At 33.3% G+C, this 72,089-nt stretch overlaps 5 protein-coding genes and 3 long non-coding RNA genes across 10 annotated transcripts; 2 read left to right on the forward strand and 6 right to left on the reverse strand.

Moving 5' to 3' along the window:
• Positions 1–4,037: 4,037 nt before the first annotated feature.
• LOC124452047 lies at positions 4,038–16,384 on the reverse strand. The gene is made up of 5 exons (XM_047002640.1): positions 16,208–16,384; positions 7,410–7,535; positions 4,974–7,304; positions 4,260–4,598; positions 4,038–4,114 (listed from the first exon to the last, which is right to left on the reverse strand). The coding sequence occupies exons 2-5, from the start codon at positions 7,519–7,521 to the stop codon at positions 4,038–4,040; spliced, it is 2,859 nt and encodes a 952-aa protein (XP_046858596.1). The 5' UTR covers positions 7,522–7,535; positions 16,208–16,384.
• Positions 16,385–20,159: 3,775 nt separating this feature from the next.
• On the forward strand, positions 20,160–20,891 carry LOC124451024. The gene is made up of 2 exons (XM_047001659.1): positions 20,160–20,671; positions 20,785–20,891. Exons 1-2 carry the CDS (start codon positions 20,421–20,423, stop codon positions 20,849–20,851), a joined length of 318 nt encoding a protein of 105 aa, XP_046857615.1. The 5' UTR covers positions 20,160–20,420; the 3' UTR covers positions 20,852–20,891.
• Positions 20,892–21,043: 152 nt separating this feature from the next.
• Positions 21,044–21,790, reverse strand: LOC124451025. The gene is made up of 3 exons (XR_006950315.1): positions 21,749–21,790; positions 21,494–21,647; positions 21,044–21,414 (listed from the first exon to the last, which is right to left on the reverse strand). It is a non-coding gene; the product is annotated as an uncharacterized LOC124451025 (long non-coding RNA).
• Positions 21,791–21,839: 49 nt separating this feature from the next.
• LOC124451027 lies at positions 21,840–22,566 on the reverse strand. 2 transcript variants are annotated; one of them, XR_006950319.1, is made up of 2 exons: positions 22,262–22,566; positions 21,840–22,159 (listed from the first exon to the last, which is right to left on the reverse strand). It is a non-coding gene; the product is annotated as an uncharacterized LOC124451027 (long non-coding RNA). The 2 variants fall into 2 exon arrangements; XR_006950320.1 differs by having other exon boundaries at positions 21,840–22,181.
• A 5,144-nt stretch (positions 22,567–27,710) lies between these two features.
• On the reverse strand, positions 27,711–32,485 carry LOC124451028. The gene is made up of 5 exons (XR_006950321.1): positions 31,877–32,485; positions 28,852–29,024; positions 28,563–28,722; positions 28,039–28,145; positions 27,711–27,941 (listed from the first exon to the last, which is right to left on the reverse strand). It is a non-coding gene; the product is annotated as an uncharacterized LOC124451028 (long non-coding RNA).
• Positions 32,486–33,490: 1,005 nt separating this feature from the next.
• Positions 33,491–43,606, reverse strand: LOC124451020. Of its 2 annotated transcripts, XM_047001656.1 has the most exons (4): positions 43,484–43,606; positions 37,150–37,269; positions 33,875–35,404; positions 33,712–33,801 (listed from the first exon to the last, which is right to left on the reverse strand). In XM_047001656.1, exons 2-4 carry the CDS (start codon positions 37,256–37,258, stop codon positions 33,797–33,799), a joined length of 1,644 nt encoding a protein of 547 aa, XP_046857612.1. In that variant the 5' UTR covers positions 37,259–37,269; positions 43,484–43,606; the 3' UTR covers positions 33,712–33,796. The 2 variants fall into 2 exon arrangements, with proteins under 2 accessions (XP_046857611.1, XP_046857612.1); XM_047001655.1 differs by having other exon boundaries at positions 33,491–35,404.
• Positions 43,607–54,563: 10,957 nt separating this feature from the next.
• Positions 54,564–64,655, reverse strand: LOC124451021. The gene is made up of 5 exons (XM_047001657.1): positions 64,531–64,655; positions 58,710–58,832; positions 55,627–57,466; positions 55,441–55,477; positions 54,564–55,289 (listed from the first exon to the last, which is right to left on the reverse strand). Exons 3-4 carry the CDS (start codon positions 57,355–57,357, stop codon positions 55,469–55,471), a joined length of 1,740 nt encoding a protein of 579 aa, XP_046857613.1. The 5' UTR covers positions 57,358–57,466; positions 58,710–58,832; positions 64,531–64,655; the 3' UTR covers positions 54,564–55,289; positions 55,441–55,468.
• LOC124451022 lies at positions 61,777–63,185 on the forward strand. The gene has a single exon (XM_047001658.1). It carries the CDS (start codon positions 61,891–61,893, stop codon positions 63,025–63,027), a length of 1,137 nt encoding a protein of 378 aa, XP_046857614.1. The 5' UTR covers positions 61,777–61,890; the 3' UTR covers positions 63,028–63,185.
• Positions 64,656–72,089: the final 7,434 nt, after the last annotated feature.

Below are 72,089 nucleotides of genomic sequence, written 5' to 3' on the forward strand. Positions count from 1 at the left end.
ACTATGTTAACACGTCTTAAAAAAGCACAGTGCAAAAAGAAAGTTCATCCTTACATTATTTATTATAAATGCTAAATGAATGAATCTTAACAAGTCTTTAAAATACTAACTCCAATTGTTCTATTTTGATACAATACGGGTATTTTTCAACTTGATTTACAAAATGACAGTTACCCAAAAATGATGTCTCTGAATTGTGAGTGAAAGTTATTATATACAACTATTCAATGCTAATTTTAAAAAATATTATTTTTCACTTCAAGATACGATAACTCTTTTTTAAAGCACGAGGAATCTCATTCTTCAAATGGCAGTTGGCAAATTACTATTAATACAAAAATTGGAGTTGAGTTATGTGGGATTCATTTATTCATAGCATTTGAAATTTAAAAGGCAAAACGTAACTATACTATACGTAACAATGTACACAACAATATGAAATAAAATATGACTTAAAATCGTTCAAAATATAAAACACACTGGATTTATAAATGTGACATCTTGCAAAACAAAGACGATGAAATTTTACAAACTCTTCATTCTCGTAACTTGATGTAGTTCTTACATGTTGAAGTCATTTTTGTTGTGAATGATTTGTTGGCCATTTATATGAACTAAACTGATCACTTTTATTCTACAACCATCCATAGTTGACGTTTGCTTTGAATTTTCATGACATGTTGCTGTTATGATCTATAACCTGTGTGATTCATAGCACACAGGTTATAGTATCATTCAAGTGCATAAATATTTCAGAGCATGAGAAAAGGCGATTAACTGTTATGATTTTTACGATGGCAGTGGGATTAGATGAAGAACTGCTTCAATTAATGATGCAACTCCAAAAATCACTTTAGCATATTCTAATAGCCACAATGCAATAAAATCAAATTCTTTTCATTCACTCTCATGATTACTTATGCGTTATGTTCACATCAAAACATCCATTTGAGATGATAATTTTCACGCTTCAGTTTTATAAAATGTGAACAAAGTGAACAACAAGCTTCACCATTTTAAAAATGTAAAAGTTCACATCTTCCAATTTTGACAACAGATGACATTTCAACAAACACGTGACCCTGGGTGACGTTACAAAGTACAACAATAAATCCACAGAGAACCATGGTACATAAATTTGTCATTTCTTTCATTACGTAACTTCCTGAAATAAAGCTTCTGTTTCTTGTATTAACGTTTGAATTAAGAGTTGACGATGGAATTTTACAGCCAAGCCATAAACATATCAAGCTTTGGCAAAGTAACTTGTAGTATGTCCACTGATGTTTGAGTTGATGTTGTTAAAAAATTATTTCCACAAAATATCGATTCACAAAGTAAAAGTGTTCAAACTTTAAAAATGCTTGATATCAATTTTTCAGTAAAAGTTAAAAACTTGTCATTAAACATCTTTCCATGTATGACATTGTCCTTTGTTTTCTTTCTCTCTATATTGCAAAACTTTCCTTGACTTTTGTTAACTTTTCCTGTTCATACAGTAACACATGGTTTGGAATGTTCATTCACAATGGTTAAATTGTTTATAAAGATGATGAACGTCAATCATGAAGTCATTTTCTTGTGGAGTTACGATTTACTTTTTCACAATCAGTGACAAAGACAGCCAAATTTTTAGTTTTTCTTGAAAAAATTAGCAAAGGTACCATTTTTCTATTACAAATTTACGTTTTTCAATTTGATAAAGATCAAAATATTTATATAACCGAAGAAGCAATTGGGCTGACTTTGTCTCTCTTAACAACTTAACAAATAGATATTTTGTAAATCAAAATGCAATAATTAAAAGTATTAAGAAATTATTTCAGTGCAAGATAGTATTGATTTAATTAGTAACAACTTGTTTTTGGTGTAAAAGAATATCGAAAAACGTGCAATATTAAAACCATCCTACACTGAATACATTTGCATGAAAATTATATGTTTACATGGTGTAGATATAAACAAAATATAACCTATGGCACAATAAATAACAATAGTTTGCATTTTGTATGTTTGTGTGACAAGATAAAAGTCAATAAAATTATTTTCTTGTAAAAGGTAAATTAAAAAAAATTCGGATCGTTCAGCCAAAATTGTTCCATTGTTTATCATGATGGTCAAGGCAGATTATTAAGTTATTTTCTTCTTAAGAATGCAATTTTCTTATTTCACACTCAGCGGCGAAGCTATTCCAAATTGGTAGTTCTTCCAAAAAAACTTGGTAAAGCTACAATTCATTTTGTTAATGACTTAACGACGTTCATAAATGATCACAAAAAAATATTTGTACAACAAAAGTTTGGGCCAGCTTCGTCTCTGTTTGTTAGCTATAATATCTTCATTGATATTTAGGTATTTTACTATCAAAAGCGAATATTACCATAACTTTTCATTTATTAAAGTATTAAAATTATTTTAGTGCAAGATAGTGTTGGTTAACAATTTGCTTTTAACGCAAATAACTAAAAACGTACAATATGCAAAATTGAACCATCTTGCACTAAAACATTTGCAAGGTAATTATGCGTACAACTTCAAATTTTTCTTTTTAATTTTCTAGTATATAAAAGTTTTTTTTTAAGAAGTGTTTTCCTGTATATAAGTTTAGACAAAAATTGTTTTCATTTTTATATTATTGTCTTGAGAGCAAAACATTCTGAAATTGCCCACATTCAGCGAATGGAAAATCAACGAAACCTACTTAGGTTTGCAAACATACGTCTATCCAGAGAAAGAATTTCATAAAAATACTGTTTTTACAATTTGGTTGTTCTAACAGATACCTTGTTTTGTCAATTCACTGCACTGGTCAGATCACTGCATCGGCACCGCAGAGGTCATAAATACCTTATTTTGATGATAATGTTAACAACTAGATCATGCATAAAAACAAAAATTAGTCAATGAAAGATGCAAATTCATCATTAATGATTTAACAAAGAAGAACAAAAATGACGTTTGTTAGATAATGATTTTCCTCAGAAATAAATGTTGTTTTTTACTATATCTTAGCAAGCATACATATAAAATGCAAATTATCATGTGAGTTCTTCTACCATTCCAAAATATTTGATGTAAAATGTAATATAGCTACAACAATGCTTTAACATATAGGAAGAAAGCCTAAAAAAGCAGTGCGGACATAGAAGTACGTAAAACAGCAATGCTCAGATATATTTTGATTGACAACTAGCTACCAATAATTTGATGGCGTTGTAGTAGAACTTTTTATAATAAATCTGTGTTGTCGTTGAAGTAAATTTCTCCTCATGTTTAATTTTTATTGTGTTTAAACACAAAATTCGTTTGTGTGTGGCCCTGTTCTATATTGTTATTTAAGTTTCATTTTTTATTTAGGAATTATAGTTTTTTATTGGTAATCGCCCTTATTGTTGATACTGAATATTTTACACTTACACATGTGTCATTGCAATTATGAATTGCATTTTCGATTATTTTAAATTTTGTTAATGACTTACTACTTACCAATAACGAACAAAAAATGGTGTAAATTTAAGTTGTTGCACAATGAAATCATAATACCCGAAATATGATCACCAAATAAATGAGATGTACTTTCAGCTAATGTAGTTGAGATGACGATGAAATTTATTCTCGGGGCAAGATGATTTTTGCGCAATTTACTGGGACTTGTAGGTCAGTAAATAAGGTAAAGGCAAGTTGGCTTTTACGACAAAAATATAAAGTTTCTAAATGTCTTCTCCAAAGCTTATTGACAAAAGGGTAATCTAATTTTAATTTCTTAAAACACTTCAAATCAATGAGCGTTAAGCTACTACAAATTATAAATCTATCATCAATAAAGACAAACTTACCTGACAAATTGAACTCATCTAAAGTATAAATAACTTGCATGGTTTTAATGTGAAAGACTTTCATGAACATAAACTTGTTACTTGTTAATAATTTATCAGCTGATGGTGAAAAATCTGCGTGATTTAACTTATAATTTCTACGCATTAGCTGAAGCCGGCCTCCAGTTAAGGACTTAAACTTTATACCACTCCAACCATCAACTAGTTTATCTTTGTGCCACAAATAGTAAGTTTCTTTGTTTCTTTCTTTCGTTTTCGCAAACACGTGATACTTAGAGCTACATGCCAATACGTGCACATTTCGATAATTTTCAAAATTCATTGATATTTCTTTTCGCTTGTTTTCAACATTGAAAAACACAATAGAATCAGTTTTTTGACAAGCAAATGATACATCACTTACCTCAAAAATTTTGTTTGTACCTTTTAGTTCATCGAAACTATAAATAAGTTTTGTCAAATCATTATTCCAAAGCTCAGGAATGGCTTTTGCCGCAAGCAAAATGACTCCATTTTCTACGGCAACCATGCCATTAACAATACGTTCCTTGTTAACAAAGTCTCCTGTAGTGAGATTGTTCACTATGACGAATGACGTTTCTTTATCTCTCCGATATAGAAAGTTGCCATTTGAGCAAACTATCTGGTTATCAAGAACCAAAGATTTTGTCAAAATTGTGCGCGCCATTAAAACAAGATGAGAAGCATGTCCATAATCAAATAAAAGTATATTGTTATCATTCAATAAATAATAATGATATCCTGTGAAATTAATCAAAGAAACGCCTAACATGTTATCATCAAATGGATCAAGCGAACACAAACCAAGTGTACGCTCAAGATCTAACCCAGGAAGTGCCTCTTGACTAGGATTGACAATGAAAACTTTCTTACTATGAGACAAAGCACAAGACCAAGAATGAAGACCAACAGTGGAAAGAATACGAAACTTTCTATCATAATAGTGATAGCGCTTTGCATCATTTTCAAAAGGTGAACAATCGAATAACTTATAATCCTTCGTTACGTCAAATGTTTGAAATACGTTTTTTTCATCAATGACACCCAAATATTTTTTTGAATTGGAAAAACACAGGGATGTCACATTGCTGCATATAACACTGTGCATCTTCTCACCTTTCTCAACGTCCCATACAGTCAAAATATCTTTGTAACTAGTGACCATTGTGTACCTATCCTTGGAAAAACAACTGTTAGTAAAGAACTTAGAAGTTGAATCATCACAATGAAAAGGACTAGAGACAACTTTCCTGTCAACATTTAGAACTTTATCCAATTGGGAAACGAAGATCAGATCGGTGAAAGGATGAAAGACAACGCAAAATGCTTTCAATTCACTTAGACTTAACTGATCGGATATATCTTTTATCCATAAACACCTGTTTGTTGTCAGAGAAAAAAGTTGCACTATAAACCCTTCATAACCACAAACGACATAGTCATAATGTCGCGATACATTTACTGAAATCAAGTTTCGCGCTAAACGTAAAAATGGAGTTAATACAAAACGCGTATCAAGGCGCTCAACATAAGAAGACTCTCTGAAACGTGTTTTAAGCATTGTGGAAGCTTTTGGCGCAAGATCTTTGATTTCGTTGACAACATACTGCAAAAAAATTATGGAATTCAAGAAACTCCTCGTAATAACACAATAAATGTCATTAAATAACAGTCGAGTGCCCTCAGAAAGATGAAAGTATATGTTATGAGAGCTTATAAGACGAAAGTTTTCCAAAGTACGATGTCTATCAATCGATACAGAGGCAAGTAAAACATCTAAGTCAACAAGATATTTACCAACATATTCAACGATATGATCATTATCACAAATAGCAAGCATATGAAGAAACCAATATTTGACTGAATACATTACTGATGCCCGCTTAACAAAGTTATTGTAGTCCACGTCGACAGCTTTGAGATTGTCTAAAGATCTTGAACAAAACGCTAAAACAACTCGATTACCATCAGTAGTATTAACAGAGTAATTATGTTTACACTCGCCAGCCAGCCAATCAGATAAAGATTTGTGGAAAAACGACACATGTCCTTCTTCATTGGTAGTAAAAAGGCACAACATAATTTCTCTAACCACAGATGAAAGGCAATTGAAATCAAGTATGTCCTCAACTACTTCCCAAGGAAGGGGTTCTTTAGCAACTGCTAATGCATTTAAAAGTGACTGAAATTTTTCTTTACTGATTTGAAATGAATTTAATTCGTCACTTATTCTTTTTAAGGAAATTTCGTAATATTCATTGAGATCCTTTGGTATGTATCCATTGAACGAATCCTGATTTTTAATTTTACTGGAGAGAAGCGATGCAAGCAACATAAGTCCGTCAGACTTTTCTAGCAAATTTTCCTTAAGATGCAAAACTCTGTTAGAGGGACCAATTCTTTCATCAATTAGTAATTTTACATCATTCAAGTTATCATCATCACTGAAATTGATGAAGAGCGGATTTAGTTTTTCAAATATGATATGACAATCTTTGTTAGGTCTTGTTGTGATTACAAAGTAGAAACAAGGCGGAAGTTTGAACAAATGATTATCTAACAAATCAGCCAGGAGAAGGCTTTCTGGATAATCACATTCATCTAGCGCATCCAGCATAATTAAAGTCCGCTTAGGAAATTTCTTGATTTTTTCAAACAACTCAGTAAAAAGAAAGGAAAATAGTCTTTCAACATTCATGTCACGCAGAGGCTCTGAGACATTATTAAGTTTCACCTCTAAAAGATTTTTGTAAGCAGGAAAGTTACGAGCAATTTGCCTAGCTAAAGATTGAAGAAGTACATTGGCATCATTGAAACGACTGTCATTGTGTTGAAAGAAATGAACTGCGGCGAAATAGCTTGGATAACGTTTACATAAAGTTGCTGCAATTGCAGACTTACCCATTCCAGCAACAGCAGAAATAACAAATGCACGATTTTGAGAAGTATTGTCTTCAAACCAAGCCAAAAACTCATCAAAAACCCATTCCCGTGTTCCATGTAAAAATGTTTTATATTGATTACTAATGTCACTCTCAAAAGTACAACTTACAAGGTTTTTGGTCAAAATATCGGTTCCAAATACAAAACCGGCGCTTAGTATTATACTGCCAGGCCTACGAATTATACGTTCGATCGACTGAGTTCTTTCCTGGTTTAATTGATCTATTTTTTCCTGACTTATTCCTAAACGAACTATTGGTTGGCAAACTTCCTTCCACAAAGTCTCAAAGTCACCTAAGCTAAATGATGTGTTAGGTATGTGAGCATAACACTCATTACGATATAACCTGATACGGGTAATATCGGCTTCGGTTGAATGATCGGTGGCATTAGGTTTGTTTGTCCAGATAGGATTATTCGGTTGTTTTAAATTGCAAATAGTGCGCAAAAGGACACAAAGTAGAGTAATGTCAAAATCATTTTCATCAGGTAGTCTTGGAGGATCTGGATACAAAAGAATCCATGCATCGTGCCTGATTATTTTCTTCTTTGTTCTCAAAAGCTTATTTCTATTTTTAGTGGTATTCAAGAAAAAGAATAATTCAGTACCTGACATTTGTTTTCTCAAGGTTATTCTCAAAGCTTCACCACCATGATAAACAATCAATTTCCCCAACATAAAAATGTTTACTTCCTTTTCTGACTTGAAGAAGAACGCCATATCATCACCGGTAGCTAAGAAAACAGCTTACAATTTAATGACAGATTTTGAATGACGTACAATCACATCAAAGACATATATTTAGAATAATAAATAGTGATTGAGAAATACTAATTAGAGAATCAAACATTCTTTTTTCAATGTGTGTAGTAGGGATTTGAAACTGTAAAGGAGAACTACATCCTCACAGAATGTTGGTATTGAAAGTTTTATTTGTATGCAAGGGTTACAAAATATATTTTGAGATTATGAAATCAGGTGCTTCATTTTGAACAAAACCGCATCTTCAAGTGCTTCATTTGAGCTGTTTTGAGGCTTAGCAGCGTGTGGGCTGAAGGAAATTATTTGACGTCATATCGTCAAACCAATTTCTACGGGACTTGATGCCAAGATATAAAATTTCCGATTTCCAACTTCCTGTGTTCAAAATTTTTGACACTTCCGAGATGCAAATTTCCGACTTCCTTTATACAAATGTATGGTATAAATCCTTTTCCAGCCAACAATTTCAAAAAATAAAGGAAAAACACACTCCAAAAAACATCATCTAGTAAACTCAAGATTCGAGTTATAAAACCAAGAGACAAGATTCAAAGCAATATTTGACTTTAATTCAAAGTCATTATCAAGCTAAGTCATTATTTACAAGCATGCGTGATCTTAAATAGTTGTTACAAGGAAATGACGTAAGCAATGAAAAGAAAGAAAGGCGATGAAAGGAGTTGTTACTGTCTACAATTACATCAATGAAATTAAGAAAAAATAGCAAGTTCTTCAGAAGCTTTTAGTCCAGCATTTAACTGAGACTTTTTGAAACGTATATAAATTGCCTCAAGGGCCTTGCTCATCGCCTTGTCTTTCCTTGATGCGATTTATATACGTTTGAAAAAGCCTCAGCTAAATTCTGGACTAAAGGTTCTGTAGAACTTGCTATCTTTTTAATTTCATTGATGAAATTCTAGACAGTAGTACCTGCTTTCATCGCCTTTGTTCTTTTCATTGCTTACTTGATTTCCTTGTAACAACTATTTAAGATTTTTCATGCTTGTAAATAATCATTTAGTTTGATAACGATTTTGAACTAAAGTTGAAATATTGCTTTGAATCTTGCCTCTTTTTGTCTCTTTTTATAACTCGAATATTCTGTTCATACGATGACGTTTTTGAGTGTGTTTTGTCCTTTAATGTATTGTATCTTTACGCTTGTCATGCACGATGCATGATAAAATCGTTATTTTTATTCTAGAACAAAGTCGTCAAATAAAACTACTTTATAATTCAACAACGACATCTCGAAATCTTTATTGTCAACAACAACTCCCCCCTTCTGTGATAATCTCAAGATGTCAATCACGTGAAATGCACGTGCTCCGCGTCAACAAAACAAAATAAAAAGAACTGTTCATCACACTCCCGACGTGGATCATATTGATCAATTTATTTCCACGAGTTTTTACTAGTTCAATGTCGCAATGGGTCTCAAATCACGGCTGCAGTTCTTCGTTGTCGGGTTTTCATAGAGTTTTCGTCTTTAGACTCAATTCCACTAGTGGTTTTGGGAACCACGGTATTTGCTAGAGGCATATTTAACTCAAGTGGTATCAGTTGTTGTATTGGACGACGTTGTTCTGACGATCGAGCCTTTGTAGTACTCGCAACACAGACCTTTGTTGCTTGAACAACACCATCCTTATTTACTATTAGCTTGGTAACTCTCACCAATTTTCACAAAATTCGAGGAGAAAGATCATTTTTTAACACAACAACATCACCGACAGCTATCTTCTCCTTCTGTGCCCCATGAAGTAAGCGGGAAGTCTCTCTGACACTTAAAAGATATTCCGTTCTCCAACGATTAATAAATTGGTCTAACAAACGTTTCTGATATTTCGCCTTTCTGTTTAGAATTCGATTCGTACTGATGATTTCAAATTGTCGATCACTAGCCGTAAGAGTAAGTTGCCGTCCGTAAATTAATTGAGATGGAGTCAGAGGGTCTAAGAAATGCCTTCTTGGTCATCATAAATATATGTAAGTGGACGATTGTTAATGGTAGCCTCAATTTCTACCAAAATGGTTCTAAGCGCTTCAAAATCCATTTAGGATCGACCGAGAGTTTTCTTTAAACATCTCTTTGTACTTTATATCATTCGTTCGTAGAATCCTCCTTGCCAAGATGCCTTTTCAATGATAAATTCCCAATTGACACCCTTGGAAGCCAGTTCGCGTTGTATGTCAGTTGATCTCAGTATATTAGCAACTTCCCTTGAGGCACTTTTGAAGGTCTTGGCATTGTCTGATATTAGTCTAGAAGGCAACCCTCTTCGTGACACAAACCTTCGGAAAGCTTGCAGAAACGATAGTACAGACAAATAACAAACAAGTTCAAGATAAACCGCTCGAGTGGAGGCACAAGCGAACAAACAGAGATATACCTTATCCATTCCTTGATTGTTAGTAGCGTATAAGGGGCCTGCAAAGTCAATACTGGTGTTTGAAAAGGGAGGCTTTTCGCCTACTCTACTTGATGGCAAACATGCTACCTTCGCTGTTGGGAAAGCTTTACCTTCGAATTTCTTGCATTTGATACATCCACGCACAACACTCTTGACGCACTCTCGACCACGCAAGATCCAGTATTTTCCTCGAACGCAATTCAGATTATCTCTAATTCCTTCGTGGTGTACTATATTGTGACAGTCGCGTATAATTAATTTCGAAAAGGTATGCTTAGGGAGCAACAAAATCGGCTGTTTGCACTATCAGGTAACGTAGAGTGGGCAATTCGACCTTCAAACTGAATAATCTGATCATCATCGAGAAACAAACCAAGTTGTTGAGCTCGTACATTTTTACGAACGGTTCGAATACATTGTAACTCGTCAGAAAACGCGGCAGACTGAATACTTCGGATCCATAATCTCTCAGCTTCGAGTAGCTCATTAGCATTCAACTCAGACGTAACAGAGCATAGTTCCTTTCTTGATTTCTTGATAAACCTTAAAACTTGTGCTGTAATATGAAGTAGTTTGCTCTTCGTACCATATCTGTCTTGGTCAATAATCTTCTCCAAGTGGATGCAATTACGGTCAGGAAGCGATGTTGACGTCAAGGAATGTGTTATTGGAAGAGGATTTTGTATTATAACTGTGTAGAAATGGTCCTCATCCAATTTTGTAGGTTAATGATCTCCGGGCCATTTTTCTTCAGTATCTTGGAGAAACTGCGGACCATTCCACCAGATTCTAGATTGCACAAGTTCACTTCCGGAACACCCACGAGAAGGCAAGTCGGCAGAGTTTATTACCCCAGGGCAATGTCTCCATTTATAACTACTAGTTAAATTTCTGATTTCGTTTACGCGGTTCTGTACATACGACTTCCACAGTTTATGATTTCGATAATATCAGTGATACATTTTATTGAAGTCAACGCTTTCACAATCGAATCGACTAATCTTGCTAAGGTAGTTGCGCCTAACAATTCAAGTCGTGGTATGGTCTGTCGTTTGATAGGAGCGACTCTTGTCTTGGCTGCTATTAAATTCACTTCAATTTCACCGTTTTTATGTTCCGTTCGTAGATATACAACTGCGGCAAGGCAAATTCTGATACATCGCAAAATCCATGTATCTGATGAATCGGAGATGAATCGTATCCACCATGGAAGTAACAACGCGGTACTCGTATATCACTTAAGGCCCTTAAGTCGTGAACGAGAGAATTCCAACGTGATAAGGCCTTGCCAGACAGATCTTCATCCCAATTACTGCCAGAAGAGCAGAGGGTTTGAAACAACATCTTCATAGTGATAGTAAAGGGTGCAAGAAGGCCAATAGGATGGAATATTTTGCAGGTAGCTTTAAAACTGACCTCTTAGTTGCAGGAAGTGATTTTACATAATGCACTAGCTCTTCAAGATCATTACCAAGCTCATCGCTGTTCTCATCCCAGCTGATTCCTAAAATTTTAAAACGGTTCTCTTGAGATGTGGACTTAGGTTGTGGCTCTGTATGAGGCGAAGGAGGTTTTACTAACTTGTCTTCCACCATCGTACTTGGTATATGTTTAACATATGATGACCCCTTTTCATTTTCCACCTCAACAAACGGTCGATCTTCATCATTCGCGATAACATTTCGGACATATTGCGAGTTTGAATGCCATTTTCGAATCTTGAATCCTCCCTTGCTCATTAATTTTCAAGATCTATGATAGATGTATAGAGCTTCGTCCTCATTAGAAGCTCCACCAGCGAAATCGTCTACATATAACGACTCGAGGAGATAACGAATAAGGAGACTATTTCTGGATCGACATTCTTGTATTTCGAAACGTGGTGAAGACTAACAGTAGATAATATTGCAGGACTTGTGGTTAGACCAAATGGTAGGCGTCGGAACTTGTATTCCTTTAGAATCGGTGAACTTTGTTAATATCGTCAAACCAAAGAAACTTCAGCATCTTTCTGTCTTCGGGAGCAATTTGTATTTGATGAAAAGCCTTTTCAATATCAGCAACAAGCCCAATGGGGAAGCCTTGAAAGTTTATCATAGTGTCAAATAAACGATGAACCAAATTTAGTCCCTTTTCGAGACAATCATTGAGTGACTGCTCTTCCTTAGTAGCTCTTGCCGAACCATCGAAAACCACGCGAAGTTTTGTAGTTTCATTATCTTCTCAAAGTATACCATGATGGGGTAGGAAATAACCGGTTTCATGTGCAACAAGAACTGGATCAATAATTCCTCCTTTCACTTGATCTTTGATAATTGTATCGTATAATTGCAATAAGGGTTTATCTTTATGGAGACGAGATATTAGAAGGTGTAATCGTTTCAAACACATACCGTAACAGTCTGATTTTGGAATATATTCCCCTTTCCAAGGTAAATTCACTTCATATCTCCCTTCATCCTCTAGATATTGTATATTCTTCAGAAACTCCTGATCCTGTGATTCGCTGGATTATTTGATTCCCATTGATTCGATCTTCCAAAACCATTTCGAACATTCATGTAATTTGGGTTCTCTCTTGTCAAACGGAACTTCCTTTGAAAAATAGTAATCTTCGATGATTAAATTAACGCTTGACAATTTGGAACTAGTTTCACCATCATTCGTCTGTCCAGTGATAATCCAGCTAAATTCCCTATTAATCGCAACAGGACCACCTTTACTTCTTATAATCTCGCCTGTCATGATATCAAAATAATAATCTGCTCCAAATGGAATGTCAATGTTGCTGTCCGTCTGTCGTCCAGAGAGGATATTGGTATCGGAAAGCTGCAACTCCATCAGATGAGGATAATGATTGAGATCAATTGTCGTTGTTAATGGAGAGCAAATATTTGGGAAGCAAAGAGCTGTTATGATTCAATTTCCATTTTTTCCTTTCAGGGACAAATGAACCAAGTCGCATTTTTCCTTCGTAAAATGTTGGTTGCCAAAGGTATTTAAGTTAACAACTTCTCTTCAGATGGGAACTAGTCCATGTCGTTTTTTTAATGAATTCGTAATGTAAGTGCGCTGACTACCGCTGTCCAAAAGCACGCGAACAGGTATTGAAATGGAACCATTCCCGCCATTGGCGTATGTAATAGCTCCTTGCAGAAGAAGTTGATTACGCGTTTTTGCCGTATTCGTCGTTAAGTAATTATCTCCATCAATCATAGTAGCGGTGCGAACGTTGTTTCCTTCCTTGGTTTCTGGTGGGTTGTTTCCAGTGAGGGAAAGTTTGGGATCGTTTTCATTCTTTTGTTGAGGAGGCGTAAAACTTGGCTTAATCACTTCACAAATCGATTGATGATGAGCCCCATGACAACGCCTGCAATTCTTCTTTGACTCGCAATTTTTTCTGAGATGCCCGATTCGCAGGCATACAAAACAACGATTGTCTCTCCTTAATATACTCTTGCGATCATTCACATCAGTTACTCTATCACACGATGCCGAAAAGTGTGGCTCTTTACAATAAACACATTGAATATGTTTAACTGAAGTATTTTGAGTCGAAAAGGCGTTCACCGTAGGTATTCTGGGTGTTTCGTGCTGACCTCCTGAACTTTTTCCATGCTGTGGCTGTGGACTTGATTGCACTCCTTCACTTAACTCCCGAGCCTCGATCTCAGTTTTTATTGTATCCAACAACTCATCAATTTTCCAAACGTCTCCCGACGATTTTCGGGCAATTTGTAGACGAATGTCACTAGGTAATTTAGTCATAATAATCGGGATAAGCATTCTACCATATTGTTCAGATGAAGCGCCAAGACTCGATAATCCTTGTACATGAACGCTTACATTATCGTATATGTATCTTACTTGGCCTGTATCTTACTTACGAACTCCACTCCGTAACCTTACCACCATATTTCGGAAGCTCCAGCTTAGGAAGCTTCGGCATATTCGACTTAAATTGGACCGTCGTCGTACTGTTGTCACTCGTTACATTTCTTCGTTTACAATTTCGATCGTAACTTGATTACTTGAACCTTCGATTAAACCATAGTTTTCCGTCGTATTTATTAAATTTTCGTTAGAGTTCTCGCTATTTTCGTTTTGGCCAAGGTTTGACATGTTCGTCAAATTCGAGTTAAATATGGTATCGTTGACATTCGTATCAACGAGACTTAGCGCATTTAATATACCTTTCGATTTTTCGTTTTATACTCATAACTCTATCAGAAATTTCGGCCGAGTCCTAAATTTCACCTTGTATTTCATTGACATCACACGTGTTCAGTATTTCTTCATCGAGTTCACTTAATATTTTTAGTTTCCCTTCGAGTTGTGCGATGATTTCGCTACGTTCTACAAGATCATCATGTGGTGGCTGTGATAACAATTCAACTGACTCTTTCTCGAGTTTTGTACACATTCCGCGATGTCCTCTTCTTCTAGCACGAAGCCTTTCCAGTTTTTCCTCCTATTTAGTCGACATTTTCGTAAGAAACGAATATGGGCGACTTTATTTCGTTAAAGCCGCCCCACGTTGGACGCCATGTCATGCACGTTGCACGAAACAGCTAACAAAATCATGTGATAGTCATTGCCTTAACCATGTCAATAAACTTATTGGCATGCAGTGTTGGTATATAATTTATCATGAATATCCCACATGATTCAAATATCATTTCTTTTGTAAATTGTTCTGTTTACCCATTTAATACAATGTTCCTGTTGCTTGGTTAGCAGTTAGATCATTTTAATGTATAATTCTTAATATAAAATGTTTGATTTTAAATTACCTGTGTGTTTTGTAATGGTGAAGGATGAATGTGTATGGGTGAAAGTTGAATGTGTATAAATGCTCATCTTTGCTAAATTAAGTGTCTTGCTACATATATATATAGCACATTATACTGAAAATTACTGAAATAAATTGAATTAGTACATGACTACATACATATCAGTTTAAAAATCATAATCATAATTCATACTTTAATGTTACATCAATCTTTTATCCATGTAACTTTTGTTACATAAACACGTTTAAATAGCGAACAAAATGAAGAGTGAATCAGGATCTCCTTCAACAAATAGTCTAATAAAACATTAATGACATCTATGTAGAACATTCTAGTTATATTACTAAGTATACATCGCTGACTAAAAACAATTGTTATAGAAATAAAAATACATATATAAACATCTCATGCAGAGTATATAATAACATTGAGATTAGTCAAATTCCAAAGGACTAATGCTAAATCTTATAAAGTTTCACAAGTTTTAACTCGGGAATAGAGAATCACCTATCTAAGACGGGTTTGAATGCCAATGGTCAAGACACGATTATCGAAACTGTAAAGGGATTTTTTCCCCTCTTTAATCAAGAATTGCATACATGTATATTCTTGCACAAGTCAGTTCGTATTATAAAGAACCTTTGTTATTGAATAAACCATTGTAATTTATGAATACGAGGCAAACATCAACTGCACGCAATTATATTTACGTATGATCAATGAAGACACTGTAGATACAACAGTAAAGGTTGCAATGAAAGTAAACCTTTAAACTGTTAAACAAACATCATCACAAGTATAATTTTAGAAGTTCACAGTGTTGCATGAATTAACATTTCACAAAAATAGATTCGGTTGCGTTCTTTGTGTAAATACATTCTTCCTAAGTTTAACATTTGCTCATTTTACAAATGTCCTTACTTTTAAAATGAATGGCTTGTTCAATACAATTAACAACATTTTGTTCGACACACAGGGATTAGTCAAAAGTGGCGTCGGGAAAAAGGGAGGTGATGCATGATTGGACATGCTGTCCGCCCTACATAAATTTTCACAGATTCCCATTTTTTCCATAGACAAGTATGCTATTTCACCTCTCCCATACCTTTGAACAGGTTTTGCTTTCATTTACCATTCAGCTTATTGTCAATAGTTAGAAAGTTGGTATATCATTTTCGATATTATTGCTCATGCATGTTTAGTCATACTTTATCGAGATGCTGCTTTAGCTAATTTGTTATGACGATAATGTAGTTCTAAAATATCGCTTAATTTTTCTAAAATTACCATCGTTTTTGAAGTAAGACGACCGTGTGAACAAAATTATGCCTGCTTTAGATCTTTACATGTCACATAATCAACAAACGGATGAGAGATTTAATATAAACAACGCGACCACATACATATTACTTAAAAAATGGTGATCATTATTCATACCTTATTCTTACATCAATCTTTCATCCATGTAAGTTTTGTTACATAAACACATTTAAATAGCGAACGAAAATGAAGAGTGAGTCAGAGCCTCCTTTAACAAACAGTGTAATAAAAAACATTGATGACATCTATGTAGAACATTCTAGTTATATAACTAAGTATACATCACTGACTAAAAACAATTGTTATAGAAATGAAAATACATAAATAAGATTATAAGAACCTCATGCAGAGTACATAATAACATTGAGATTAGTCAAATTTTAAAGGACTAATGCTAAATCTTATAAAGTTTCATAAGTTTTAACTCAGGAATAGAGAATCATCTAAGACGGATTTGAATACCAATGATTAAGACAGGCTTTTCAAAACTGTGAATGGATTTTTTCCCTTCATTAATCAAAAATTCTATACATATTCTTGCACAAATCAGTTCATATTATAAAAAACCTTTGTTATTGAATAAACCATTATAAATTATTAATACATGTCAAACATCAACTGCACGCAATTATAATTACTTATGATCAATAAAGACACTGTAGATACAACGCTTGATACGGTTACAATGCTTGATTATTCCCAATGGTTATTGAATTTGTTACTTTTTTCATAATTAATGAACTTCTCGGCCAACCTTGACAATTCCAATAACTTATTGACAACAAAAAACTTATTTGGTTACAACAGATAGAGTGCCTCTCCTTATTCGACTAGATATTATTGGATACAAAAAATATCAAGTTGTTTTTCCCCATAATATCTCTAACCTGTATGTACTTTCCTATTAACGATATTGGCAATATATTGCACATGACGATATTTGAACCTTAATTAACTTACTTGAGTAAGTCTACATTTTACTATAGACTAATGATAAAAATGTTCTATTTATGTTCTAATTTACTCTGTCTATTCCATAACAGGGGCGTAGCAAACTCGTTCATGGAATTGGGGAGGGTACAAATTTATGAATGCATGTCTTAATCTATAGAAAACAATGGATTTCAAAAAGAATTTAATTCTGCAGCACATGCATGTATGAATACGTTCTCCCCCAAATATTGAGTTTGCTAAACAATTGCATATGGATGTAATATTTATGATCATTAACAATTTCAATGGTTGTAAAAAGACAAATTGTATTTCGACATGCCATAACAAATAACAGTCATCAAAGTTCCGGAGGAACCGACATAAAATCAAGATGACAGTCCATATTCTGCCTGCTGTCCTCAAAGAGATTGCTGACCTCAAGGTCTATTGATTCAAGTCCATTTAGTTCATCCTGATTTGTTTCCTGGAGTGAATTGGCATCATCAACTTGGTTGGATTCCTCTGTCAGAAATTATAGAAATTAGTAAAAAGGTTTTTTATTTGTTTGAAAATGTAGTCGAGAACGGTATGTAGTAAGAGACAGCCAATCTATTGACTCGTGAAAGTCATAGTGGAATATATCGTAAACAAGCTTAAAGAAAAATGATAAAATCAAGAACAACGAGATTTATCAAATGGATCACTTTAGGGCAGGCCCTGTGAACTGTGAGTAGGGCTGTCCCTAGAAAGTTATAGGGAGGGGAGGGGGGCTTATTCACATATTTATTTGCGTCCAACTTATTTCTTTTTAAAGCAATTTACTGAAAGTGCCAAAGCAACGAAAATTTTGCAAGTTAAATTATGTCTGCAATGACTAGAACCTTTGAAATTACAGTGTACTTTCTAAAACAGTAAATGCATATTCTCGCGATTTTGACGTTTTTGTTATTTCCAATTGATGTAACTTGTGACGTCATACTGCATAATGAGTTCCCACAATGTTTCAAATATTCTTCAGTTTCCTGACAACTTCACGTTGATACCAGTAGGCAGCATTTTATACCATTAACCCCGTCACAATGAAAGGAACTCTGTCGTTGTGAAGTAAAGTATCAGTAAATATACCTAATAATGTTAATTATGCAATGTGACGTCACAAGTTAGATATAACTGACGTAGCAAAAACCTCAATATCTCAAGAATTAAAAGTGATCTGCATAAACTGGTTTAGAATGTTCATTGTCATTTTATAATATCTCTTTAATAAAATTATTACTCAGATAACAAAATTTTCGTTTCATAGGCACTTTAAGAAATTGAACAACTCGCTTTTAAAAAAATCAGTCAGGCACAATTGAATATATGAACAACACACCCTCCCCCACCAATCAACGTTTACCACGTGGCCGTGACTGGGAGATGCATGTGCGAGGGTAACAAAAAAATAGTCAGTGACGAAAAACTTTGCTAAATTGATCAGCACGCAATATTTGCAAAAATTTTAAGTGGAGATAGGCAGTTGGACTTCCAATGGTTCATCTGATAGTTAAGTAAATTTGTTTCAAATAATAACCTTTTTAGAGGGAGGAATGTGTTAAAGAGAAGTGCTTTTGAAGTAACTCACGCACAAAAATGACAAAGCTAAAAGCAAGTGAAACACATAAAATTAAAATATGTCACACTTTGTTCAGACAAATGAAGTTTCAGGGAATTTGGCAAATGCGTACACGAACAATTAGCTTCCAAATCACAGATTATTTTGTTTTCGTTTTTGAATACCGTTTTATAGCTCTCTTCAATTATGTATAAATTTCAGTTTCCAAAAAACCTGAATCATTATAAACAGAAAAATTGATGATGATTCATGTAAAATGTCTTATAAACGGAAAAACACAAATTAATCTACGATTCGGAAGACAAACGTTCGCGTAAGAATCATCCAAATTTACTGAAACTTAATTTGTTTGAACCACATATGCCATATTTTAACCTTATGCGTTCCAATTGCAATCTATTGGTGTCATTTTTGGTGCAAGCTATTTTAAAATAGTTTCTCGGTTACAAATATTTTACTAAGATTATGATTTGCAAAAATTTAACTGTAATAAGGTAAATGGTTTACACACGGACGTATCGTTACATGTTTCTAGATGTAGATCGTCATGGTTAGTAGAGTCCTGAGAAAGTCAACTTGACTTTAAAGGTGACGATTGCTAAGGAAGTCAAAACGTCGGTCAACAACAATAAAAACAGTCTTTCTCATGACTCTACTAACTTGGACGATCTACATCTACAAACATGTGAAAATTTGACATTAGATAAATCATTGGAAGTCAAACTACTTATTTCCACCAAAGGTTTTTGTGAACCTTGTACGCTGGTCGATTTAGCAACGTTCTCTTAACTGTGTTGTTTTTTCAATTTTTCCCAATCCTTTAGGGTAACCATTACCTCCGTATGATTTCTAGCACTTCAATAGGGTAGCATATTGATATTTACTGTATCGATTCAGAGACAAATCGTTTGTTCGTAGTGCCGTACTGCCACTGTAGGATTCCAATGGAATATGAATTTCAACAATCGGTTGCAACTAAAAAACACGTCAAACATGTCAAATACATCGTAAATATGAGTGGACAACAATTAATAAGAATTTATAAAATTTCAATGTAGCCAGTGAGGTGCCAGGTGTGAGTCGAATTCTAAATATAAAGATAAGATCCCAACAGATCGTGTTTGGGAAAGCCATCGGCATTTGATTTTTTCAGTATTTACTTAAAAAAGCAAGCGACGTTTCGTCTTGACTCAAGACATCTCAGACTAATTACATAAACATACTACGATGCTCAAAAGTTTCTGTTTATTACATTTAATTTGCTGTGTGCCGCTTTACAGGAAGCATCTAAAACTCCCTTTTTTCTCTTCAGATCTTAAAAATAAGACTCTTAAATTAGTCTTTGGAATAGTTGGAAGGGGGGGGGGAGAATGCACGTCCCCCTCAGCTCTTTTCATGGTAAATTTCTCCCCATTACTCATCCCCCTTATATCTTCTACAATCTTTCTTACATTTCCTTACAATACTCAATATCAGCTTTACACTGTAAGTACACATCCACACAAACCTCACAACTTAAAGTGCTACTGAAGTGAAATTTTGGGTATCGATTTTTTTCTATAATCAAATAGTTCTATCTTTCCTGATCACTTTGGTATAATTTTTATGCATATTGAAGCACGGGATCATCAATAAATTTTTGCTCAAAGTTGGGTTAAGCGTGCGAATTTTTACCACTGAAATATTATACGGATGTGACGTAATAAAAAGGACGGAAGTCGAAGTATGAGCATTGATTTACTAGTATTTTGTTAGATTTTTAACACATATACACAATAAAATATGAGTTCTTCAAGCAGTGAAAGCGAACGCAGTTCGGATACTGAAAACTCAGATATGGCAAATGAAAATTTACTTTCAAATTCCGGCGATGAGGATACAATTGTGGCTAATTCAGTGGTAAATTCTTACGAAAATGAACCTCTTGCGAACGCAGTCGGAGAGAATTTTGTGTCGGTCGAAGAAGACGCAGATGGCTTAGAACCTCGAACATTGGAAGAGAGGTTCGAAGGAACCTTTCAGTTAGATAAGTGGTAAGTTGATAAATGTTACTAGAACTCTAGAAGAAATTAAACCATGAATTAAACATGTTATTTTGTCCTTATGTCGTGGTGCATAAATATGATAACAAACCACTTTTTTATAGGTGTGCATGTAGCTTGGGTCGTACTCAACTGCTGACAGATGCCATTGAATACCGTTGTTGTCAATAGGTTGGGCCTACTTTACATAAACTGGTATTCGATGTTAGCATTGAAAAAATTAGTTGTGTTACTCTTCACGAAGAGTACACGATTATGACACATGCTACAGTCTTGAAGAATGTTGGAAGAATGTTGGCTCACTTCTAAGAGACCAAGATGGAAGGTCATACAAGCGTATGACCAAGAATACATGAAAATGAGTTAGTACATTTTTGATTTCTAATTTTGTTTTGTAACGAATGATTAATATCTTGCCATGTATCTCTACTTTTTACCTTTATGTGGTTCATTATTGTGCTGTGATGCTTCACAATTTTGTTGTGTGAAGTCAAAATAATTAATCAAATAAGAACATTTTTTGTAGCATAGTATATTATTTTATAACTAACTTTAAAGTTGGCCTGCTAAGAATATTTGTCAAGTAATTCTTGTGGACAATGACCTTTTGGATGTCCTTTCATTGGCTGTCCACAATTTTTGCATAAGCGCATTTTTTTGGATCTGAAGGACCTGTTGAAGCAGCTTGTTTTCTTTGTCTAAACCTTTTGCTTGCAGTACATCTTGCTGTTGATCTATAAATAACAATTTAATTTGTTTACTTTTAGAATGCACTGGCCATACCTATTATACATGGTAGCATGAACAACTTACATGTGGGAAACAATGGTGTTGAAGATAGTTGTTTCCTATCCAAATGCCGTTGGATTGCCTCAGTTTTGGAAATTCGATCCGAGAAAGTTTTGTTTAAGGCTTCTGGACTTTTTCCTTATACTTCTTAAATATGTTGTCCATGGATTCCTCACAACTAAGAACCATGACATTTTGATTTCATTAACATAGTCTGGAAAAATGACAAGTGGTTAGATGTGTAAGTCAAGAGTACCAATGCATACATGCTAAACTTACAATATGATGGTGCTGAAGAAACAGTTCTTACTACTTCATCCCTGATTTAAATTTTGGGTATGTCACAGAATAATATGGTGTTCCATTTTTGTTTTTGGCTGTCTGTGAAGGTTTTCATTGAAATGAAGTACTGCCAGTACGTGCCTAAACAGAACAAACCATTTATTATGTAATTTTTTTTCTTGACTAGGAACAAGTAAAAAAGGCTTGGCAGATAGAGAACAGTGATTACAAGTTACCTGCAATATGTACCAAGCCAAGAAAAGTGGGTCATCTTTGGATGCCAACCATTTAATGTTGAATGAAAACCTTCGAGACAACTAGTTTGTGCTTCTGAAGATAGTTTTTTAACATCTTTGAGAACAGATTTTTTCAACAGAATGGAGGAAAGTCGCTGATATGATTTAGTTCCTTAAAAAGAATACAATCCCATCTGAAAAGTGGTAAATAACATTTTAGACATTTTAACAATCTCAATTCTGTCTTGCTGCCTATATGTGTGCATGCTCATACCAACTTGAAGCCATAGACGTTCATCTAGCTCTCCATGAGCACATTTAGGAAACAACTCATCTGGATGGTTTTCATGCTTGTTTGTAATGTGCCTAGCAATGGATTTCCATTTCGCAATCGTCGTCTCATGTTTAGCGATTTTGCAACTGTTGCGTTCACGGTGAATGCAGAATCTGCGAAATACATTGAACATAGCACAGAGTACTGCTGAGGAACGAATTTTGGCCTATGTCTCCTAACAAATTTCGTCCATTTATTCAGCCTCTCCTTGTCATTCATGGGGAAACGATGTACTGATACACCCTCTGTGTTGACTGTTTGTACAACTTTTCCGTTGGCCCCAGCAACACAATATTGTCCTCCTCGACGATTTTTTGCAGAATTTTGCCTACTCGCCATATTTTAACTTGCGGTGTATCGTTACGTTTGACTAACTTAATAAAAAATTATTCTCCTTATATTATGTGCGTTGTGATATTGCATGGGTTTTAAAACCACAGACTACGTCAAGGATGCGACACCCATCTGATAAGAATGATAAGTCTAATCCAGAAGTTTATAAAAGTAGTATACATTGGATGATTGGAAATAAGCGCGTTACAGTTAGTTTCTGATAACATTGCCTGTGTGTTAAAACCGCAGACTTCGTCAAGGATGCGACACCCATATAAGAATGATAAGTCTAATCCAGAAGTTTATAATAGTATACATTGGATGACGCGTTACAGTTATAACATTGCGTGTGAAATAAGCGCATTGCAGTTGGTTTCTGATAACTTTGCATTGGATGTTAAAACCGCGACTTCGTCAAGCATGCGGCAACCAGTTTATTGAGAAATATAAGTTAATTCAAGAAGTTTATAAAACTCTAATCGATTGTAAATGTTGCTTACCTATGCGTGTTGCTCATTTGTCACTAAATATACGCAATTTTTGCGAAGAGAAGTTATAAAATATGTAAAATTCCAGGTGGAAATATGCTTGTTCGTATATAATTTTTATATACTAAGAGCTTTAAAATTGAACTTCCGTCCTTTATATGACGTCACGCACTCAAAGTAAAATTCGCGTCAAAACAAGCAAATATGCCATGTTTGAACACAAAGTTCGATGCGTTCCCATCGATTAAATTCAGTGGGCGATAGCTCAAAATGATCAGTAAAATACAGAGAAAACGTTTGTATCGAAAAACGAAATATGAAAATTTCACTTCAGTAGCACTTTAACTATCTAAGTAATTACATCTCATTTGAAGATGTCTTGACTCGAGACAAAACGACAAACGTCACTTGCTTTGTTTTAATAAATATCAAAGAAATCGAACGCTTATGATTATCTTTGAAACGATCTGTTGGACTCTAACATTTAGGTTGATAATTCAATAAAAATTCTTTAATATTTCAAACATGTTACCTTCTTCAATACATAAAACACTGTCTAGTTCTTGTTGATCAACGTTATCAACGTCGTCGTCGGCGCTCATGATTCACTGTATAAAGAAAAAAACGTCAAACTAGATTAATTGGTCAATTTTGACTTCAAAATATCATTTACCTTCAATAAACATCGACTACAAATCATCTAGAGTTGCAACTACGTAATAAGTACCGTGCTTATAGCCATGCATTAAAGTCAATAACGAGCATAATTTCTGTTCAACGAGAATGATCATGACGAAGTAAGAGAATGCAAACTATACAATATCACATGTGCAAATGCGTCATAATAAAAGTGAAAGCCGCTAAGGAGAGTAGCCTTTTCTCATTTCTCAAATAAATATGTTTACTGATGACTCAAAGCGATAAAATAAAATGCAGTCTACTGTCGACACCTTAAGAATAAAATTGAATTTGAGCAGATAAATTTCAAAAACTCTTTCGATTTTTGAAATAGAATTTGCCAACAACCATCATGCATAGCGCGCTTTAGTTAATTTCTCATCAAAACAATTGTAGAATCACATATATCACCTATTGTTACTTAAAAAACGAATATCAAAAATTCATCATACATTGCAGTGATTAGTACAACGAAACATGTAACAATAAATTCAAATATGGGAAGTGTCATTTCAAAACATTTCTAGGAGCGAATGTTTATTATATGATTTTTATCTACTGTCGAAGACTCGAAGATATTCCGATCTTGTGGAAGCTGCTTTTAGTTAACCTCTTAATCACAAGCAGTAACTAACGGTGATTTACATTGACTTGTCTTTGGGATCGCATGTAACTTTGCATTGCTTACAATCATTCATACAATTTATCAAACTTTTAGCAACATATAGATAGCGAATGTTCACGGAAATAATTTGAACAATCTGTGACAAACTGGAATTCGAATTCAGGAGTTCGTTCCCATGTACTTTACTTATGTGACTGAAATTCGAACAACAAATACTTAATACATGATATTTACCTTTTGATGAAAATGCTTTGCACAATTTTATCGAAATTTTCGTAAGGCCTCTTTCCCAATGAATACGATGACTAGAAAATGAAAGTATTGATCTCAGGAAGAATGTCATATGATATCTGCGTGACTAGAAATACTATATGATTAAATATCATTTGAATAATCTCACGCTAGTTAACCTAATTTCTTTCAATAATTGACGAAAATTAATCAATTTGATAAAAGAATTTTTGGTTTCACAAGAATTATTCCACAATATATAGCATAAGACTTCGGTAGAGACATTTTTTATTTCACAGTAAATATTACACGCAAGAAAATACTTGATATTAAAAGTGCTAATTTAATAGTCAATTGGTAAAGAAGTGACAACAATGGAAGTGTAGATTTTTGGGGAGGTCTGGTAGTGCAGCCACAAAAGATATTAGAAAAAAGTTGAAACATTGCCCAGAAAAATTCAGTTCAACTATACAACTGATTTCCTTCGAGAAAACTTGAGGGAGTTAAAATGTTTCCGATAGGGGTGTGAACTTTATTTTTGGGAGTTAAATCTAAGGTTTGCGTGCCCCACCCTGTACCCCTCCTCAGTATATCTGTATATGTTTTATAGTGGTTATCTCATTAATGGCATTCGACATATGGAACAAAGAACAATTTTTCGTTGAAAGAAAACTTACATCGTCGATAGGGAAACAATTCTTATACTAATTCTTCCTTAGTTAAAATGGAAATAATAGTATATATCAATATATGAGTGATTATTTTACTTTCATTGCAAATTTGTAATAGTTAAATTTTAACATTGCCAACAAATAGCGACACTCTTTTTTAAGCAACGTTTTTCAAAGATGAAAGTTCAACGTACACCATGTCATGAAGAAATTTATATTGCATACGACTGAACGTAAGTTGTGATCTAAACATGTTTTTGCTCAATAACTACATACCCAGAACTACATACGTTGTCTGTGAATTTTAGATAGGTGTGCTAAATATACAATGAAAAATATTAGCTACATGAAAACTTTGCAAAGAACGTGAAATTAGCACGATAATTAATATCTCACTGTTGGTCATATATAAGTAGCTAACGGTTTAAGCTTGTACATAGCTACATAGTATCTCTTGTAATTGTTGGCAGTATTGAGCACATGCTCTGTTCTACAGAGAAAAAATCCCAGTCTGCTTTCAAGACATCTATCAATGGGCTATGTTGATTTTGTAGAACTCATTTCTTTAGAAAATGTCAAACGTTCGACACTCGTCAGTTTGTACATTATATATTTCTTACAAATTTGTTATTTTTACATACCATCTTCAGAATATTCATTGTCATTGCCATAAGATTCAGCAGTCTTTAGTTCATTTGTTTCATTTTAAAAATCTTGAGTAAAGAAATTTCATCTTAAAGAGTTTCCAGCAAGAGAAACCTATGCTAAAGCACAATATTTATACCATAATTTCTAATTAGCAGCAATTTTCAAAAACACTTGAGAAAAACGACGATTTTTTTGAAAGCAAACATGTTTCGACATTATCAGAATGCCATCTTCAGTGCAGAATGGTTAGTGTTAAGTAATATGATACCTAATATGATATGAATAAATTAATTACAATGAATAGGATTATGATTTAGTTACAAAATTATAAAATATTTACAAAAAAGGAAAAGAAAAATAAGTATTAAGAACTTATAACAAAAAATATTATTATAAAGTAAATGTGGTGTTGTAGTGGTGAACTTGGATATTTAAATCGGGATTAGTTTTATTAATGTGTAGAGCTTCCTTGATTTTGAGTGAGAAAGTGGATTGATCAGTGTCGATGATTTTAAAACAGGAAGGTGAGAATTTGTTTTTACATGAAGGAGAGGCTTGAAGATGTTTGTAGATAGTGGAGTTTTTGTCTGTGTGAGTATGTTCCTTTATCCTGGTAGATAATTGGCGAGAGGTTTCACCAATATAACGGGAATTACATCCCGCACATGAAAATTGATAAACTACTATAGATTTGGAAACTTCGGGAAGTGGGTCTTTAAACGAAAATAAAGATTTTATTTTAAAAGGTGTGAAAATAAGTTTAACGTCAATGTCAGTGCAGTAGCGTTTAATGATTTGGGTGAGTTTGCGTTGTGTGTGTCGTGAGTAATCACCTATGTAAGGTAGTTTGAAATAACGTTTATTGTCAGGTTGTTGTATATCGTTAGTGTTAGTTGTGGAGTTAGATGAGTCAGTGCTTTTCTTGTTGTCCAAATAGTGTTGTATAGTGTTGTTGATGAAATGAAAAGGAAAAGAATTACGTTGGAGAGTGAATATTAGTTTCTTTAAATCACGTTGAAAGCCGATGTCTGTGTTGTTAAATTTCCGTGCTCTGTCGGTCAGTGTTCGTATCAGTCCAATTTTGTAATTTAATGGTGTGAAACTAAAAAAGTTAGTAGTCCTGTATATGTTGGTTTGTGGTACGTAGAGGTCATACAGTTTTCATGTGATTTAGTTAGTAAGATGTCAAGAAAGGGTAACTGATTGTCTTGTTCGGTTTCCAATGTAAAGTTTATGCTTTGATGTTGTTTGTTGATGTATTCGTAAAAGAGTAATGCTTCGTCTTTGTTATGAAAAATACAAAAAATGTCGTCAACGTATCTGCGGTAAAATAAAGGTTTGTTGTTGCTGTAGTTATTTAACCAGTTTCGTTCGTGAAAACCCATGAAAATGTTGGCATTTACATAATGATGTCGAAACATGTCTATTTTCAAAAAATTAGTCGTCTATATTAAATGCCAAACAAAGCAACTGACATCATAGTCTGCAAATTCACTATAGCGACGATTGAAATTGTTGATCGTCTTGCTTTTATCTTGGACATAGCTTGCAAAATGATTCAGCTTAGAGCACTTCGTGCATTTTTTTCCATAAGTCTAACATTTCCCTCGCTTGTGAGCGTAAGAATAAAATTTACAGTCTTTAGTAGGGATTTATAATAACTGAATGATTCTCTGCCAATGTTTTTCTTTTTGTTTCTCGTGAATTTTCTCTTCTGTATACTGTCAATATATTCTTTGCCTTTTAATTTCCTTTTTAAGTTCCTTCGTTTGTCCCGTTGTTTTCTCAGCAGCATGTCCATTTGTATAGTTTTCTGTATTGTTTATTCTGGATCTCGAAGAAGACGTTCACGAAGACGGTTATCATTAAGTCCACATATGATAATGTCACAGATGAGATCATCTCGAAGTATTTTAAACTTGCATTCTGCACTACGCTCCTTCATACTAAAGTTTGATTATGACATAGGCATTTGCTATCTGTTATAAATATGACTGCGTTAACTATTTAAGGTATAATAGTAGTATATGAAATGTTACATACCAACTTCCAGAAACTGCACCAGCTGTCCTACTTAGTTTCGGTTGGCTATAACTAGACAACATGCTGGAAAACGTGGAGATCCAATTGATTTTCCACTTGTAATTGTCCTAAAAACTTTTTCTATCTTAAAAACCGACATGGAATAATTTTTGCAAATGTATATGTCTATATGTATATAAATGTTAGAGCTCACAGCAAAGTAACCAAATAAAATGACAAAGTACAATCAACATGTTCGACTATAGTGTAGTTGACATACATGATAAGCAAAAACACAAAAACAACAATATCGGTTTACTCTAAAGTACCTTCATTGATAACCTAGTAGGTTACAACTAATATAAAACCCAAGAAAAAAATTTCATGCGACAGTTGAAAATTAAATGTGGGGAGTAAGATTTGTTGATTTTTATGGCTTGCCAAAAAAAATTATGAGCAACAATATAAAAAAACATAAGTTATTGTACACTCAGACTTTAGAGGAGCCTTTAAAAAACTGCCACAAGCAGATCCGAGAAGCTCACCTTCCATAAAGCTCCAAAAACACAGGAAAAAGCACAGAGTATTAGATATAAAAACCAAACAGGGCCACCTCCCACAAAATGGATTAAAATTGGGATCATCATCATCAAAGTTCTGCAACGCGATCCACATCACACCAAAGTTTACAGATTTAAAGAATCACTAGAGGAGCAGAAATGTTTTCACTATTTAACATCAGTTGAAGAACAATAACTCGTATGCACTGATGCTAATGAAGTGTTCATGATAACAAAATATACACCCGATAAAACTATCTCAACCAAATCTCACCAATAAGCAGCAATCCATGGCCCCCAAAACCACTTTCCAGAAACGACAAAAGAACAAGGATCGCAGAGACCTTCACCACTAAAGACTGCAGAAACCATGAAAATATCTTTACCAGCACAAACCATTACACCAGCAGAACCAAATCTACTCGAACTAGTAACCAGACTACTTGACTACAAAAAGAAAGGACTACAGTAGAAGCTTTACACAATGAACGAATAACACATAGCGACCTATTATCTGCATCTGTACAATTTTACATCTTTAAAAAAATTAGAGGGGAAGGATTGAGCATATTCATATTGCCCTTACTTAATATGGAACGTGCACTCAAATTTATTGTTTTCTATCTTGTGTATAAAAACAAAATTTTTATACTATTTTTGTTGGAAACATTTGACAAAGATTCATATTTCGTAAAAAAGGCTCAGTCCTATCTAGAAAAATGCCAAAAATTCAATGTCGATAAAAATAAGATCAGTTTCTTCTTTATAGCACGTGTTTTGGTTTAACTGCCGCTAGGATAAATAGGAAATAATTTATAGCAGCATTTTAGGTCAAAGATCACTGGAGTCACATAATTCAAACACACACACAACATACAATAATTTTTCAATTATTCTATATTACAGTGCAAAATTAATAAAAGTCATGCAAATAATTGTTAATAAAATCAACTAAAATACTTGTTAATTATTTCATTATATGCTTTTTGAAAAATTTTTGACTCACATAACAACTGCCTATTTATGTCCTACAAAATGAACAATTCATTTCCTTCAAATGGACAGTAATATCATATATACATAGTTTTATACAACAGTAAATCATTGACTAATAATGTAACTAGATCACTCGTGTTAGTCTTGCTGTGCAAATTTTTGAGCATCATCATCATTCATTTCTTTAGAATACGTTAATTTTCAATTTTTGAATTTGCACAACAAAACTTAATGAGTGAACTGGCTACACTACATTTATTGAAGACACGTATAAAAAAGCCATTGAAAATTTTGAAAATAACCAATTGAAACATCCTTAAAAAACTTAACTTCCTGAGAAAAACGTTCAAAGTGTCGTATACTTCTCATCGTTGCAGATTGACGTTACATTTACATATTGATGTTGATGTAGTCTAGACATATTATTTATATGAAACAAAGTAGACATGAAACTGTCACTCCAGGTTGAGGCATCGACAAAAATGCTGAACGATAGTCCATTGGCTACAACACATTTGTAATCATGCGACATTCTTCTATTCTCTCTCACAAATGTTCAGTCACTTTAATTGTTTACAGTTTTTTAACAACATTTGAAATTCCTTTGAAAACGGTTGTGTGGATGACCATTTTTTCACTTTCAGGTTTTAAAAGTGTTGTTAACAAAGTCAATAACCAATATCACAGCCTTTGTCTTCCAGTTTTGCTTGCAGATGAAACTTCATAGTTTAAGAAAAATAGAAAACTATGCCACCAAGTGCTTTAGAAGATAAATTAGTCATTCCTTTGGTTTGAATTTAGACAGTGAAAATTTTCAATATGCTATACATTAGTACATATCAACTCTCGTTGGACATCCATTTCCAGTGTGCTCACTGATCTTTGAGTGAATAATGTTCTTTTAATTGTTTAACACTTTTTATTGCAAATAAACTTTAATTACGCTCATGGGCTCCACAACAATACTAAATTCTCTTTTGTCGCAGCCCATAAATGATACGATTGATTCACAAAGCACAGGTGTTCACAGAGAAAATATTCTTGATTTAAAATTTCTCAGTAAAAGTCATAGATGTATCCTCGAACATCCTTTCACATGCAGCACTGTAGCTTTTGTTCTTTCTTTATATTTGCAAAACTCTTTATGGCTTTTGTTAACTTTTCTCGTTCGTACAATAACACCTAGTTTGGGGTGTTTGGAATGAATGGGCACTTGTATATCACAAAATTGAATGCCCATTTTGAAGTCGATTTCTCCTTTACAGTACAGATGTTTGCAGAGCAAAAATTCTTGATTTGAAATTTTTCAGTAAAAGTCGTAGATGTATCCTCGAACATCCTTACACAACAGGACTTTAGCTTTTTTCCTTTCTTTATATTTGCAAAACTCTTTATAGCTTTTGTTAACTTTTCTCGTTCGTACAATAACACATAGTTTGAAGCGTTTAAAATCAATGAGCACTTGTTTATCACAAAATTGAATGTCCATTGTGAAGTCGATTTCTATTGTACAGTTTACTTATTTACATGTTTCTTCACATTTAGTGGTGCACGTGGTTTGGTTTTCTATGTAATTGCTTTAATACTTCTTGTTTAAACTTACTTGAGCATTCATAATAGTGGATGTTTTGTAGTAAAAGGCAGTGTAAAGCACAGAATGAATAATAGAGTGAATTTAAAATTATTTAGACTGTAATGTTATAGATAAGAGCCTCTTGAACTATAAATTTTAACAATACAAACTTGCCTAACCGCATAAAAATGAGCTTGGTTTTCAAAAATGCTCTACCTTCTTCAAAATAAATCCAGTCAAGATCTTTACGAACCACAATACACTGCGCTTCACATGCTTATTGTTAAAATTTATAATTAATTGACCCTCTCAATCGTGCAACAATTTAATACGTTCGTGCTGACCTTTGCTAAGCTTAACCCAAAACCTTATAACAGTAATCGAACGAAATAACATTATTTCACTAATTTATACAACATATTCTTCGACATATTCTTCTACAAACTTTTCAACCGATTCGGGCAAAGAGTTTTTTGAAGAATATGTTGAAGTTTATTTTGTTGAACATTCAATGGAATAAGTCCTTTAATGTTTTTTTTGTTTGTTAACAATTCTTAAGTGAGACTAAAGAGAAAAGTGTATAACTTTTTGATTGAGAGAGAATAAAACAAATCACGCTGTGCAAAAGATTTCAATAAATTGTTTCGTTGTTTGACAATTTTTAAACAAAAAAATTGACAACAGCGTTAACAAACGTCTCTTTTGACTAACATCCTCATCTCCTTCTCACCTTATTTTTATTTATATCCTTAACTAATTCCCAAGGAAGAGGTTCTTTAGCAACAGCTAATGTATTTAAAAGTGACTGAAATTTTTCTTTACTGATTTGAAATGAATCTAATTCGTCACTTATTCTTTTTAAGGAAATTTCGTAAAATTCATTGGGATCCTAGAAAGTAAAACTGTTTAAACGTTAACAATCTCTGACATCGATTTTCTATTTCATGTTAAAAACGTGTCTTTAAATATCTTTTCATGTGCATCATTATCGTTTGTTTTCTTTCTTCCTAAATTGCAAAACATTCTCTAGCTTTGTTAGCTTTCCTGTTCGTACAGTAACACATGGTTTGGAGTTTTCCATCTCAACGTTTAAATTGTTTATCACGATGATGAACGTAAATCATGAAGTCATTTTCTTATGGAGTTTACGATTTAACTTTTAACAATCAGTGACAAAGATAGCCAAACTTTTAATTTTGCTAGAAAAACATATGGCAAAGGTTACCATTGTTTTATCATAAATTTACATTTCTCAAATGCATGAAGACGCAAATCTTTATGTAACAAAAGTAACAATTGGGCTGTTTTTGTCTCAATTAACAACTTAATGTATCCATGATTTGTATATCAAAACGCAGTAATTAAATTGTATCAAAAAATGCTTTTATGGAAAGATAGAATTGATTAAATTACTAAGAACTTGCTTTAAGTGTAAAATAGTAACAAAAAATGTGCCGCGTGCAGTATTGAAACCATTCTGCACAAAATAAACTTGCATGAAAATTATGATTACATGACGTTTTAACAAAACATAACCTTAGGTGCAAAAACAAACACTAGTTTGCCTTTTCTATGTTTGTGTGACAAGATAAAATCAATAAAATTATTTCGTTGTACAAGTAAAATTACTGTCTGACACAAAAGTCCTTTCTGCTGTTGGTTTGCCTTCATTATTGTTTTTCAATTGCCATCTTTAATTGATGAAGTTTAATTTTTCTGCATGATCTCCAAAATTGTTGACATTGATGAAGATGACTACCGCTCAGGTTGTCGAAACGGCAGTCAACAATAACAAAAAGAGTCCTTCCCAGGACTCTACCAACCTGGAAGATCTACATCTACAAACATGTAACGATGCTCCCGGGTTCAAACCATTTACTTTGTTGTTGACATTATCGTCAAACTACAGTAACTTTACAGAAAAATCAAATTTAGACAAAGGTTATTTTATAAAACCATACGCAAACATACATTAAATATGATGTCAACAATGTTCGAGATCATGCATAAAAACTGAATGAAATTTTCTTTAAGATAATGTAGTTGACATGTCATCATCAAACATACGGAGAAATTTCATCATCAAAGATCAAATTTCTTCTCGTGGCATGATAATTTTAGCGCATTGTACCGCGAACTTTAAGGAAGAAAAAGTTAAAACAAGTTTGCTTTTACGACAGATACATAACCTTTTAAAATACCGATCTACTAGTGGGAGAAGTAGTTCCATATTCTTAAAATACTTCAAATCAATCAATTGTAAGTTTGTACCAATTATAAATCTATAATCAAGAAAGAAAAACTTACCATAGCCTAAATTCCCAGTGAAAGTACAAATAATTTGTAGGTTTTTAACGTTAAAGAATTTCACATACAGCTCTGGTTTACCTATTAATAATTTATCTGCTGAAGGTGAATAATCTGCGTAAGTTATACAGGGAGTCCTATAACACAGGTACTCCCATTCAACGTCTTTGTCGGCGATTAAATTTTTCATTTCCTTCCTAATTACGTCATTCCAACCATTAACAAGTTTGTCTTCATGCCACATACAGTAAATCATCCGACACGTGATACTTAGAGCTACATGCAAATACGTGCACATTTCGATAATTTTTAAAATTCACTGATATTTCTTTTCGCTTGTTTTCTACACTGAAAAACACAAAAGAATCAGTTTTTTGACAAGCAAATGATACATCACTCACCTCAAAAATTTTGTTTGTACCTTTTAGTTCATCAAAACTATAGACAAGTTTTGTCAAATCGTTATTCCAAAGCTCAGGAATATTTTTTGCGGTAAGCAAAATAACTCCATTTTCTACAGCAACCATGTCACTAAAAAAACCATCCTTGACAACACAGTCAAATGTTTTAAGATTGTATAGAACTATCCTTGAATTTTCTTTATTGCTCCAATACAGAAATTTTCCATTTGAGCAAAATTTCTCGTTATAAATACTGTAACTGTTAGTTAAACATGCACGCGGAATTAAACAAAGATAAAAGTCATATCTGTAATTAAACAAAAGAACATTGTTGTTATACAAGATAAAATAATACTTTCCTGCTCTATCAAAAGAAAAGCTTGATCTGTTCTCATCATAAGGATCAAGAGGAAAAAACAAAGTTTGGGAATCAGGATCAAAATCAGGAAGTTTCTCTCCAGTGGGATTTAAAATGAAAGGTTCACTCAGGAAAAAAGGAGGCCAACCACAACACCAAGAATGAAGACCAACAGTGAAGAAAATACCAGGCTCACTTAAATTACCAGACAGTAAATGATCGTAGTAAACGAATGTTTTATAATTATTCGTTACATCAAATATTTGAACATCTCTTTCTTCCTCAATAACACACAAATATCTTCCAGAATTAGAAAAACACAGTGAGGTCACATTATTACATCTAATACTACGTTTCTTCTCACCTTTGTCAACGTCCCATACTGTCAAAGTATCTTTGTAACTAGTGACCATTGTGCACTTGTCCTTAGAAAAACATTTGTTGGTAAAGAACTTAGAAGTAGAATCATCACAATGGAACGGACTGAAGGAAATTTTACCATTAATATTCAGTATCTTATCAAGCTGGGAAGCAAAAATCAAATCTTCGAATGGATGAAAGACAACGCAACAATTTTCCTCTTCATATTGCTTAAACTGACCAGCAATATTTTTTATCCATAAACACGTGTTTGTTCTCAATGAAAAAAGTTGCACGATGAATCCTTTATAACCACACACGACGTAATCATGATTTTGTGAAACATCAACAGAAATCAACCAATGAAATAATCGTAATAATCGTACAAAACCCATGTTTTTGTCCTCTAGATATGGTGAATCTTTGAAACGTGTTTGAAGCATTGTGGTTGCTTGCGACGACAGATCTTTGACGTCGTTGGCAACGTATTGCAAAAAAGATACCTTATTGTCAAAGACCTTAGAGAACGTTATCACAGAATAAACTTCATTAAATAACAATCGAATCTCCTCAGAAACAAGAAAGTACACATCATGTGCGTTGAATAACTCAAAATTTTCAAAAGTCCGACGACCATCAACCAACACAGAAGCAACTAAAACTTCCAAGTCAACAAGATATTTACCAACATTTTCAACGATATAATCATTATCAGAAATATCAAGTAAATGAAGCAACCAATACTTAACTGAATACCTCACTGACACATGTTTGATGATGTCATAGTTTACACCTTCAGCTTTGAGGTTATCCAAAGATTTCAAACAAAATTCTAAAACAAGTCGATGACCACAAGAAGTTTTTACTGAGTAAATATGTTTTCGATCATCCAGCAACCAATCATTTAAGGATTTGTGAAAAAACGAAACACATCCTTCTCCATTAGTAACAAACAGACAAGAGATAATTTTTCTAATCCCAATAGATTTGCGATTCGAATTCAAACAAAGAACGTCATCGATCATTTCCCAAGGAAGAGGTTCTACAGCGACAGCCAGAGCATTTAAAAGTGACTGAAACGTTTTGTTACTGATATTAAACGAATCTAATTCCTTACTTAACCTTGTTAAGCAAATTTCGTAATATTCATTGAGATCTTTGGGTATTGAAGCATTCATCAAATCCTGATTTTTGACTTCACTGGTAAGAAGTGATGCAAGCAACATAAGTCCGTCAGCCTTTTCTGCCAAAATATTTTTAAAACCAGGAATGCTGTCACTAGAGCCAAATCTTTCTTCAATCAAATAATTGATATCGTCTAAATTGCGCTTATCGCTGCAGTTAATGAACAGAGGATTTAATTTTTCGAATTTATTCAAAGAAACTTCGTTAGGCCTTGTCGTAATTACAAAGCGAAAACAATGTGGGAGTTTGTGCAAGTGATTAGCAATCAAATTAGCAAGGTCATCTCTTTCTCGATATCCACATTCATCAAGGGCATCCAGCACAACTAACATTCGCTTGGGAAGTTCTGAGATATTACAAAACAACTCAGTAAAAAGAAGGGAAAATAATCCTTCCATATTCATGTTATTCAAAGGCTCACACAGTTGACCCAAAAGTTTTTTTACAAGAAGTTGTTCGTAAGCAGGAAACGTACGACTAATTTGCATGGCTAAAGATTGAAGAAGTACATTGGCTTTATTGTAACGACTGTTTTTGTGTTGAAAGAAATGAATTGCAGTCAAATATTGTGGATAACGTTTACATAAAGTAGCTGCAATTACAGACTTACCCATACCAGCAACAGCAGAAATAATAAATGCACGATTTTCAGAAGTGTCGTCTTCAAACCAATCTAAGAACTCTTTAAAAACCCATTCCCGTGTTCCATGCAAAAATTTTTCATAATGATGCGTAATTTCACTTTCAAAGTTACAGCTAACAAGGTTTTTTGTCAAAATATCTTCTTCTGGACCTAAGTGAGGGTGATGTCGTATTTCATGTACTTCGTCTTTATTACTGTGACAAAATCTTTTACGTGTTGTAAATTTTTCTCTACACCCTCCACTGTTCTCATAATACCTCTTTGATCAGTTTTAATATCAGTTAAATCGCTCTTTAATCTATTCCATTTTCCCAAAATTCTTTCACATTCTTCATTACCAAACAAGTCATTTTTCAATCTATCTATTTCTTCCTGACTTATTCCTAAACGAACTAATGGTTCACTTATTTCCAGCCAATGATTTTCAAATTCTATAAAGCTTACTGAAGTGTTAGGTAAGTGAGCAAAACGTTCATTACGAAATAATCTGATACGGGTAATATCTGCTTCAGTTGAATGATCAGTGGGGTCATTTACTGACGTCCATATTGGATCACGTGGTGGTTTTAAACCACAAATATTACGCAGGAGTATACAAAGTAAAGTAATGTCAAAATAATTTTCATTTGGTAATATTGGAAGATCAGGATATAGTAGATCCCACTGATGTTGCTGGATTTGTCTATTCTTTAGACTTGAAAGTAATTGTGCATTTTCAGGATCATTTAAAACATAAGATAAATCAGTACCTGACAGTTGTTTCCTCAATGTTATTCTTAAAGCTTCTCCACCAACATCAACAATCAATCTCATCAACTTAAAACCATTAGTTTTCATGTCTGAGCTCAAGACAGACATAATGTAGCTCCCTGCAGAAAAAAAGTATGTAAGACTTCCATGGTACAAATTCATTGTGATTATAAAGGAAAACATGCAGCCGGTTACATGAAGGCAGAATAGTTTTATCCATTAGATGTTAAATTGCTTTGAACTTATACAAATCTCTTAAAGTAATATGTGATTTGAACTGAGCTATCATTGAATTAAAATATTGCTTCTAAGATTACAAAATTTCTTTCCCCTAAGGAAAATATAAACACCTTTTTTTACAAGTTTGAAAATCTTACTATCCAACGAATAATGGTATCCAGGCTTTGTGCAACCGTCTCCAGATGTACAAGGTACATAAAAATAGGTACGTGTTTGTACATGTGGGTAGCCTTGACCAAAGTTACAGTACATGGAACAAACAGTAGTCAGTAGTGCAACTGCTTAGTGTTGTATTTTTCATTAAATTAAGTGAAGTCCCAAGGCCATTCCCAAGGTCAAGTCCCAAGGTCATTCCGTAATAATAGCATATGAAAAATAAAAAATATTTTCATGTCAAAATGCCACAAAATGAAATCATTCCTTCCTTTGGCACTTCTCTTTGATGCAAAATGTTTTCTGTGCTCAATGTTTAATAAAAATGCCCAGTAATTATCATTATCTTTTCTTTTTATTGCTCTCCTACGCTCAGTGCATGTTATGTCTGCTGGTGTTCACGTGCTAATATCGTGCAAAGGAAGCTTGCAAAAAACAATATAATTGCAATGTTCTTATTACTCTTATAAAAATTCAATGATAGAACAATAATTTCTTGGCCATTTTGAATTAAAACAAATTTTTTAAATGAATATTATATCTTATTTGTCTAACAATGGTGTGGTGAAAACATATATCAAATCGGTTTGTTGTGTTGTACGAATATTTGCTTATTAATAGGACAATGTTTCCGATGATTCTGTTCTAATTTAAATTTTTATGTTTATTGTTAAAATGAAGAGACATTGCACATGTTACATATATCATTGCTGATGTAGTTATTTTCTATAGGGCCACAAAATATTTAAATTCTTCGTCATTTTTGACGATCATTTAAATCAAAATTGTCGTCATTACTAATTGAAATAAATGTAAAGAAAACTATATCCAAAACACAGAACACAGGGTGAGAGATAAACAACGTGATATACGAATAAAACACAGAACAAAATACAAACACGGACTTTGCAGTGTACCTATCAAGTTCCAAGCATTGACTACACGAGACAAAACAATACTATTTGTTATCGCTAGCATTTGCGACTATGAACGAGAACACAGCCGAAGATATCACGACGGACAGACAGACACTGCCTCACTCACTGCCTCACTCACCAAAATTTGTTTTAGCAATATAAAATCTCTCTACGATTTTAAGTTTTTCTGAGAAAAAATTTCAAAAATTTGGTCAAATCAACAAGCTTTTATGGAATCTTGAAGTTGTGCATTTTTGGCCTCACGCCGTCGATTTCTATAATACAAAAGAGACTGGCACTAGAAAGTATTTGACGTCATCCAATATAGTCAGCGATCGGGCATATTTAGCTTATATTAAACATAATAATATTCAAGAGCATTTAATAATAATATTCAAGAGCATTATGTCTTGCGAAGGAAGCGATGAATCAAAATCAGAATTAAGTGTTCAGTCAGAAAATTCTGACAATAACTTTATTCCTGGATACGTGACAAAAAACTCGGAAAGCAATAAAACTTGAGCGATAATGATTCGGATTTTGACTCCAAAGCATGAAAAGACACAAATTCTAATCTCATCTTTTTTAAGCCCTTGAAAATTAGCGTTCTTTTGATTCGGCAAACTACTAAACTGACTCTCCAAATCCTCTTGTTTTTATCGAGTTGAACAAAGTGTTGAAGCACTAGAAGGCTCAAATACGCGCTTTACTTTAAAACCCAGATATTCTGAATTCGCTTGGCCTCGGGCCTTTTATCATTATAAGGCATAGTGTGAAGACTCATACGAGACCAAAGGCTTCACTCATTCGTACAATTGGCTGCAACGCAACTATTTACCTTTTTTCTGCTTTTACTAGTGCAAAGGCAATGCTTTTAGGCGCTTATAGACTTAAGTTGTGCCTCAGCCAGCACTGACTTTATAACAATTGAATACACGACTCGTGTAACACAAGTACCTTGGATGAGGTCAGAACATTAGCTAGTTTCAGACTCCTCAGTATCACAGACACGGTTTACAAGAATATACGATTTTAGTGAATTTAACGCTTTTACAAAAATCAAACGATTTGACCAAATTCAAAGTTTTTTCCTTAACGAGGCTTAGAATCATCGACAGATTTGATATTGCTAAAATATTTTTTTGGTGGAAGCTACACTTAAAAACTCACAAGGTAAAATGCCTAAAAACATATCATATACATAAATTAATATGAGCTCCCACCCAACAATCATTCATCAAAAATATATTTAGCGTTCACATATTGTTTACAATCATTGATCAGTTATAAAAGATGAAGAAAACATATAAAATATGGACTGTAGTATGTTATTTCAGTAGCAAATCAACACATATCAACAAACAAGTTTTATCATATCAAAAGTTCAAAACATGTTGATGTACGTAACTAAGTGATAAAAACCCTCTACAACGATCATTTTAAGAATAAACGATGACAAAAAACTTTCTAACATAAACAAATCATGTTAAACACAGTGACTTAATGTTCTGCTTCACTTATATTCATTTCCTTGCCTTAACAATGTTTCAAATCTAACTTGAATATCTAGTTAATGTTTGTTGTATTTTATGGTTTGAAAAAAACCATGTTTAAATGCTTACCAAGAATAACAAAGCAAACTAGTTTTTGAGTCCAATCATACTTACATTAGTCAAAGTCTTAAGTAAATTTTAAAAGAAAAAATGGCTTTACTACAGTAACTACTAAAATAATTAACTCGCATGTTTAACATATCGACAATGACAAGAGAAAAGAAGCATTTATTTATTTAGACTTGAAATGAAATCGATGTCGTTGTTTGTTACTTGAAAGCGATTAAATTTGGTGCAACAGTCAGTTTATTACATTGTTTAATGACAATATTTTAGGATAATAGAAAACGGATCCTGGGAACACAAAAGAAGTGAGACAGTCTGATTCGTCCATCTAAAAATTTGTATGAAAATAGAGCTTGTTCTATTTTTATTAAACAAGATCAATGAAAACTGACTAGTCAATTTACATAGATTTGAAAACGACAAGTGAACAAGAAAAAAATACGAAAAAAATACATCGATAAATATTCTGGATAACACAAATATAAATATTTAAACGAACATAAATATCAACAAAATTATCCGACCGTCTGAGCAAGTAACCAAATTAAAGTCGGAACCGAAACAGTCGGATACGACAAATCGGATCGTGTAAACGGGCCTATGTGTATAACAAATGCAAGTCATGAATTTCCAGTGCTATGAACATAATCTGGTGTTAACAGCAGAGAGCTTTGATTCCAAGACAACACAATGCACATTCAAGTGTGCATATACAGAAATAAAGAATCTCCGAGAATTTAACCTTATTTTTTCTGCGAACATCTACTTTTAAAGTGCTATTCTAATTCATTTTACCCGCTACATTTAACCTGCAACTTGATTCATAAGGTCACTTTTTCAGGCAGAAAAACAATGTATAGATAATGTCTTTGGCAGAGAGCTTATATGCTAACTATATTCACATTTAAAAAAAATTATTGCGAAGCATTTTTTGATTGATGTTTTAAAACATTTTGTTTTACTTTCCTACAATTTGGCACATAGAACAATTTAAACAAAAAGCGCACGATGCAAAAGATTTTTATGATAATTTTGCTAAACACTACCTCATGAAAAGAAGTAAAATTTTAAGAAGATCCGTGTATGATCCCCTTATCCTTGTTTTGTCCCCACATCTGTGTTTTATCCCAACCCAAATTGCACTATATATTACAAAGACAGTACATCCTACTATGTACGAGTTGCTAGTACCTGTCGTTGGAGGGGATAAAATTCATTATTGTGATCGCTTGCGTTAATATGTGTGAGCTAAAAAATATTTAATACGCGACGTCCAAATTACAATTTGCCTAACCTTTTTAAGTTAGTAAAGATAAATTCTTTAATTAAGTCTCTATTATTAAATTAATACGAGAAAACAATGTCCAAATGAGTTTTAAACGTTCGAAAAGATGTAAATAAACGTGTCATTAAACTGAGGTCAAATTTATAAATAAAATACTATCAAAATGTACATAAAAGTAGCTCAGTAAAACCTTTCACTGCTTTCTATTGTATTAAAACATGAAGTATATAAAATAATGAAGTAAAGTAGTTTGTGATCGAGCAACTGTGAAGGCTTTATTGTTATTCATTTGTTTCTTTGTTGCAATTCTAAATGTCATCATGGCGTGTACAAAGTAAGCATAAAGGTTGTATGCATGAAAAAATGATATGAATAAGTCAAATATCTAAACATGAAGCTAGTATATTTATTGGTAAAAGCAAAGTCACATAACAATGCCCCTACTTCTTATCAGACGTGTGTAAACAGCTAACGAAATTATGTAATAGATATTGCCTCAATCCATGTCAATAAACGTATTGGCAGTGTTGGTATATAACACATCGTAAATATCCCACATGATTCAGATATCATTCCTTTTGTAAATTGTTCTGTTTACCAATTTAATACAATGTTCTTGTAGCTTAAATAGCATTTAGATCATTTTAATGTATAATTATCAATATCAAATGTTTGATTTTGAATTACCTATGTATTTTGTAATGGTGAAGGATAAAAGTGCATGGTTGAAGGATGAAAGTGTATAAATGCTAATCTTTGCAAAATTAAGTGTCTTGCTACATGTATATATGTAGCACATTATACTGAAAATTACTGAAATCAATTGAATTAGTACATGACCACATACATATCAGTTAAGAAATGATAATCATAATTTACACTTTAATGTTACATCAATCTTTTATCCATGTAAGTTTTGTTACATAAACACATTTAATTAGCAAACGAAAATGAAGAGTGAATCAGGATATCTTTCAACAAACAGTATAATAACACATTAATGACATCTATATAGAACATTCTAGATATATAACTAAATATACATCACTAACTAAAAACAATTGTTATAGAAATAAAAATACATAAATAAGAATCTCATGCAGAATACATAATAACATTAAGATTGGTCAAGTTCCAAAGGACTAATGCTAAATCTTATAAAGTTTTACAAGTTTTAACTCAGGAATAGAGAATCACCTATCAAAGACGGGTATGGATGTCAATGATTAAAACACGATTTTCGAAGATGTGAATGGATTTTTTCCCTTTCATTAATCAAAAATTCCATACATGTATATTCTTGCACAAGTCAGTTCATATTATAAAAAACCTTTGTTATTGAATAAACCATTGTAAATTATGAATACATGTCAAACATCAACTGCACGCAATTATAATTACTTATGATCAATAAGGACACTATAGATACAACAGTAAAGAATTAAATAAAAGTAAACCTTAAAACTGGATCAAAAGTATAATTTTAAAAGCACACTGTGTTGCATGAATCAACATGTCACAAAAACAGATTCGGTCGCGTTCTTCCTCTGTGTGTAAATTTATTCTTCCTGTGTTTAACATTTGCTTACTTTTCACATTTTCTTACTTTAAGAAAAACGGTTTGTTGTATACAACTATCAACATTTTGCTGGACACACAGAGACTAGTCAAAAGTTGCGTCAGCGAAGAAGGGAGGTGATGCATGATTGGGCATGCTATCCTCCCTACATAAATTTTCACAGATTCCCATTTTTTTCCATAGACAAGTATGCTATTTCACCTCTACCATACCTTTAAACAGGCTTTGCTTTCTTTACCATGCAGCTTATTGTCAATAGTTAGAAAGTTTGTATATGAATTTAGATATGATTTCTCATGCATGTTCAGTCATACTTTAACGAGATGTTGCTTTAGCTAATTTGTTATGTCGGTAATATAGTTCTAAAATATCGCTTAATTTCTCTAAAATTACCCTCGTTTTAGAAGTAAGACGACGTGTGAACAAATTTATGCTTGCTTTAGTACTTTACATGTCACATACTCAACAAACGGATGACAGATTTAATATAAACAACGCGACCACAAACATATTAGTAAAAAATGGTGACATTATTCATACCTTAGTGTTACATCAATCTTTCATCCATGTAAGTTTTGTTACATAAACACATTTAATTAGCAAACGAAAATGATGAGTGAGCCAGGATCTCCTTCAACAAACAGTATAATAACACATTAATGACATCTATATAGAACATTCTAGTTATATAACTAAGTATACATCACTGACTAAAAACAATTGTTATAGAAATAAAAATACATAAATAAGAACCTCATGCAGAGTACATAATAACATTGAGATTAGTCAAATTCCAAAAGACTAATGCTAAATCTTATAAAGTTTCAAAGAATGCATAACTTGAATTCAATAAAGGTATCAGCATGATAACTATTATGTCTATGAAATGAAGCAAAATTTTAAACCCAGGCGCTTCTCCATGACACCCAAACGATCCACGATGAGAAATCAGATAGAAACTATTGTATGTAATGCAAGTTATTTATGAACATGGCTGAATCCTTTGAAGTTGTTTACTCTGTACATATAACAGTATGTGTAAAAAACTTGCATGTCCTTGAAAGTTCTTGAATTTATGAAGATGTAATTCAAAGATTTTGCTTTTGTAACTGCGTAAAAGCACTATTGATAAAGCGCATTTAATAAATACGACAAGTTTCTTTAACAAAGACATGTTTCAACATCTCATGAAGCAATCTTTGGTATATAAGAAAGAGTACTATGTATGTGATAAATATATATGAGAATAATATGATACAATTTATACAGATCATCGACACTGCCGATACCACATTCGCACTTAAAATCAAAGAAGAACTTCACATTAACAAAACTAACCCTGATCTCAACGTTCAAGTTTCTCGTTTTAACACTATATTCAGCCTGTAAATACACTCATCTGATCATGAATTTGAATTTCTTGAATGGCAAAGCACATTGAAGTAAGCCCTTCCTCAGGTACATAACTAGAAAAAGCAGAATTTTTTCATATAGATAAAAACATTAAACTTTTCTTCTGTGTACATAACAATGGTTTACATTTGAAGATGGCAATTACAAAGTTTGTATTATTATCACTGGACAAGCCTACAGCCAGTATAATCGACGTGTTTTTAAGTAACCATGAGTATATCAACATAATGAAAGAGGCAGCCAAAGCAGGTTATTGTATATTGAAGGTATATGTATGAAATATAGTGTGAAGGATCAAAACAAACTCTTTCAACTCTTCTCCCCGTTTACAATAGCAATAAATTGTATTGCTTTCTCGCAAAATTTCTGTTAACTCAGAATGGTGGCACTGCTGTTGAAGCTGTTGAAAAGTCATTTAATGTTTTGGAAGATTGTGACTTATTCGTGGCTGCTCGTGAATTCCATGTGAATGCTAGCAGGGAAGTTGAATGTGATGAGATGATTATGGATGGACACACCTTAAATACAGGTTACAATTATTGATACTTTAATAAAGAATTTATTACTAGACAATGTATTGCAGATAAACAAAACCTTTTATATCATTCTACAATAAACACAATAAAGCTGGGTACTCTATTTCAGACGAGTCATCAAATGAGAAAGTCCATTCACATTTTTTTCTATGTGTTGTAGGTGCAGTAATCTCGGGTCGGCATTTCAAAAATCCAGTGTGTCTTTCACGAAAATTTATGGAAGAGACACAACCAGGGGCGGATCTAGAGTATGTCAAATCCCTCGCGCGACTGATGTTTGAAATTCAAAAATTACCTATTCATATTAATTAAAAATCATTAATTATTCTTACTTTATTATCGCATTTACTTCGTGATAAAAATCCAGCTTTATTTATTATTGAAAACTAATGACTAATGCAATGAATATCTCGTTCGTAACCAGATCAGTTGGTGAACTGGAATAACCGACTGATAAGCGGGGTGGCTTGACTGGTTCGACGGATAAAGGAGTCTATGAACGCTAAAAACGCTTATTTTATTGGTCAACGGCCAGATCAGTGGACAGTCTGGAATGGTCTCGACTGATAATAGGGGTGGCCGGACGTATAAGGGAGTCCAATTGCTATCTTCCAATTGGTTCATTTGAATTTTTGTTTTATTGTGAATGGTTTGACGGATTTCGACTGATAGCCAACTGAATTAACATAGTCAAGCTCACTGTCTGAATTGAATGTTTGATCGTTTCATAGTAATTTTTATAAGCATGATAGAAACTAAATTACAATCAGAAGGAATATATGGAAATCTTTTACAAATTCATATATTGACATGAATGCTGCTGTCCAAACTGTGAATTTTTTCAAGAGGGCGAAAAATTTATGGATGAATTGTAAATGCTTGGCAAAGACGATCTCGCGAGCGACATTTCAGTCATTGATGTTAAAAAGCAAGCCAACATTGTTTTGAGTTTTATCAGCAGAAATTTACATCCAAAATCGTAAGTAAAGGACAACTGAAGTGTATGCAAGAATGTAATTAATCAAAGTCAATTTATGCGAGTGTGTGATGCGATTTATGTTAATATGGCGTATGGTAAGCAGATTGATGCTTCTAAAATTGTTGTTGCCGAAGGACTTTTAGCTATGATTTCTTTAGTGCTTGGGGAATCGTGGCCGTTTTATGGCAGCGAACTCCTACATTCCTGCAAATATATTTCATTGGACAAAAAATCTGTAGCCATAAAGCGCCATACTATTATTTACTTTATTATAAACAAATGTTTGGGCTTTTCAGTTTATGATCATTGATCATTCAATCATTAGACAGTTATACTACATATTGTTTAAGATTTGAGAAAACTAACATTGATTACATGAGCAGCTGTTTACTGTAACCTATGATTTTGAGTCTTCTGATCCATGAAGCTTTTTATTTTGACAATTTGACTGGAATGGTATTAAACCTTAGTATTTCACATACATGAAATGTTGTCCCATGTCACATATTGTCCCCTTTTCTAACTGAACACCTCATGTAGAGATGTAAATGTGTGTTAATCTACAGCTCATACCAGATTGTTTGCCATAAATTCCAAAGGGCTATTGATGTATGAAAAGCATTTTCTATAAGGTAAAAATGTCTTTCTATGTATGCAGATAAACCTTGAAATTTGGCAAAACAGCAAAGTATTTTTCATGATCACTAGGTAATTTTTCTGATGATCATTATAATTTCTAAACTAAATTATTTCAGATTTACATTTAAACGAGCCTTGATCATATGAAAAGATATTTATCATAACCAGTAAGCATGACACATGACCCAATTTAACATTCGTGTAATTATATAATTAAAGACATGCTGGTTACATTCTGTTTGTATTTGATAATACAATACTACTACTGATTGCTATATAGCACACCTTGCAGAAGATAATAGTCAAGTGAAATGCCTAATAAATATTTATGGCATTAAGCTGTCCTTAACTGCAAATTTTCACTCTGATAATTTTTGCTTAATCTTTGGCAGAAAAAAAATTTGAGTTTTTTCTCCAAAGGTGAATTTGCTGGCACTGATGTGGAGATGGGTAAAGGGTTACAATAAACTTGCATGGTTTGAAGTCTGAGCTTTTCTATATCTATGAACTGTCACTTGTAGAACCAAATTTCTAACTTAACTCATTACATAGAGTTTTGAATGGGGTCTCTAGGGGGGTCTATGCCTGACAACTTGGTAGAAATTTTTAAAGACTATATCTGTTTTTGAATAGCATTAATGTAAAATAAATTTTACGTTCCTAGACATGCTAATGAGCCATATATTTGGCATGATAATGAGCCTAAATATTTGGCTAAACATTCAAGTATTGTTCACTTCATTTTTTTTTTGAAAAAAACGTAAGCAAAATGTGTTGTTTTTACGCAAAAACGATGCCCACAAAATACATTTTGTATTGCTCTAAAATGCTCAAAATGGCATTTTCAAGGCTCTGAAATTCAAAATTTCTCAGGGGAGAATGCCTCAGACCCCCCCCCCGTGCGGAGCGCCTCCGACGTTTTATGACTGATGTTTGAAAAATCCTAGATCCGCCCCAGGACACAACACTGTGCCTTAATGTTGATGGTGCTTTAGATTTTGCAATAAGTGTCGATTTTCCTTGTTGTGAACGGAATCAATTAATAACACCAGAACAAATGAAAAATTACATCCCTAATGAGCGCTTTAACGACCGTGTAGCATATTTCTATGTGATAGAACTTATTCCAGATTGGCTCCCTGAAAATGGCGATACTACATGTGCTGTTGCAATTGATAAAAAAGGCAACTTGGCGTGTGCCACATCAACAGGTAATGAAAAACTAAGACATGTCGCATGTTTACATATATTCATGGGAGTAGGAAGATCGACATTTTCATAAATAGATATGCAGCGTTAGGTAGCTTTGAAATCCAATATTTTCTTCTGATTATAACATGAAGTTATGAATATGAAACATTGAACTAAAATACATGAAACGCTATCTGAAGCAAATTATTGAAGCCAAATCTTACACCCAGACACGCGACACTACACCCAGACATGTGTTTAGTGTTTCGAGATTCTCACGCGATGCGAAAATTGATTGAAATACGCATTCGCGTGTGGGTGTAATCTCATGTGTCTGGGTTTAGGATTTGGCTTCAAAAATTGCTATGCTTTTTATTACAGGTAGACGTTTCATGTATTTTATAGTTCAATGATATGAACGCCCTTTCCTCGTTCAATTATCCATCTTCAATTATCCAACCCCATGATTATGTTCAGTGATTAATTAACAAGAAATCAAACACAAATTCTACATCATCACAGTTATGACATACATTATCATACGAGGTATCGCTAAGAACTTAAAGGTCGTGTTAGTGATGCTTCATAAGTTGGTTATGGTGGATATGCAAATGATAAAGGAGCAGCTGCAACAACTGGTCATGGAGAGAAGTTGATAAAATTAACCTTGGTACGTCAAGTTGTCACTGAAATGGAAAATGATAAAAGTGCACAGTTAGTGTAAAAATCGATCATTTATTTCTTCGCTCGTAAATTATTGTTTGAATTTATGAGTCGCTTTGATGCATTGCACAGTAAATTCTATAAAACCAAATATGATTTATATTTGGAACTGTGCAAACTATTTCAAAAGCAAATCATTATAAATGAAGTGAAAAGTTTTGGTTTTCTATAGTTGCACTGATTACCAACTAAATCGAAATTGGGGAGTCCTATTCACATATGCAAGTTCTTATTTGTAGAGACAGATTTTCTGAGGGGTTACAGTGGGGGTGCTCCTCTAAGACACATTTAAACTTCCCCAATTTTTAGCAAAAGAAATCAATAGCACAGTTGAATTGAGATTTCTATAGGCAACGTTTGAACGTTGTACACAACCTTCGATGGCTGCATCACCAGACAGACATAAAATCCAGATCCTTACTTTGTCTTACGTCACTTCCTTACCAGCGCAACCCCCTAAATTTTTTAAAGAATGAGGATCAGGGTCATGCTTTTCACGCTCCGTTGGTTATTTAAAAGCAACCAGAAAATGGCGGCTCTAATATGTTTGATTTGAGTACATAAGTACAGCATAAAAATACGACGTGAATATCGTAGCAGCAGTCAAACTATCAACCATAAATGCTTCATATAAATATGATCATTTAAGTCGATAAACGAAACAAAACCTGTACTGAATACGTATTGGATTGCTCAAGCGCACAAAAGTTCCCGTATGAAAACATAAACATTAATAAGCCCGCGAAGCATGATCCTGATACTCATTCTTTAAATGACCCCAGTAAAAAAATATGGAAATCCATTCATGGTTGTATGGTGCGAATAGACATTTGAGGTAGGTTTTTGTAAATCGTTATTTGAAAATTTATTACGAATTGGAAAGTTGAAGTGTTCTAAGTAGCTATACTAAAAAAATACACTTCCATGTTTACTAAAATTAGACTTTACCGATTTCCAAATCAAGTTTCTTGGTAAAGTTTGAATTTCTTTTTTTTTTAAGAAAGTGACGGAATTAGCGGTAAATTTACTGAGAGAGAAACTGAACGGGTCAGGAGGAGCTATTGTGATTGACAAAAACGGAAATTTTGGTAAGGCATTTTTTACTCATCTAATGTCTTGGGCAAGCATCAAAGATGATCAGTTGAAGGATGGATTTGAGGAAAATGAAGAAGGAAAAGTAAAATTACTGTACAACGAAAGAGTTTGAATTAACTAAAAAATTACCATTACTATATGATTTAGGGTCATATTTCCTTAATGTATATATATACGTATGTTCACAATTATGTACATGTTAACTCTACTACAAGTAGGACACATCATATTTTCCTTCATTGTTTTAAAATTTTTAACTTTTTTACTGAAAAATATAATGTTACCTTTCCTTCAAAATTGTAGTATTTTTTAATGCGAGAAAATTGACAAGATTCTACGTTTAGACGGTGTAGTTGTAGCTGATGATATCATGATGTGAGTTATTCTTCAGATTTTAATATACATTATACGTTGTGTTCCTGAAAAAGTGACTCCAAAGTAATAAATTAACCTATTGTGATAATTTCGATCATAATGTTAATCCTACTGGTGCATTCATGTGCATGTTTTAATGTTGTCTTAAATTCCTTGGAGTAAAAAGCAACTTTAGTGCTTGCAACGAAGATATGTATTATAGCGAATCAAACAGCTGACAAGAATTTGTGCAAATTATTAAAGTACGTAAGATCTAATTTATGACGATCTTCTCTTTCCTTCGCCCTTTGTTTTTAAGAATATCCTTTTTTCGTAAAGTCCAGTTATTATTGGACAAGAGGGAAGTTATCGCAACGAGGTACATGTACGCTGTAGAGTAAAAAAAAAGAAAAGCGTTTATTGGAAAAAGTGCGTGAAACACGAGTGCGTAATCGATATACCACCCTGGGCGCTTAACACTGTATAACAGCCTTGGTTCCTTACTTACGTACAGTAGCATACACGCCCATGACATGAGAAAAATTAACTGAGCTTTAAACATACGGGGGAAATGAGAAAGAGGTTGTCGATATTTGGCAAAACACTTGTGGCAAAATTTGAAAGGAAGACAATTCTCCTTGACACCCAAACATTCCACGATGAGAAAATCAGATAGAAACTAGTGTATGGTCACAGAATGATTATACAGAAGGGTCACTCAGGTGTAAAACACGTCCTCATGTCGGCCATTATTCCAGCCAGATGATTAGGTTTTCTCACTTGTTTACAACCATTAAAATTACATGACGTCAATATTTAATAATGAATTCAAGTATATTTTGACTTAAAAAATGACTTCGGATCATTTTATAGGTTTGGAAAAAGTCAAAAACCTTAATCAACTTGCTGGAATAATGACGGCCACTATGCGCGGCACGACTTGCGCGACGACAAAAACATCAAAGGTTCCGACACGAATGACTCTTCTGTATATTCTTATTTTTCGGTACGGTGCTATAGTCAAAAACTCATATGAGTTTGTATTCACTTCATTTATTGGAAGTAATCTCAACTGTTTTTGGGTAAAATGACCATGACGAGAAACATGGCATATGTGCCATTTCCTCAAACAGGTTCGAAAGTCCTGAAATCAGAACTAATACAATTTTAATTAATTATAGACACAATAAAAAAATCACATGGTGTTCAGGGTGCTTATCAAAACATATAAATGTTACTTTTCCTTCAAGATTGAAGTGTTTTTGTGATATCTTTTAATTTTAATCTAAGGCCTGTTTCAAACGTCGAACTTCATGACATGAGTTTCCTCATTATCTTTTGTTTTAAATGCGTTCGGTTCATGTAAAGTTCGACGTTTGAACTAGGCCTGAGTATCATCAAACACTTTTAAGTTCTACGTACGTTCTTTTTTTGTTTTCTCACAACTTTCATCCCTAATTATAGCTCCTGTCAACATGTCCGATTCTTATTGATCACAATTACGTATTAAACTATTAAGTCATTAGTATTAAAGTATCTGTTTGCTACAACTTTAATGTAAGAGAATTGATAAGATTCTACGTGTAAAAGATGTAATTGTAGCTGATGATCTCACCTTGTGAACCATTCTTTACCTACATATATACATTATACGGGGTGTTCCCAAAAAGGAACAAATACAGGATGTATAAAAAAACAGTATTATAAAATTCAGTTTATTCTGAAAATTTAATTCCTGATCACCATGTCCCACTGGTGCATTTTTCTGAACTAAATTCTAGGAGACTAATGATGTGCATGAAAGTCGTTTGATTTAGATTTGGAATCCTGCAAACCATTCAAATCACAAATCAACTTTTGAATTATGTCTATTTATAAATAAGTTGTATTGTTATATATATTGTATTGTTTGGTGCTGTGTATAGTAATTGCGATTGGTTCATTAGTAGTCACATGACTTGAAATAAATGCACGATTTCCTGCCAGCAAAACAAGTGAAAAGGTGTTGCCCGCTCATTTTAATATCATAACGAATAAAACAGCCACCAAACCGAAAACTGAAAAACGTTTCTCGAGCTTAAACGTTTCTCGAGCGACGAAAATCAACTATTAATAAAAAAGAATAAAGAAAAAGTCTACCTAAATTGCTGTGGTAAATTATAGAAATTTGCAACGAAATTTTGCCGGCCGATTTCCACCACCCCCGAAAGACTTTGATTTTATTGAACAGTTGTCAAAATTTGATTTTTTCCCTTTATAACAAAACACTTAATGTACTCTCCCTGGGGAAATAGTGAGCCTAATTTCCAGAGAGTCCCAATATAGGTTTGGTGTAGTGGACAAACGTGAAAATTATTTAAGACACTATGTATATAGATCAACACACTTACATTGTAACAATTTTGTAGAAAACATATTTATACAACGATTTTTTCCAACATTAACATACTAATATAATAAAACCATGTTAATACGTGTTAAAAAACAAAGTTCAACAAAACACTGCGCAAAAAGAAAGTTTCTCTCTAAATATTTTCTACAAGTGCTAAATGAATAAATCCCAACCAGTCTTTAAAATAGCAACTGTAATTGTTCTGTTTTGATAAAATGTGGGTATTTTTCAACTTTCTTTAAAAGATGACAATTACCAACAAATAATGTCGCTGAATGTGAGTGAAAGTCATTATACAACTATTGAATGCTTATTTTAAAAATTGGTATTTTTACGACACCTCCTTTTCTAAAGCACAAGTAATCTTCACATGGCAGAAGGAAAAGTAATATTACTCTAAAAAATGGTGTTGAGTTATGTGGGATTCATTTATTTAGCATTTAAAATTTAAAAAGCAAAAGAAAATCAAGAAGCGTAAAGAAAATGTGCAGTAATGAAAAGTCTGCATACAGTCAAGCTACTCGTAAACGGACATCCTTGAGACCACGACCTAATGTCTGTTTACGGTAGATGTCCGTTTATGAGTTGTTATGAAAGATATCTATTAACTATACGTAGATATATACACAACAATATGAAATAAATTTAATGATATAAAGTTGTTCCCTACATAAAAAATAAAACACAGTGGATTTAGAAATATGACATCTCGAAAAAGAAAGACGTTGAAATTTTGCCATATTTTTCATTCTCATAACTTGATGTAGTTGTTAGATGTTGAAGTTACTTTAGTTGTGAATTTGTTGACCATTTACATGAACTAAACTGATCACTTTTATTGTACAACCATCCATAGTTGACGTTTGCTTTGAATTTTCATGACATGTTGATGTTGAGATCTTAAATCATATCACACAGGTTATCGTATCAAGTACATATATACTTAAGAGCATGCGCAAAGGCAATCAAATGTCATAATATTCACAATGACAGTGTGTTTGTATCAAGAAGCAGCTTCAATTATAGATGCAGCAAAAAATTCCCTTTAGCCATCTCCAATAGCCACAATGTAATAAAATCAAATTCTTTTTATTCACTCTCATGATTACTTATGCGTTATGTTCACATCAAAACGTCCACATGAGATGATAATTTTTACGTTTCATTTTGATAAAAAGTGAACAAAGTGAACAACCAGCTTCACCATTTTAAAAATGTAAAAGTTCATATCTTCCAATTTTGACAACAGATGACATTTCAATGAACACGTGACCTGGGTGACGTTACAAAGTAAAACAATAAATCCACAGAGAACCAGGGTATAAAAATTTGCAATTTCTTTCTTTACGTCACTTCCTGAAGTAAAGCTTCTCCTTCTTGTATTATCGTTTGAATTAGGAGTAGACGATGGAATTTTATAGGCAAGCCTAATAAACATATCAAACTTTGGCAAAGTAACTTGCAATATGTCCACTGATTGTTAAAAAAATCCCCTAAAGTATCGATTCACAAATTAAAAGTGTTCAAACTTTAACAATGCTTGATATCGATTTTTCATTAAAAGTGAAAAACTTGTCATTAAACATCCTTCGATATGCAACATTGTGGTTTGTTTTCTTTCTCTCTATATTGAAAAACTTTCTTTGACTTTTGTTAACTTTTCCTGTTTGTACAATAACACATGGTTTGGAGTGTTCCATCTCAATGGTTAAATTGTTTATCACGATGATAAACCTCAATCATAAGTCTTTTCTTGTCGAGTTTACGATTTACTTTTTAACAGTCAATGACAAAGACAGCCAAATTTGTAGTTTTTCTTCAAAAAATAGCAAAGATACCATTGTTTTATTAAAAATTTACGTTTTTCAATTTGATAAAGATGAAAATAATCTTACAACCGAAGAAACAATTGGGCTACCTTTGTCTCTCATAAAAACTTAACAAATAGATATTTTTTATATCAAAATGCAATAATTAAAAAGTATTAAGAAATTATTTCAGTGCAAGTATTGATTTAATTAGTAACTTGTTTTTGGTGTAAAAGAATATCGAAAAACGTGCAATATTAAAACCAGCCTACACTGAATACATTTGCATGAAAATTATATGTTTACGTGGTGTAGATATAAACAAAATATGACCTATGGTACAATAACTAACAATAGTTTTCATTTTATATGTTTGTGTGATGAGATAAAAGTCAATAAAATTATTTTCTTGTGCAAGGAAAATTATTATCTTAGACACGAAATCATTTGTGTTTATGGTTTGTCTTTATTGTCATTGAATTTTCATCTATAATTGATTAACTTAAGCTTTTATACATGATCTCTCTCAATGTTGACATTATCGTACACTGCGGTCTCTGTACAGAACAATGAAACTTAGACAAAGGTCGTTTCATAAAATCATACGCAAACGGACATTAATTCAAATGTCAACAATGATAGGGATCATGCATAAAAACTGAACAAGATTGTTTTTTAAAGATAATACAGTCATTATCCAAAATGGTGAGAAATTTTATCATCAAAGATCAAACTTATCCACGTGGCAAGATGATTTTTAAGCACTGTAACGGGATCCTTGAGGAACAAAAAACTAAAGCAAGTTTGCGTTTAAGACAGAAATAAGAAGTTTCTGGATCTATACGCACAGGCGGGCGAAATAATGTAACAATCTTAAAATATTTCAAATCAATCAAATCAAACCTATCACTAAGTATATACCTATCATCAAGAAAGAAAAAGTTTTGACAAATAAAATATTCAGTAAAACTGTAAATAATTTGTATGTTTTCAACGTCAAATACTTTCACATACACATTCATGTAACTTATTGCTAACTTATCTGCTGAAGGTGAAAAAGCAGCGTAAGTTATACAGCGAGTCATATCACCCAGGTACTCTCCGAAGAATTTGTCGGCGATTAAATTGGCGCTTTCCTCTTTAATAACGTCATCCCAACCATTAACCAGTTTGTCTTCATGCCACATACAGTAAATTATCTGATCCTTAAATTCAACTTCAGCAAACACGTGATACTTAGAGCTACATGCAAATACGTGCACATTTCGATAATTTTCAAAATTCACTGATATTTCTTTTCGCTTGTTTTCAACATTTAAAAACACTAAAGAATCAGTTTTTTGACAAGTAAATAATACATCACTCACCTCAAAAATTTTTTTTGTACCTTTTAGTTCATCGAAACTATAAACAAGTTTGGTCAAATCATTATTCCAAAGCTCAGGAATATTTTTTGCCGTAAGCAAAATAACTCCATTTTCTACAGCAACCATGTCACTAACAAAACATTCCTTGACAACAAAGTCAAATGTGTTGAGATTGTATATAATTATCCTTGATTTTTCTTCATTGCTCCGATACAGAAATTTTCCATTTGAGCAAAATTTCTCGTTATAAAAACTGTAACTGTTAGTAAAAAATGCACGTGGTATTGAATAAAGATAACAGTCATATCCGTATTCAAAGAAAAGAACATTGTCGTTATTCAAAATAAAATAATACGTTGCTACTCTAATAAAGGAAAAGCTAGATATGTTGTCATCGAAAGGATCAAGAGGATGCGGCAAAAAATGCAGATCATGATTCAAGTCAGGAAGTTTCTCACCAGTGGGATTCACATAGAATTTTTCACACCCGTAATAACACCAAGAATGAAGACCAACAGTGAACAAAACACCAGACTTACTTAAATTACCAGACGGTAAATGATCGTCGTAAAAGAATGTTTCATAATTATTCGCTACATCAAATATTTGAACCATTTTTCTTTCCTCAATGACACACAAATATCTTCCAGAATTAGAAAAACACAGTGAGCTCACATTATTACATCTAATACTGCGTTCCTTCTCACCTTTCTCAACGTCCCATACTGTCAAAGTATCTTTGTAACTAGTGACCATTGTGTACTTATCCTTAGAAAAACATTTGTTGGTAAAGAACTTAGAAGTACAATCATCACAATGGAAAGGACTGGAAGAAATTCTACCATTAATATCTATTATCTTATCAAGCTGGGAAGCAAAAATCAAATCTTCGAATGGATGAAAGACAACGCTAAAGTCTCCCTCCTCATATTGCTTAAACTGACCAGCAATATTTTTTATCCATAAACATCTGTTTGTTCTCAATGAAAAAAGTTGCACGATGAATCCTTCATAACCACAGACGACGTAATCATGATTTCGTGAAACATCAACAGACTTCAAATTTCGAATTAAACGTAATAATCGAGCCTTTACAAAACCCGTGTCTTTGCACTCTAGATATGGTGAGTCTTTGAAACGTGTTTGAAGCATTGTGGTGGCTTGAGACGACAGATCATTGACGTTGGTGGCAACGTTTTGCAAAAAAAATACTTTATTGTGAAAGTACGTCATTACAGAATAAACTTCATTAAATAACAATCGAATGTCCTCAGAAATATTAAAGTAAACATCATGTGCGATGAATAATTTAAAATTTTCAAAAGTACGACGTGAGTCAACCAGCATGGAAGCAACTAAAACTTCCAAGTCAACAAGATATTTACCAACATTTTCAACGATACATTCATTATCAGAAATAGCAAGTATATGAAGCAACCAATATTTGACTGAATATCTCACTGACGCATGTTTAATGACGTCATAGTTTACACCTTCGGCTTTGAGGTTATCCAAAGATTTTAAACAAATATCTAAAACAAGTCGATGACCACAGGGAGTTTTTACTGAGTAAATATGTTTTCGACCATCCAACAACCAATCATTTAAAGATTTGTGAAAAAACGAAACACATCCTTCTCCATTGGTAACAAACAGACAAGAGATAATCTCTCTAACCTGAAGTGATATGTAATTTGAATTCAAACAAAGAACGTCATCGATCATTTCCCAAGGAAGAGGTTCTTTAGCAACAGCCAAAGCATTTAAAATTGACTGAAACTTTTCGTTACTGATATCTAATTCCTTACTTAATCTTGTTATACAAATTTTGTAATATTCATTGAGATCTTTTGGTATGGAGCCTTTCAACAAATCCTGATTTTTGACTTCGCTGCTAAGAAGTGATGCAAGCAACATAAGTCCGTCAGCTTTTTCTGCCAATATGTTTTTAACATCAGATAGGCTGCCAGTAGAGCCGATTCTTTTTTCAATCAATAATTTAATATCCTCTAAATTGCGATCATCGCTACAATTAATGAACAGTGGATTTAATTTTTCGAACTTATTCAAAGCAACTTCGTTAGGTCGGGTTGTAATTACAAATCGAAAACAATTCGGAAGTTTGTGCAAGTGATTAGCAATCAAATTAGCAAGGTCATCTCTTTCTGAATAACCACATTCATCAAGAGCATCAAGCACAACTAACATTCGATTGGGAACTTCGGAGATATTATAAAACAACTCAGTAAAAAGAAGGGAAAATAATCCTTCAACATTCATGTTATTCAGAGGCTCACAAAGTTGACCCGAAAGTTTTTTCACAAGAAGTTGTTGGTAAGAAGGAAACTTACGACTAACTTGCATCGCTAAAGATTGAAGAAGTACATTGGCTTTATTGTAACGACTGTTGTTGTGTTGAAAGAAATGAACTGCAGTCAAATTTTCTGGATAACGCTTACATAAAGTAGCTGCAATTACAGACTTTCCCATGCCAGCAACAGCAGAAATAACAAATGCACGATTTTGAGAACTGTCGTCTTCGAACCAAGCTAAAAACTCTTTAAAAACCCATTCCCGTGTTCCATGCAAATATCTTTCATAATGATGTCTAATTTCACTTTCAAAGTTACAGCTAACAAGGTTTTTTGTCAAAATATCTTCTTCTGGAACTAAGTGAGGGTGATGTCGTATTTCATGTACTTCGTCTTTCATTACTGAGACAAAATCTTTTACCTGTTGTAAATCTTTCTCTACACCCTCCACTGTTCTCTTAATACCTCTCTGCTCAGTTTTAATATCAGTTAAATCGCTCTTTAATCTATCCCATTCTCTCAAAATTCTTTTATATTCTTCAATACCAAACAACCCATTTTTCAATCTATCTATTTCTTCCTGACTTATTCCTAAACGAACTAATGGTTCCCTTACTTCCAGCCAATGATTTTCAAATTCATCAGAGCTTACTGAAGTGCTAGGTAAGTGAGCAAAACGACCATTACGAAACAACCTGATACGGGTAATATCTGCTTCAGTTGAATAATCAGTGGGGTCATTTACTGACGTCCATATTGGATCACGTGGTGGTTTTAAGCCACAAATATTACGCAGGAGAATACAAAGTAAAGTAATGTCAAACTTATTTTCATTTGGTAATATTGGAGGAGGAGGATACAGTAGATCCCATTGATGTTGCTTTATTTGCTTATCTTTTAGCAACAAAAGTTTATCATAGTTTGCTGTGTCATTTAAAACATAAAATAAATCAGTACCTGACAGTTGTTTCCTCAATGTTATTCTTAAAGCTTCTCCACCAACATCAACAATTAATCTCATCAACTTAAAACCATTAATTTTCTTTTTAGAGCTCAAGACAGACCCCATGTCAATGTTAGCTGAAAAAAGTAGGTAAGACTTTTATCGTACAAATTCATTGTGATTATAAAGGAAAACCTGCGGCCGGTTACAAGAAGGCAGAGTAGTTTTATCCATTAGATGGCAAATTGTTTTGAACTTTTACAAAATCTCTTAAAAGGGAATAATATGTGATTTGAACTGAGCAATTATTGAAATAAAACATTGCTTCAAAGATTACAAAAATTTCTTTCCCCTAAGGAACATGTAAACACCTTTTTCTACAAGTTTGAAAATTTTACTATCCGACGAATAGTGTTATCCACGCTTTGTGCAACTGTCTATGATTTTAAGCCTTTCTGAGGAAAAATTTGAGAAATTTGGTCAAAACAACAAGCTTTTATAGCATCTTGAAGTTGTGCATTTTTGGCCCAACGCCGTCGTTTTCTATAATACAAAAGAGACTGGCAATAGAAGGTACTTTGACGTCATCCAATACAGTCAGCATTCGGGCATATTTAGCTTTTATTAAACATATACATTCTTTCACGCTGTTTAATTATATGTCTTGCGAAGAAAGCAATAAATTAAAATCAGTCAGATAATTCTGACAAAAACTTTATTCCGGGATACGTGACAGAAAACTCCGAAAGCAATGAAACTTGAGCGATGATTCGGATTTTGACTCCAAAGCCTGGAAGGTCGGAAAGACACAAGTTCTAATTTCATCTATTTTAAGCCCTGAAAAATTAGCGTTCTTTTGATTCGGCAAACAATTAAACTGACGCTCCAAATCCTCTGGTTTTAATCGAGCCGAACAAAGTGTTCAAGCACTGGAAGGCTAAAAAAGGCGCTTTGCTTTAAAACCCAGATATTCGGTCTTCGCTTGGCCTCGGGCCTTTTATCATTATAAGGCATAGTGTGAAGACTCATACGAGATCAAAGGCATGACTCATTCGTACAATTGTCTGCAACGTAATTATTTACCATTTTTCTGCTTTTACTAGTGCAAAGGCAATGCTTTTCGACGCTTATAGACTTACGTTGTGCCTCAGTCAGCATTGCCTTGATAGCAATTGAATACACGACTCGTGTAACACGAGTACCTTGGATGACGTCAGAAAATTAGCTAGTTTCAGACTCCTCATTATCACGGACATGGTTCACAAGAATATACGATTTTAGTGAATTTAACGCTTTTACAAAAATCAAACAATTTAAACAAAATTCAAAATGTTTCCCTTAACGAGGCTTAGAATCATCGACAGATTTGATATTGCTAAAATAGTTTTTTGGTGGAAGGGACACTTTAAGACTCACAAGGTAAAATGCCTATTATTTTCACAGTAAAAGAATATAAAAACGTACATAGAAGGACTAAAATTTTTATCAGTCTGGCTACACCACTGAAAACTTTATTCTTTAAAAATTCATAACCATTATCATTGTTTAGAAGGTATTATGATAAAAAAATGAGCAGGTGTAATTTATTTGGACTAATACTTCATTCAAGACTTAGGACCTAAGGAAGACATAATGTAATTAGGACAAGGACATAATGGACATAATGTAATATAGTACATAATGTAATATAGTACACAATGTAATATAGTACATAATGTAATATAGTACATAATGTAATATAGTACATAATGTAATATAGTACACAAGGACATAATGTAATATAGTTCAATTTTATAGAGAACATACAGTAGATTGCATTGAATATTTTTGTGCCATGCATATCTTATTCCGCAAGTGATTACCATAGTGGCAGTCAGACACTACCATTTTTTGACCAATAGGTGCACTGAGCTGGCAAACTACACCCAGTAATATAATTATATATACAGCAGAAAGTTGCACAGAAAGTGGTCCTACTGTATATTCTCTTTACTGTGGTTGGGGTGGCATAAACATTTGGATGTAATTATCCCTAGACAACAATGGTTTTCAAAGGAACTTAACACATGTAGCCTATATTATGCATACATAATATGATCTCCAAATTAAGGTACTCATTCCCCTTACAAAGACAAATTTTTAAGATTTTTTCAAAAAAATTTTTTTTGATGTTCTAGGTAGTTGGGATACTGTATTTTAAGATTACATAGTTTGTTTTTATCTAGGAGGTATATTTTTATGTGGAAAAGACTTTTGAAATCATCCTTCCATAATTTTTCCCCTTGACAACGCCTTAGCAACCACTTTCTAGCAACTTTTTCTTATGATAAAAGCCTCCGTAAATAATTTTTTTGAATTCTTCTTTTGGTGGATGTATTTTCAAAGCCTTTTCTCCTAGCTGCTTTTGATTGGTCCAATTTGGACACCATAGTAACGGACAATCTTTGTCCAAAGCGAGCACAGTGATTGTCCTCTGATTCGAAGTCTGGTTTAAACGGTTGAAATTTTGTATTTTTACTGCGAAAACTTGGTTTCTTAGTGTTCTATAACTAACCCTGTTGTATTTGGATTATATTTTGTTTAAAAAATGGGAAATTTGCGAAATAGAAAGAGAAAAGCGGTTCGAACTCCCCCATCAAAAAATGCCAAGATGCCCAAACATGGCTGCGCCGGCGGTGAAGATGATGTTAGTGAGGGGCCTTCTGGAGTTAAAATCGGCACGCCTAGTGCAAATTATGGATCATTTTCTTCGCCTATTGGTATATTGAGAGAAGGTACAATATTTATGGACTTGTCCTTGCTGTTTGGGGTATTTGACGAGTTGCTAAAATGCCCAGAATGTGATGGCAATGTAAGTTCTCATGTCGACATCAAGAAAAAGAATGGCTTCTCACATTACATTGTTTTGCAATGTAATGCAGAAAAATGTGGCTGGAAATACTGTTTCACTACATCGAAGAAGCAAGGTTATTCCCACGAAATGAATGTTAGAACTGTGTTGGCATTCAGAGAAATTGGACGAGGACATGCAGCAATGGTCACCTTCTGCAAAATAATGAATATGCCAGCTCCACCTACTCGTCGTGTGTTTACAAAGATTCAAAATAAGAAGCTATTGCCTGCTGTCAAACAGTTGGCAAATGATAGTATGCTAACCAGTGCTTTGAAGGTGAGAGAAGTCAACAGCAATGGAGAATGTGGTATTTCAATGGATGGTACTTGGCAGAAAAGGGGGCATGCTTCGCACAATGGAATCGTAACAGCTATTTCCTTGGACCCAAGAAGTGCATAGATGTTGAGGTGCTGTCAGACAAGTGTCAACAATGTTTGAAGTGGGGGAAAAAGCAAAGTGATCCCAGGTACCATTCATGGAAAGCATCACATAATTGTAAGATCAACCATAAAGGGAGTGCAAATAACATGGAATCATCGGGAGCAGTGAAGATTTTTGAAAGATCGGTTAACACCAGAGGCTTAAAGTACACCAGTATGCTTGGTGATGGAGATTCTGCTACGTACAATAGTATTGTTGAAAGAAAACCATATGGAGAAGAGTGCACTCCTAAAAAGTTAGAATGTATCGGGCATGTTCAAAAGAGGGTGGGAAGTCGTCTAAGGAAATTAAAGAATACGAAGAAAGGGGTGAAATTGAGTGATGGGAAAGGAATAAGTGGAAAAGGGAGACTTACTGATGGAAAAATTGATATGCTTCAGAATTATTATGGTTTAGCTGTGAGAAACAATCTGAATGATGTAAATGAAATGGCTAAGCAGATTAAGGCAGCTCTCTTTCATGTAGCCTCAACAAATGAAAAACCCCGCCATCAGCTTTGCCCTATTGGAAGTGACAGTTGGTGTGGTTACCAGAGAGATAAAGAGACATATGTACATAAGAATGGTATTCCTGATTGCATTGTAGAGCTAATAGAGCCCATATTAGATAATCTCAGCAACCCTAGCTTGTTGTCGAAATGCACACACGGGTTGACCCAGAATGTAAACGAGTGTCTGAATGGTCTTATCTGGGATCGGTGCCCTAAGACAATTTATGTGGAACAAGAAACTGTTGCTCTAGCCACTTACTTGGCTATACTCAAGTTCAATGATGGGGACATTTCCTTGTTAAAGATGCTAACTGAATTGGACATAGTACCCGGTTTGTTTGCCAGTAAGGGAGCTCATGATTGCGATCGGGATCGCATCAACCTCTCAGTCAAAATGAGCTCTGAAAAGGTGAAAAAAAGAAGAAAAGTGCGCAGGCATTTAAGAAAAAAACATATAGATGATGCTAAAGACAAAGAAGGTGTAACTTATGAACCTGGTCATTTCTGAGGCAGTTTTAAGGTCATTAAAACACAACTATAACTTTAAATAACAATTTCTTACTTTCATGATTTCGGCAAAGAGGACTATCTTTGTGACACCATAACTTCTTTATTATTAATAGTATTAGGCTAAAATTTTGTGTGTGAAAAGCAAATGAACTATTTTAGTGCTTGACACTCTTTAAATTTTTGTATTTATCTTTAATGATGACTAATTGAATGTTGATCTCTTAATTAGAGTCAAAAATTTCTAATATTTTCAGTTTTTCTCAAATTTTTTTTTCTAAAAAATAGTTTCCAAAAATCCAAGAGTGTCATGCACTAGCCCAGGTTATAAGCTTCCCAAATATATATTGTATGTCTCATAGTTACGAATAGAACTTGAGTTATCATGTTTGCCGTGAGACTAATTTAATGGTAATTAATTAGCCGCCATGTTGGTTAATTAGCATAATTAATGAGTTATGACAAAAAAATTAGAGTGATGCGATTTGTACGAGTATGAACTTTCTAATACTGTTATTTTTGGCTGCCAATCATCAGAATTAAAAAAATTTACTTCTAAGGGGAATGAGTACCTTAACAATCATCCTACAGTCCTGACACAGTTTTTCTTGCTAAAAAAGGGAGTGTGTCAAGAAGTCAACAAAAGTGATGAAAGCAATAAAAATGGTCAACTAAACATTGTAATAAGAAAACAAATGAAAAATTGGAGGACATAATTTTTATGCGAGTTGACTCAAAATTGTGTAAAAGATGTAAGAATCTGTACGGCTATGACCAAAACCATTTTTCATTGGTTAGATTATTATTTTAAAAAAAATTGGCAAACTACATGAAATAGCTAGCAACTGAAGAATAAAAACATATCATATTCATAAATTAATATGAGCCCCAACCCAACAATTATTGATCTTCCTGTACATAAATGAATCCAAGTAAATAGATAAATCTTGAAACAAAAATATATTTAGCGACCACATATTATCCACAATCATTGATCAGTTATAAAAGATGAAGAACACATATAAAATATTGACTTTAGTATGTTATTTCAGTAGCAAATCAACACATATCAACAAACAAGTTTTATCATATCAAAAGTTCAAAATATGTTGATGTCCGTAACTAAGTGATGAAAACCCTCTACAACGATCATTTTAAGATTAAACGATGACAAAAATAACTTTCGAAGAAGAACAAATCATGTTAAACACAGTGATTTAATGTTCTGCTTCACTTATATTCATTTCCTGTACAATGTTTGAAATCTAACTTGAATATCTTGTTTATGTTTGTTGTATTTTATGGTTTGACAATAACCATGTTTAAATACTTATCACGAATAATAAAGCAATTTTCGTACAAGTTTTAGAGTTGAACTGTAACTACAATGATCATTGTTCATAGAAATATTAAATGACAAACCATCTTTGTTCTACTTATAGATAGGTAAATAAAATAAAATTAATTCGAGTCGCCATCTAAGGAAGTAAAATCTTATTCTTACCGTTATATTAGATGAAAGGAATATTCCTTGATATCATGATCATATATCGCCAGAAAAATATTTGTGGATGATAACATAAGAATTGCACAAACTCTTCCTAATTCATATTCAATAAAGGGATGGGCGACTACAGATTACTGAGTAATCGATACCGCTAGATACCAGGCTTCTAGCGAAACAATTCATACCATATATGTCGATACCATAGTAGCATCGTAGTAGTTTCTATTACTCTACAAACACTGTAATGTATTAGCTAAAATTCATAGGTAAATTTGTCTTTGTACGTTTTATATAACGAAATTTATATACAAGAAACTCAATGTGGACGTAGCTTTGTCCCCCGTTTATCGTGTCCGCCGGGAAAGAGTTAACATTGATTTCTATTGTCTCGGAACTTGGAATCATCCCATAATGAATTTAATATGGCATTATAGCATGCTCAATGCGTATCCGCGGACCTGATATTCCACAATTTAACCAAACCGAAGAACTTTGATACAAAAGTAGAGTGGCTAACAATATCATTTCAAAATTAATGTGTTATACAATTTTACTCACCACATATGACCTAAACGTCTAATTCTTCATTTCAACACGTTGCATAACGTAGTCACCAATATGATTCAGAAAAACATTTTCAATAGAAGATGCCAAAAGTATTCGTGTCGATCACGAATGCATGACAAATTTCTTTTCTGAAAATCTGAGACTGAAGATTACCAGATAGAGTGGGTACATGAGTGGGTACAAAACACCGGTCGGCTTAACAGTTCTTCAATTCAAAATGTCTTTACGCATCTATGGAAACATTTTGCTTTTGCAAAAGAATGCACGAAAATTTGAGAAAGCTTGGAGATTGATTGCATAAAATGTCGTAAAAAATATGGGTAGACCTCACATGGTCTTCATTTATGGCTGAAATCTCTTTTCTGTGTTGATTTTTGTAAGTGAAGAAATTATGGCTTTGTAGTATTACCGTAATTGAAATATTACGGTAAATTATAGTCTTGTTTTTATAAAAGATCACAACTTTTTCTGAGCATGTTTTTTCTTTTATGTACATAAGAAATTATCAATATTGTTGCCAGTGAGGTGCCAGGCGGGTAACGGATTCTCAATATAAATATTACAGCCCAACATATAATTCTGAACATAGCCATAAGCAATTTGGTTTTGTGAAATTTATTAAAATAGTGACGTTTCGTCTTGACTCAAGACATCTTCAGACTAATAAGGAAGTTAACAACGAATTATAGGTATAGAGAGAGTTATTTACGTAGTTAGAGGTATAAGATTACTGTGGATGTGTAAGTGTGATGTGATGTATAGTTAGGTTGAGGTGTTGAGACTAGAAAAGCCGGAAAGTCAGAACTTAGTAAGATGAAGTCATCTTTGCAGTTCTTAGTCATTCCTTCATCTATAGTATTTAACAGCAGTGATATATCATTGCAGTAGCCACAATTTTCTGTCAAGGGGGAGGAGATAAAAGGGGAGGAAAGCCACAACCGTCGTTGTAATTAATGTAAATAAAACAATATATTTTAGTGGGCCCATGAATTTTGCCAGGGGGCTGGGCTCTCTGTCTAGCTATGTCACCATTGATTGATACAAATGATTTCCTTTGTATTGGATAAGTGATAATTCCCATGTGATGTTTTTTTGAAGAAAATTTTTTATTGGCCTGTTGGTCCCAGAAAATGAAATATTTTATGCAACCATGCCCATAAGCTTGAATAAAGCAGTATAATTTATGCAGCTTCTTAAGCAGATATGATAGTATGGCATCTACAGGAGCAAGCACCTTTAATACTGCAATTTGTATAGAGCTGTACAACAAGTATGGGTCTATGACATAGGGTAGCTGAGATTGGTGAATATTTTTTTGAAACTCTACTTTGCATATTAACATTTTGTAGGAAAAATGGCATCGCTCTTGCACCTTCTCTAACCAAGGTTATGATGGGTGTACATCCCTAGCTTTACGACCCTCCGTAAATCCTTTCCTGTGATCATTTATGATTACTTGACAGTAGTTTCACTATTTACTTTAGACTTAGATGCAGACTGACCTGTTCTTGACTCACTGCAAGCCCTCAGAAAAGGGTGCTGTTTGTAGCAAGTAGCCATTTCTATGTATAATATAATGACTCGTTAATTTTGAATAGACATCAAATGTATGAGCTCCATTTAAAAGATTTACCTAACCTTTTATCCTTAAGTGCTCACATCAACATTCAAAGCTCTTCATTTAACCCTACGCCGAATGCATTAGAGGCAAAAGAAAAGAGATAAAATTCCTCATTATCTTTTAAATGTATTTGGCTCATGTAAAATGCGACGTATGAAACAGGCCCAAGTCTCGTCTACAGTTTTACTTTTATGCTTCGAACTTACGGCAATAATTCACACACCAATTTAGCAAATTACTTTCGAACGACTTAAAATTATAGCGTTTAAAACAAAATTCGAAAATATTGTTGTTGGCTTCCAAAGTCAAAACACATGGCACATGCTGTAACCATGACGACGTGCGTAAAAAAATTTATTTTATATTATACAAATACTTTGGTGAAATGCGTCGTCAGATCTTAATGTAACTCACGATAATGACATAAGGCTACTTAGAATGTGAGAAGAAAATAATAGAACAGCAAGTTCTTATTAGAAAAAACTAATTTCTTGTACAAAGTCTAAAGCTACTGGCCAATTGGCAAAGCCAAAGCGAGGCGAAAAAAAGATAAAACCCCTAAAGACAAGATAAGACCGACGTTATATTGACATATTTATACCACACATTGATCGCCCACGCATGTCATTGATGATGTCACGTGTTATTTTACTTTAACATTCCCACAGGCCCTCACTTACGAAGGTTTACAATGCTCTACGAAGTTGTGATACATGATATTTTTCTTTTCCAAAGAGAATTCTTAGTTCAAGAAATATATGCTCTAGATGATTAGATGAGCAAATGATCAGAGGAGGCAAAATCATGAGAAAACTTTGAAAATTCAGATCTCTAGACGGCTGAAAATGGCCATTTTATAGATAACTTTTTAAAGTAATTATGTTACTTGCTGTATGAAATAGCAACATCTTTGAAAATTTTTTTTCAAAAACGCTTTTTCCATGAATTAAAAGCATAAAGGACCAAGGTGTTGATTACATAAGAACGTTATCAAGGCTAGGAGAAGCAGAATGTGATTAATATATACGATGAATCCCCGATCTACTGTGTTTAGAAACAAAGAGGGACAAAAAATTTCGTTAAATATAACCAATTTACACCTTGCCCATTGACTAATATGTTAAGCATACTTACGAATAAAGTTAATGTACAGTTACAATGCTTGATTATTCCCAATGGTTATTGAATTTGTTATTGAATTTGAATATTTAATGACCTTCTCGGCTAAACTTGACAATTCCAATAAATTATTGACAACAAAAAACTTTTTTGGTTACAACAGATAGGGCGCCCCTCCTTATTTGACTAGAAATTATTGGATACAAAAAATATCAAGTTGTTTTTCCCCATAATATCTCTAACCTGTATGTACTTTCCTATTAATGACATTGGCATTATATTGGACGTGACGATATTTGAACCTTAATTAACTTACTTGAGTAAGTCTACATTTTACTATGGACTAATGATAAAAATATTCTATTTATGTTCTAATTTACTCTGTCTATTTCATAACAGGGGCGTAGTAAACTCGTTGATGAGGAAGGGGGGGAGGGTACAAATTTATGAATGCATGTCTTAATCTATAGAAAACAATGGATTTTAAAAAGAATTTAATTCTGCAGAACATGCATGTATGAATAAGTTCTCCCCCAATTATTGAGTTTGCTAAACAATTGCATATGGATGTAATATTTATGATCATTTTAACAATTTAAATGGTTGTAAAAAGACAAATTGTATTTCGACATGCCATAACAAATTACAGTCATCAAAGTTCTGGAGGAACCGACATAAAATCAAGATGACAGTCCATATTCTGCCTGCTGTCCTCAAAGAGATTGCTGACCTCAAGGTCTATTAATTCAAGTCCATTTAGTTCATCTTGATTTGTTTCCTGGAGTGAATTGGCATCATCAACTTGATTGGATTCCTCTGTCAGAAATTATAGAAATTAGTAAAAAGGTTTTTTATTTGTTTGAAAATGTAGTCGAGAACGGTATGTAGTGAGAGACAGCCAATCTATTGACTCGTGAAAGTCATAGTGGAATACATCGTAAACAAGCTTAAAGAAAAATGACAGAATCAAGAACAACCAGATTTGTCAAATGGATCACTTTAGGGCAGGCTCTGTGAACTGTGAGTAGGGCTTATTCACATATTTAGTTGCGCCCAACTGATTTCTTTTGAAAGCAATTTACTGAAAGTGCCAATACAACGAAAATTTTGAAAGTTAAGTTATGTTTGCAATCACTATAACCTTTGAAATTACAGTGTACTTTCTAAAACAGTAAATGCATATCCTTGTGATTTTGACGTTTTTGTTATTTCCAATTGATGTAACTTGTGTCGCCATATTGCATAATGAGTTCCCACAATGTTTCAAATACTCTTCAGTTTCCTGGCAACTTCAGGTCGATACAAGTAGGCAGCATTTTAAACCATTAACCACGTCACAATGAAAGCAACTCCGTCCTTGTGAAGTAAAGTATCAGTAAATATACATAATAATTTTAGTTCTCATTATGCAATGTGACGTCACAAGTTAGATATATCGGACATAGCAAGAACCTCAATATCTCAAGAATAAAAAGTGATATGCATAAACTGGTTTAGAATGTCCATTGTCATTTTAAAACATCTCTTCAATAAAACTATTACTCAGATAACAAAATTTTCGTTTCATAGGCACTTTAAGAAATTAAACAACTCGCTTTCAAAAAAATCAGTCTGGCAAAATTGAATATATGAATAACACATCCTTCCCCACCAATCAACGTTTACCAGGTGGCCCTGACTGTGAGATGTATGTGCGGGGGTATCAAAAAAATAGTGACGAAAAACTTTACGAAATTGATCAGCGCGCAATATTTGCAAAAATTTTAAGTAGAAATAGGCAGTTGGACTTCCAGTGGTTCATGCGATAGTTAAGAAAACTTGTTTCAAATAATATCCTTTTTAGAGCAAGGAATGTGTTACAGAGAAGTGCTTTTGAAGTAGTTCACGCACAAAAATGACAAAGCTAAAAGCAATTAAAACACATAGGATTAAAATATGTCACACTTTGTTCAAGCAAATGAAGTTTCTGGAATTTGGCAAAAGCGTACACGAACAATTAGCTTCTAAATCACAGATTATTTTGTTTTCGTTTTTGAATACCTTTTTATAGCTCTCTTCAATTATGTATAAATTTCAGTTTCCAAAAAACCTGAATCATTATAAACAGAAAAATAGATGATGATTTCTGTACAATGTCATATAAACGGAAAAGCACAAATTAATCTACGATTCGGAAGATGAACGTTCGCGTAAGAATCGTCCAAATTTACTGAAACTTTATTAGTTTGAACCACATATGTCATATTTTAACCTTGTGCGTTCCAATTGCAATCTATTGGTGTCATTTTTGGCGCAAGCTATTTTAAAATAGTTTCTCGGTTACAAATTTTTTATTCTAACAACGATTATGATTTACGAAAATTTAACTGTAATAACGTAAATGGTTTGAACCCGGACGTATCGTTACATGTTTCTAGATGTAGATCGTCATGGTTAGTAGAGTCCTGAGAAAGTCAACTTGACTTTAAAGGTGACGACTGCTAAGGAAGTCAAAACGTCAGTCAACAACAACAAAAACAGTCTTTTCATGACTCTACTAACCTAGACAATCTACATCTACAAACATGTGAAAATTTGACATTAGATAAATCATTGGAAGTCAAACTACTTATTTTCAACAAAGGTTTTTGCGAACCTTGTACGCTGATCGATTTAACAACGTTCTCTTAACTGTGTTGATTTTTCAATTTTCTCCAATCCTTTGGGGTAACCATTACCTTCGTAGGATTTCTAGCTCTTCAACAGGACAGCATATTGATATTTACTGTCTCGATTCAGAGACAAATCGTTCGTTCGTAGGGCCGTACTGCCACTGTAGGATTCCAATGGAATATGAATTTCAACAATCGGTCGCAACTAAAAAATACATCAAAAATGTCAAATACATCGTAAATATGAGTGGAAAACAATAAGAATTTATAAAATGTCAATGTTGCCAGTGAGGTGCCAGGTGTGAATAAAATTCTAAATATAAAGATAAGATCCCAAAAGATCGTGTTTGAGAAAGCCATCGGCATTTGATTTTTTCAGTATTTATTTAAAAAAGCAAGCGACGTTTCGTCTTGACTCAAGACTTCTCATACTAATTACATAGACTTACTACGATGCTCAAAAGTTTCTCTTGATTACTTTTACTTTGCTGTGTGCCCTTTAACAGGAAGCAACTATCTATAACTCCCTTTTTTCTCTTCAGGTATTAAAAACACTTAAATTGGTCTATAGAATAGTTGGGAGGGGGGGGTGAATGCAGGTCGCCCTCAGCTCTTTTCATGGTAAATTTCTCTCCATTACTCATCCCCCCTTATATCTTGTACAATCTTTCTTACATTTCCTAACAATACACAATATCAGCTTTACACTGTAAGTACACATCCACACAAACCTCACACCTTAACTATCTAAGTAATTACATCTCATTTGAAGATGTCTTGAGTCGAGACGAAACGACAAACGTCACTTACTTAGTTTTAATAAATAGCAAAGAAATTGAACGCTTATGGTTATCTTTGAAACGATCTGTTGGACTCTAACCTTTAGGTTGATGATTCAATAAAAAATTCTTGAATATTTCAAACATGTTACCTTCTTCAGTACATAAACACTGTCTAATTCATGTTGATCAACATTATCAATGCCGTCGTCGGCGCTCATGATTCACTGTATAAAGAAAAAAACGTCAAACTAGATGAATTGGTCAATTTTGACTTCAAAATATCATTTAAATTCAATAAACATCGGCTACAAATCATCTAGAGTTGCAACTACGTAATAAGTACCGTGCTTATAGCCATGCATTAAAGTCAATAACGAGCATAATTTCTGTTCAACGAGAATGATCATGACGAAGTAAGAGATTGCGAACTATACAATATCACATGTGCAAATACGTCATTATGTCGTAATAAAACCCCATCATTCTTTGCGGACGCAGACGGTGCATAATAAAAGTGAAAGCCGTTAAGGAGAGTAGCAGGGTTAGGAAATTACTTGGTCATTTAACTAAAAAGCATTTTCAAATCTTGAAAAAGTGTGACATAAATAATATTAAATATATAATTTTATTTTAACTATGTTGATTAAATCTATTTCATTCAGTAGCTATATACTTGTAGGCTAAAAACATGTACGCATTGCGTACCTATTTTTTTTAAAATGTATGCCATGTATTTAATAAACGCAGTGTTTTGGGAGACACACCCAAAGGCCATGAAATGAAGAAAAGAAACGTGAATATTCATGATAGCTACAA

Source organism: Xenia sp. Carnegie-2017, unplaced genomic scaffold (genome assembly GCF_021976095.1).
Source record: "Xenia sp. Carnegie-2017 unplaced genomic scaffold, XeniaSp_v1 HiC_scaffold_24, whole genome shotgun sequence".
Taxonomy (NCBI): Eukaryota; Metazoa; Cnidaria; class Anthozoa; order Malacalcyonacea; family Xeniidae; genus Xenia; species Xenia sp. Carnegie-2017.

What these genes read in the sequence shown, in the direction of transcription:
- LOC124452047 (XM_047002640.1), bottom strand. Translation starts at nt 7,521, where the DNA reads ATGGCGTTCTTCTTCAAGTCAGAAAAGGAAGTAAACATTTTTATGTTG. An exon ending in CTTGAGAAAACAAATGTCAG is followed by an intron (nt 7,305 to 7,409) that starts GTACTGAATTAT and finishes TTTTGTATCCAG; the next exon opens with ATCCTCCAAGACTACCTGAT. An exon ending in TAGTTTCGATGAACTAAAAG is followed by an intron (nt 4,115 to 4,259) that starts GTACAAACAAAA and finishes ATTGGCATGTAG; the next exon opens with CTCTAAGTATCACGTGTTTG.
- LOC124451024 (XM_047001659.1), top strand. Translation starts at nt 20,421, where the DNA reads ATGAGTTCTTCAAGCAGTGAAAGCGAACGCAGTTCGGATACTGAAAAC. An exon ending in ACCTTTCAGTTAGATAAGTG is followed by an intron (nt 20,672 to 20,784) that starts GTAAGTTGATAA and finishes ACTTTTTTATAG; the next exon opens with GTGTGCATGTAGCTTGGGTC.
- LOC124451020 (XM_047001655.1), bottom strand. Translation starts at nt 37,258, where the DNA reads ATGTCTGTCTTGAGCTCAGACATGAAAACTAATGGTTTTAAGTTGATG. An exon ending in ATTGAGGAAACAACTGTCAG is followed by an intron (nt 35,405 to 37,149) that starts GTACTGATTTAT and finishes GACTTGTTTTAG; the next exon opens with AATTTTGTTTGAAATCTTTG.
- LOC124451021 (XM_047001657.1), bottom strand. Translation starts at nt 57,357, where the DNA reads ATGTTGCTTGCATCACTTCTTAGCAGCGAAGTCAAAAATCAGGATTTG.
- LOC124451022 (XM_047001658.1), top strand. Translation starts at nt 61,891, where the DNA reads ATGTGGTATTTCAATGGATGGTACTTGGCAGAAAAGGGGGCATGCTTC.